Source organism: Poecile atricapillus, chromosome 1 (assembly GCF_030490865.1).
Source record: "Poecile atricapillus isolate bPoeAtr1 chromosome 1, bPoeAtr1.hap1, whole genome shotgun sequence".
Taxonomy (NCBI): domain Eukaryota; kingdom Metazoa; phylum Chordata; class Aves; order Passeriformes; family Paridae; genus Poecile; species Poecile atricapillus.
This window is the reverse complement of record NC_081249.1, coordinates 45,371,018-45,443,106: the sequence shown is the minus strand read 5'-3', so window position 1 is coordinate 45,443,106 and position 72,089 is coordinate 45,371,018.

Here is a 72,089-nt window from a genome sequence, read left to right as displayed (position 1 = left end):
CCAACTGCAATAGGCAGTCATACAAACAAATAATATCTAGACTTCTTTTAAATTTATATTTTTATTTATTGCTATTTATATGGCACAGGTAAAAAAGTCTTTCTGGGCTGTGAATAAATCAGATCACGAGTACCTTAAGTAAAGTCAAAATATGAAGTCTCTTATTTCAGAGTATGTATTTATTGATATTAAGTTTTGGGGAGTTTTTTTATACTATTTGTTTTATGCAATTTCTGACACTATTGTTTCAACAAACTCTAATAAATGCTAGTAACCAAAGTTCAACATATATGGCACATATTCTAATTACAGGAATGCAAATTTAGCATGTATGTTAACACATTAGTAAATCTATAGAAGTATTGCATATCTTTAAAAATTTCACTGACATTATTATTTTAGATGCTATTAACTTTAAATTTAACAACATTATTTCATGTAGAAAATAAATTGTAATATCAGAAGTACTTATCAAAATCCTTTAAAATAAAAATAATAAACATTAGCATCTTAAAAAGACTTTGCATTCCTACAACTTTAAAATTATATTCCTTTTGATGGTATTTCAGATATATTTCTATGTTCTATATATATCTGGAAGACGGAAAACAACTGATTGAAAACTATTTAGAATAGTTTCCAAGTCCTAATTTGTTTTTAGTATATATTACCTCGTGGTTTGAAAAATAAGAATTCTGTCACAATCAAGAGTTATATTACCAGTTAAAGAGGGTTTAGACATCAAAGACCAAATAATTTCATTGCAATACTCTTAAATATTAAGTGTGAGTAAAAGGATTTACCTGATAGATATCCAGTTGTTCATAATCCAGAAGCTCACTCAGTTTTCTATTTAGTAATTAAAAGAAATCCTTGCCAACATTTTTCTATTTGTGTGTCTTAAGGCCAAAGCTTTAATTATGTTTTAATCATGTTTATTGTGTTTTGAATTAACATTTTAATATGTTGTTTAATAAACATGTTTCATGTTTATTATGTTTTTAATCAACACTTTAATCATGTTTATTGATCACTTAACAAAAACAACAACAACATTTTTGCAGTTTTGATCCAAGGAGGATGTGCCATTTTGTTTATGGATGAATCTTGAAAAATCATTTAATTTCTCTGCCACAAATGATTAATTTATATAACTATATTTTCAAATTACTCAAAATCATCCTATTTCTGTCTTAGAAATGAAAGTATTTTTTACTATTAGAAACAATACTTGTGTTATATGTCTATTTTCTTGTAGTCATGGGTTGACATCCCATCAGTAAGGGTGTTTATTCTTCTTTTATTTCTTTTCAAGCTACAGTTAGCCTTTTGGAAATTATTGCCCTACTTACTGAATCATGCAAAGTCATATTTCTACTTTGCCCTGAAAACACAAAGTTTCTTCCTCATAGGCACTATTTCTTTGCTTTTTGAAAAAAAGATGCTATAATGGCACTCACTGTCATTTTGATTATATCAATTATAAGTACAAAAATAATATGTAGATGTGACCTTGATTCGTGATGGCTTTGTCTACTAGTCTCAGTTTATATCAGAACAGACAAACATGATGTATCTTCAAATTTATATGGATACTGTTCTTTAATACTAAACCTTTTACATAGACTAGGTGATCATAATTGCAATTCTTTCATGTGACACCAGAGCCTTCCTAAAAGCAAATTTTAAATATATCATTTTACATGTTTGTTATGGTTGAAATTATTTATGCAAAAGTCATACATAAACCTAAAATATTTTGATCCTGAAAATTATAAATAAAGGTAGTGAATGTTTGTTTAAGGTAAAATACATAGACCTTGGCTTCATACAGATTTTTCTTTTTTTGGTGTAAAAAAATTTTCTTATAGAAAAAAGGTGCTCATGAATTCCCATTCAGCCGTTGCTTTACATTTTGTGAAAAGCCTCTAGACTTCAAACAATATTTGGAACATATATCTGGTAGAATTTTTTTTTCTTTTTTTTAGCTACCTCTGGTCTTGGCATAACAAGTCAAGGAGGCAAGACCAAAAAAAATTTCTTTCTGCAATAGTTTCCTGAAATACTGATTCTGCAAACATGTCACAGGAAGTTAAATCATCCCTATGTGCCACAATCTTCCTCAATTTATTCTTCCAATGTGAGTGCCTGGTTTTTGAAAAGTATATACTCTGAGATTTCCAGACTACTTTTAGAAGTCTGCTGCTATGTCACTTTAGCTTCACTTGCTAATCATTCTCAGACAATATTTGTGACGAAGTTTCTAGATATGGTAGACATTTGCTATTGATATATCTGCTAGTAAACCCTTTCAGAATGTCCTTTTTTATGTCATTTTTTGTCTGAGGCACAAGTGGGAAAATGGAATATATAAATATATTTTAACAGAGAAAAAAGAAATTATCAAGACAAGAAGTCATGAGTGTTTTGTATTTCAGATGTATACTGATGAACATTTTTAGAGAATATAAGAACTCATTATGATTTGTGAACTTACATTTTGATTCTGTTAGGATAGTCTAAGTCCTACACTGAAGATGAAAGGTAATAACATGGGGAAATTATTCATAACCACTGCTTATTGTAATATCTATGGTTTCTGAGGAGAGCCTGGGAGAACCTCAGACACCTGCTGACTCCAAATCTGGATGGAGTTCAGATATACATGAGCATCCCCTAAACTGTAAGGGAAGGGAGAGTGATGGTGAAAGCAATATAGCAAACACAGTGCTCAGCATTTAGGTATTCTAGATTTTTCAGTACCCAGTATTTCATTGCTTAGTATTCTAGTAGTTGTGCTTAAAATAGAGTACTTGCTTTAACATTTCAAACATTTCAAAGATTTATTTAAGGTGAAAAATTTTCCTTGAGCACCTCTCCATCTCCAGGTCTCTCCTAGGATTGGAATGCCTGGTACATGCTTTCTCTGAATGTCTTACTGCCATTTCCTTAACACACCGAAGTTTTTACAGAATTGTATGATATTATGAGTTTGTCTTTTTCACAGGCAAAAGAGCAGTAATTTTTTTCTTGTACTTTTGCAAAAACTGATGAAATAGCTTTCTATACTCCATGACACTTTATTCTTCATTTATGTCAACATAGCAATGCACATTTAAAATAAGGAAAAACTTATATTTATCATTCTGTATTTTCCAATTCAGTGCACAATAAGTTTGGGAAAGACCATGGCTTTATGTAACTTCATAGGTATGAAGACAAGCAGAAGAGTAAAACATACACCTATGAAAAGCTCTTCCATAAATTTTAGGAAATTTGTGTACCGTGCATTGTATCTGTTGAATTAAAACCAGTTATTTGGAACATAATTTATATTTCAACTTTTAACCTTTCTGCTCTTGATATGATCTATGATATACATAATCTCTACAACTGTGTGTTTCATTACTGGCTGTCTTAAATGTTGTCTCCATCTGTCTTACTAATTTCTTTGTGGAATTAAACCAAATAGCTGTTTTTCGCCCCCCTTTCCCCTCTCACAGCACTTTCTTTGCTTTTTACTTTTTCTTTTTTTGTTGTAATTTTTTTTTGTTTTTCCCTTTTGCTTATATTTTTTGAGCAGTTATTTCTAGGAAACACATGTAGTTGTCATTTTTGAGGAAATGTTTACGGTTAAACTATAAATAATGAATTGTCTGAGGATAGCAAATACTGAGTTTATAGAAAGCAAAGTGTTTGTAACTACTCATATATAATTTGTGTCTAAAACATGCCAGAAAATGTTTTGCAAGGGTACAGAATATATTTCTTTGGAGCCATCAGTTGTATCTTGTAAAAAAACAAAACAAAACAAAAACCAACCTGTTCTGTATTTGCGCTTTTAAGATGCCTGTGAACACTGCTACTTGGAGTGTCACTACTAGCACACTGTTTTATTCCTTGCCCATAAATGCAATCTGAAATAAAAACTTCTTATAACAGATATTTTTTACATGAAAAATGGCAGATGGGAATGCTCATATGCAGAATAGTTTGCTTTTGCATAAAGCTGACAGAAATTTTTGCTAAGTTATGCTGTGGAAAAATAATGTCCTGAAGTTAAAATCTTTAACATTTTAAAATTTTTTATTTTTTCCCACTTCTAGAATTAAATATAGAAGACACTCTATTTCATGGTGAAGGTTCATCATAGGGACAAATTCTCATTCTGAGTGCAGGATATGCCTGAGTGAAACCTACTAATGCCTCCTTCTGTGATGTTGTTTGAAGCCCAGTCTTGCTGTCATTGTGCCTGGGGGTGGAGGAAAAATTTAATAACATCTAAACATCTGAAGGAAACCTGAAACATTCTTGGAACTAATTATGCATTTCCTTGTTTAGACTTTCATTTGCTTTCTTCCATTCTTCTGACACTGTCTTCTACATAACCATTTTCACCATGTTTTAAAAAAATAATAAAACATATGTTGGCCCAACTTTGAATTAGATTGTAGGCTTCTCTCAGAAACATAAGGTCAAAAAAGAAATGTTAGACTTAAGAATCTGAGAATTTTATTCTACTAAAAATTTATGTTCAGTTTGGTAAAGAATCTGCATTCTTGTGTCAAAAATCAGACTTTTCACGTACACTCTAGATTAGAGACTGTGATAATGATTTCTTTTTTCTTTTCCTAGATAAGTCAATGTTCCATGAACATTTCACTGGATTTTAGTTTTAACCAAAAAAAGTAATGCAGAACTGCATAGATATTTTGTTAAGAAATAATTTCAGTGGTATACACTTGCAAATTTAAACCACAGGATCAACCACAGGATCTTAAATATCTGCTATAAAAACATCCTTTTAATGAAATTTACCTGACTCAAGTAAGGCAACTGTGTTAATGGAGCTGTGCTTGGAAACATCTGGCCAAATAATGCTGGATTTTCCATACTAAGAGAAAATACACCAATCAGATGCCCACAAATGCATATATATTTTCATGTGTTATTGTGTATTTTTTAATTTGGCAAACTTTGGTGGTACGCAGATATTGTGCTCTCTAGGTGTCTACTTCTTATCAGTTGCATGAGAGTGACAAACTTCAGGTTTGTGGATTGTCCAGATGGTTGTGTATGTAAATCCTGGTGTCCAAATGCTTGGCACTCTAATCCATACTGGCATGAGGGACGTGAGATATATTTTGCATGTTTGAAAGTGTGAGTAGTGGTAGCTACTAACCTTCTTCTTCATCTAAATATGAACAATGTTTTTGGTTTTGTTTTTTTGGGTTTTTTTTTTTTGGTTGGTTGTTTTTTTTCTGTAGGTTTGATTATAGCTTTGAGTAGTGGAAATGAAGAGAGAAAGGGTCAATGCATGAGGATCTTGAAGAAAATAACATCTTAATTAATGTATTTATGACATTATTTATGTCACTCACTTAGGAAGGAGAGGAGGCTAGGTCCCAGTCTGGACTGGAGAATGGGAAAGAAATATGAAGGAATACTTTTTAATTTAATTTGTACAAAACAATGAAGAAAATATTAGATTTTTTTTTTTCTTAAAGCATTCCAATATGTAAAATATCTGCTTTTCAACTAGTAATAATACAGCTATATTCCTCTACAGGAGAAATTTTTACATGGTTCTCTTTTATGACTCTTGAATTAAAAAGTTATTCAGATGTAAGTTAATAATTTGAGTTTAAACAAAGTTCCTTTATAAGTATTATGAGCAATAAAACCATTGCAGATTCAGAACATTATTGTCTTGACCAAACTTCATGGACAGAAATGTTAAGATTATTAAAGTTATTAATGGTGATGATATATTAAAATATACTCTATACTTTACTCTTGAAGATTTCCATCATCAAAATCTTCTACCTGATAGGGAAAAAAAAATAATTTTTACTTATTGCACCATGGGGAGACAATAGAACTTGAACTTCATAGCTACATTTGTTTTTTTCTTCCAGAGAATAGGTTTATTTTATCATCATACTCAACTGGATACTTATTCAATTATAAAATTTATAGAATACATAACAGGCTTGTTGAAACATCAGCAGTCCTTTTGCAAAATCCTGAAATCTTAATAAGGGGCCTTGATAACCATATTTTCTGGATATTAGATTTATGGCATAAGCACAGGTATCTATTGCTTCATTGGTGTCATGATTATGACATACCCAGATGAAAGAAGAAAGGAGTTAATTTAAGCATGAGGATAATAAAATGCATAACACAATGTTTTCCCATAGCTCTGTGAGAGCTAATTCTTTTCATCTTTTTTTTTAATTTTTCAAAAGTGAAATTGTTCCTGTCACCACTTACCAAAACAACATGAAGTTTTGCACATAAGGTTAACTTCTCCTCGTAGTTTAAATATACAAGCTTTAACAACAACAAGAGGATAAAATCTGAATGCTGACTAGCTAAAAATGTCTGTAGCCATCATAGCTAATATACCATCATTTTCAAAAACATGATAATTTGCTGAGGTACACACAGCTAAAATGTCAAGAAACACTATTAAAACAAATACTCTAAATAGCAGGAATGTCACTTGCTATGTAGTTGTCTAAATTATTTTTTTCCATTTCTTTAAGCAGAATAATTGAGATCTTGACCCCTTTCTTAGTCTGACATCCACCTTCTTATGACACTCATTGGTGACAAGCATATCATGGTGCTAATCCTTTGTATATTGAGTAAATTACTCAGGCATATTAAATGAAAAGTGAAAAGACTTCAGAAGTTCAATTTTGGACTCCTGATCAGAAAAGCCTGCCGTAAGTCTTCATCACTCAAAATTTGTTTTATACTGTAATTTATTCTATTTCTAAACTGAAGAGGAAAATATAATATTTTTTAGCTAAATATTATAATGTCGGTGTTTGCCGGGCAGTCAGCTATATGGGTTCTGAAAATTTCCTGTGTTCAGCAGTAACCTTGCTCTGTTACTGTGCATATTCACAGTTTCTGTGTAAGTATGTGTGCCATGCATGAGCAAACTTTGAACTTCACATGAATTCTACAGAACGAATAAAAAATAAACCTCCAGGGCTTTCTAGTGTGAAGAACTGAGAATAATCAGAGTTCATTGAAAAGATAATTATTGGAAAGTGCTGATATGATTGCAAACCATGGCTGCAGCTGTTTGTGCCTATAAGGAAACACAGCCATCTGTATGCACAAGGGCTTCATGCAGTTTGACAGCTTCTTTCAAAACCAACACAGCTGAGCCAAAAGGAAGCAGGGCAAAAAAATTTACTTTTCAATTAGGCTAGTAATTTATTTGTGCTGTAATACTGTGGATTATATTTCTCGTATCCTTTTTCAGAATTAATTTGAAGTTCTGTTCCTTTTTTGAAGATGAAGAAGATTAGGCCTGGGGGCTTGCTAGTCTATCCAAATTTCATGACCCCATCTGTTTAGAGCCTTAATGCTTAAACAACCCTTCGGTGTACAGAATTAATTTTAATAGATAAAATTCCATTTAGAATGTATGGGAATAAGCTATAACATAATTTCCTGAAAAAAATCACTTGGTGGCTTTGGAAGACGGGACACCTTTCACACAATGGTTCAGGCTACTAAGGAAATGTTCAGAAACAGGTAATTCATAACATTTGCAGGGGTAAAATATTTATTGTTATTGTGAATAAAAACATATCTATATTTTCTGTTGAAACATATCCACATTTCCGTCAGGGGACTGTATAAACTGATTATTGATAACTTTAAGTAAACTAGAAGTATTGCCAGAAGAAACAGAAGAGTAACTCAGACATTGTCTGTCCTTCCTCTAAGAGGAGCAATCTGAATCCTTTCACTATCCATCAGCAAAACAATTGGAATTTATATTCACAACTGGGTGGAACAGTAATTTCAAATAACAAAATCTTGCTTTAAAAGGTCCATAGGGTTTACACCACCCTGAGCGAAAACCTTCCTTTGCTTTTGGAGGGTGACTGAAAATCATCCCCACACAAATCATTAATTTAAGCAGCAAAGAACATTTCATACCTTTGGTTTTATTTATTCAGGGTTTTATACTTCTTAATGAAATTTTACCAGGTAAAAATCTTCCTAACATCAACCCTCACAGAATTTCAAAAGCTATAATAGATTGTATTTTCTGAGTCACTTTAGTTCCTACTCAGATATTGTAAAGCCTTTGACAGTGAACTCAATCCCATTGATTCATTTTTTAAGTAGCAAGAGATGGAGGTACTTCAGCCTGTTCTTTTTCTATAGTCATAACTATATTAAGTCCTCAATTCTTCTAGGAGTCATCAAAGGATGAGGAATCTTTCTCTGATTATATGGTGGCAGAATCAGGTCTTAGAATACAATATATTGCTCTACTTTATAAAAGCTACTCTATGATGATTGGCTGTAAATGGAATACACAGGTCAAAAGAAATATAAATTGTGAGGAGGAAAATATTCAGACAAAATAATAAACAGAAGACACCTAACCTCTTCCACTTTATTATTATTATTATTATTAAAATGTGAATAGAATAAAATAAGAAAATATAATACAAGTTATTATTTTATTGTATATAAAAAGAATAAAAGTCTTACAATATGCAAATTTTTCTTTTATGAAGTTAATCACATGCTTCCTACTTGAAAAGAGAAAGTTTTAAGGATTCATTAATTTTCCTAGTTTAACTACTCCTTTTTTTAAACTAGCAGCTAGCAATGACATGACAAAAAAAGTCTTAAAAGAAAACTACAACTCTTTCCAGACTCTGTCCAAAGTGCTCATTTACTCATTGAAAGGGGCTGATTCAAGCATAGTTCAATTCATTATACACCCATGTTCATATTTTTAAGCAGATGCTAGCAAGGCTTCGCACGACATGCAATGTTCCGAATGCCAAAGAACAGTGGGCAATCTGTTCTTCATCTTTTGAAGATCACTAGCTGATTATTCATCTCATTCTCTAACTGTTAAGGATGAATAAAGTAATTTGGATTACTGAAAAATTAATCAAACTGAAATTTTCACAAAACTGGAGAAAAAGTTCAAATATTTTTTAAATCAAATTAGTATTAGATATTATTACCTACAAAAAGCAAATGCACCAGAAAAAAACCCCAAGTTTTAACAGAATGTCTGGTCTCCAAAATATACAGTCCTGCCAGTGCTGTCATACTCGGTTTTCTAACTATTTTGCAAATTTTGAAAGAGTTCTTACAAGGCTTTGCCTTTTGGGGTTCATTCATTGCTATTGCATATTGCATCCATGTATTACCTCAGCATTACCCAGTGAACCTCTGTTTCTATAATTGCAGCATCTTAGGTTATCTGTTATATCTCAGTGTATTGTATTAAATATGATACTAAATGAAGTGGCTAATAGAACAATAAGTAAGTTTTATTGTGTACTTAAGGGTAGGTCCTTTTTACCTCATTCAAGGCCTTTAGAAATTAGATGGATTTTCAGAAGTTATTGAAGTCTACCTTTAGTCAATGGAAAGAGAACTGGTGCCCCCCCAAAAACAAGATTCCTCCTGATATAATACATGAGTCTAACTAGGCACACTGAATTCCTTCCAGGAGTGAAACTTCCATTTAGAAAGACACATTTAAAAAGAGCCTGATAAACTATTTCAGACTGGATATCTAATGGTTAAAACCAAAGAAGGTTCCTACTCCAAACACAGAGCTGTAAAAAGGTATATCTTCCACAGTTTCTAAAGGAAAATATTCCCATGAAGAATTTGGAAAGGAATGCTGAATGCTTCACATAGCAAATAATTTTTAACTCAGGAAAAATTAATTGTTGATATTTTTCAGAACATGTTTTAAAAGTATTTATTCTTTTTCATATCTTTAAAGCTGTATTTTAAATTGTAATTTCATTTGAGAAAATTCTCTACTAAAAGTTAGCTAATTACTAAAATTCATGGTACAATATACTGCAACAGTTACATATCACAAAATTAGTTCCTTTAATATTTATTAGAAAAAAATAAAGTCTTTATGAAGAATCATGGCAGAAAGCAGAAACCTGATTTTGTTCTCATTAAAGCAATGAATTTCTTGCCTGTAATGTTAGTTAGAAGAGGACTGTACCCTGGAAATAAATGCATCAGGTTTTCTATGGAAACCTGGGCTGAGCTGTTGATATAAAAGGCATTTTGGTCATAGAGGCACTGGAAATGTCAGTATTGGTGCAGCTATTTTGTACATACCTTGAGTAGAGGTCAGATTAGCTTCTGAGTTACTCAGCTTCTTCAGTTTGTTTTTCCTACAGTTGCTTCCAATGTGGGTTCAAACCTGCTTCCTTTATACGCTTAGGAATTGGAAATTTAATCATGTCAGTATAATTATACTTCATGGTGTCACAGGAAGCCCTGCCAGGTAACTTTGTGTGACATGGCCCCTCCAAAATATTCCATTTGCTGACTTAACATATGCATTCTGAAAACTTGCTTCAAATAATGTTTTTTAATGTATATATTATTGCTTAATACATATTTATTTTTGTCTCTAGGATATAAATAACTACTGAAGCATCCTTGCTGAAGAAAAATGGAATGTTGAAATATTATCTTCTTAACTTACCATCAAAATGTATGTTTCAAAAGCAGACATTTTTATTATCTTGAATAACAGACCTTAATCACATACTCATAGCTGTGATTAAAAATATGTTTTTTTCTTTTTTATTGCTCAGATTCTACTTTGCCTTTCTATTGCTTCTTGTTATTGAGAGTCTACTGAATATTTGATTCATCACACTTTATTTTTTAAAGTTACTGGAACTTTTCTAATTTAGTAAGCATTTTCTTTCCATATAACTTCAAATATTCTGTAACAGTTAAGTGGACATAATGCAAATCCTTCTTTTATTTTGTCCTTCCCATTTTCTCATGTATGCCACCCTTTCTAATCCTGTTTTCTTGTGGCTCATACAGTCATAATTCAAATGAAAATCCTTTTATTTTGTTTTTAATTCAAGATTTGCTCAACTATTGTTTTCTTTCTGCAATTATTACAAAAAATATTTTGAAGAATACAGTCATCCCTATTTTCAGTTTCTTCCAAATATTTTTACAAGAATTGTTTTTAAATTTGAATAAGACATAACTTTCTATGCCTTATCTTACATGATTACATGGACTAATCATAGACAACATCTAAAAGTCATTTATCTGTTTCTTTTATATGCATTTAATTTGTCTCAAAGTTACTTCTTCCATTGATGAAAGTAGAGTTAATAATACTGTTTTGATTTTCTTGTATCTGTACCATACATTATTAGCACTGACTAAAAAAAAAAAAAAAAAAAAAAGATAAGTATGAAATAAGATGTTTGTTCATCTCTCTCTCGATTTATATTCTGAGAAGCCAAACCAGTGCTAATGAAATTCTTTTAGGAGAGGCATCATTATTGCAGCTGTGGTAGAAAATGTCTAAGGACAGCATAAATTGAAAGTCCACCGAAGAACAAAGATAGTCAGAAATCCAGAAGTTTATCTGCAATACAAAGGAGACCCAAAGCCAAAACCCAGAGATGATAGAAAGGCCTGCTTCTATCCTCCACAAGCCACCTAAAGGTGTTGAAATTATTGTGCCATTTGAGATTTTGTCACTTTTTACTATCATGTGAATGTTTTTATTAAGAAAAAAAAGGTGTGTCTTTACCCTGCATAATATAAACATTAGGCTTTTGGCAAAAAACATTTGAATAATAACTCATATATTATTTTTTCAGTATTAGCCAAACAGGCCTAATAGTTTTTTCAAGTCATTGATCAATTAGTACAGCATTAAGTATATCAGTAAAGAAAATTCAATGCATCTGAAAAGAGAAAAAATGTAAACTAAACTGCTTAACTTTTAAAATTAAAGCAGATTATGTACCATTGAGAACTGATTTTTTACTGGGGAAAAAAATAGTTTCTAATATGAATACTTTATGGTCCTGAGAGGAGATATGTGGACTCAGCTGGGTTGACCTTGGCAGGATGCTGGATGCCCACCAGAGGTAGCATCACTCTCCTATGCAGAGGGACAGGGAAGAGAAAGCATATAGTAAAAGCCTCATCAATTGAAACAAGGACAGGGAGAAATCACTCACCAATTGTCATCATGGGCAAACAGAATCAACTTCTATGTAATTTATAATGTATTATTAATAAAAAGAGTAGGGTAATGGGAAGTAAAAAAAAAATCTTAAAATCTCCTATCCTCCAATCCTCCCTTTTCCCTGTGCTTGTCTTTACTCCCAATTTTCTCTACCTACCCCCCACAACAGTGATGAATGTGAATTGAGGCTGTGATCAATTCATCACACATTGACTCTATCACTCCTTCCTCTTCCAGATGGGGACTCCTCACACTCTTCCAATGCTCCAGCATGGGCTCCCTCTCATGGGAGACAGTCTTCCATTAACTTCTCCAATGTAATTCCTTTCAACAGGTTGTAGTTCTTCATAAATTGATCCAGCGTGGGTCCCTTCCAGGTTTCAGTCCTTCAGGAACAGATTGCTCCAGCATAAGTCACTCACAGGGTCAGATTTTCAGCTCTAGAGTGGACTTCCCATGTATTACAGTCTCCTTTGGGTACATTTGTCTGTTCCAGCTTGGGATCTTTCATGGGGTCTAGGTGGATATCTGCTCTACCAAGTACCTCCATGGGCTGCAGAGGAATCCCTGCTATGGCACCTGGAGTACTTTGTCCCCTTCCTTATCCACTAACCTTGATACATACTGGACTGCTGCTCTCACATATTCTCACATCTCTCCTATTACTGCTACCCCACAGCTGGGTTTCTTTGTGCCCTTCTCAAAAATGTGCTATGCATGAGGCTGATGGTCTCAGCCTTGATCAGCAGCAGATCCACCTTGATCCACCTAGGATGGCATTGGTTCTGCCAGATGTGGGGGAGGTTCCTAGCAGCTTCTCACAAAAACAGCCCTTCTGCTACAAAAGCCTAGCCATGCAAATGCAATGCACATAATTTTTTACAAATATCAGAAAAACTTGAATAAGCATAGAAGGAATAATTTCTTATATTTGTCTAAAGCTGCATTAGGTGAATGGAACTGAAACAACTGAAAGGAAAATATTCATTTTCTATTATGAAATATAATTTAATAATGATCAAAATTACAAGACAAATATTTCATTACAAGATTATTAAATGGAGTAGTTAAAACCAAGACTGAATAAACTACTAATTTCTGCAAGTAATTTGCTTGTTTACCTGTAATTTTAAAGGGGTGCTTTGCTTAAAGGGTGTGCAAGTAATAAGGAGAAGGCTGCCTGCTTGCCTTCACAGCACTGCTCTCAATGAGTTCTACCTCTCTTGAGCAGGGAAGAGGACTGAGAGCAGAAATCAGTCCTTGATGGAGAAGAAACATCTGAGAAAAGGATGAGGTTGGTAATGAGAAAGACTGTCAGTGGAGAAACAGGGGAATAAGCACATAAAGGGAAAAGGCATAAAATGAGAATCAGTTGTAGGGGGGGGAAGGGAAGGGAAGGGAAGGGAAGGGAAGGGAAGGGAAGGGAAGGGAAGGGAAGGGAAGGGAAGGGAAGGGAAGGGAAGGGAAAGAAAGATAGTTTTCCAGTGAATTAGATGGAACTGTTTAGACCTTACTGATAAACAGAAATCTACTTCAAACTGCTGGAGAGATAACAAGAAAAGAGTAATTAAACTGTCCTCCGAGAGGGCAATGAAAAAGTAAAAATAGTCTTTAAATAATTTGTTTTTAAAGTTTTAAGTACATGTATTATTAAGTTGTTTACTCCTGGATTAGGTTTTATTGAATACTAGTTTACAAAACTCAAAGAGGATTGGCTTTTTTTTTTTTTTTTAGCAAGTGCTTACTTTAACCAAAAGCCACTGGTAAAATTACTTCAAGGTCCCAGGCTAGTCATATATTGTGGTGACATGCAGAAATAGGAAGCACTAGAATGCCGAGGGAAAAACATTTTAAAGGACCCCTGGGCTGGGGTCCTCTGAAAAACAAAATTGTGTAGTACCTTCAGTCAGATGCCAGAGTAGTATGGTGATGTCATAAACCTATTCTGTCAGCATCAAAACACTGTAAAACCAGGATTTGGTGGCTGCTGCTACCTAGACAAAGGTGGCATATATGTGGGACAATGGCTTTAAATTTTTGGGGCTATTCCTATCTGATGTCTCCTGGTGGAACTGGGATAGAGCAATGACCTTGAAAATTCTGCATGCTAGTTCCCATGACCTCAGTAGTGGTGGTGATTCCCATCACCACCACACTTACACTTGTGGCCACCTTTGATCTGTATTAATCCATCTCACACATGGCACTAAAATTCCTAGATGAGAAACCCTGAAAATGAGCATGCTTTCTCTTTGCTGAGCACCTCTACATGTGGGAGTTTGCCTACTATATCTGTAAGTTAGAGATAACCAGTTCTTTTAAAGGTTAATTTACTCAGACAAAGGCATATTTTGAAAATAATTAGGTCTTTAAAATTATGAAAAAAAACATGGGGAGAAGGACCTTTTTGTGATGAGAATATGCCTTCTGATATAGCCTGATCAAATGCATTCAAGGTTTCTGAATAAGAATAAATTTTGATGGTTTAGTCACAGAAGAAAAAGTCATTTATGGACCCTGTTTGATAGAATTGCATGATTCTCTCACAGGATTTTACAAAATCCTCATCTAAGATCCCAGGAGGTTGCCAAGTTTCTCCATTCAATCGTAACCCTGAGCTGAGTATCCACAGAAGTAAGTTAATTGCATGCAGGTGACCTTGGATTTTCTTCAAAGTTGTGGCCTTGGAAATTAAATCTAAATATTGATTAAAGGTTATGAATTACCAGATAAATCAAACACTTGATAAATCCAATTGAATTAATATTAAGTGTTTTTTTCTGAATCAGAATGGAAAAATTAGGCATAACTTTAACAGTTTTGTTGAATATTGACCTGAGAAAAACCCTCCTTTTAGCTTTGTGGTTTGTTAGTTTGAGATTTTACAGATATGTGTGGTCAGATGGGAATTAAAAATTTTAGAAAAATCTTAGGGAATTTTTTTTTTTTCTCCTCTAAATGAGAAGCTAATTTAAAAATAGCGTTCTTATCTTTCATTCTACGATGCCAAAGTGAAAACTGCCTAATTTGACCAGTTATACATTTTTTTTTCTAAAAAACAGCCCTTATATTACTGCAAATTATAAATGTGTGTTCCTTATTTCAGGAAACTGTTCAACAACTCCAAGCCTCATCATGATCTGAAATTCTTCAGAATCCAACCAGCCAAGGAGCCAGCAGGGCTCGCTGATAGAACTTTAGCTTGGAAGGGGAAAAGGGGCAAAATGGGATCAGCAGTGATGAGCAATGGGGTGGTGTGACAAAACTTGAGGAAATGACTGTTAAGAAGACCCTTTAATCTGTTTCACAAGATGTTGGCTACAATGTACCATACCTTAAATATTTCTACACTAATGCAAACAGCATGACAGACAACAGGATCTCTGGGTCTTGGCTCAGCCCCAGAAATTTGACATTATTGTGTGACTGGAGTGGCCTGTTGGATGGTTAAAAGCTCTTTGGAAAGGATAGGAAGGGCAAAGGAGGCAGAGGGGTGGCACTGTATGTCATAGAAGCGTTAGAATGTATAGAACTCACAGCTGATAAAAGCACAGTTGAAAGTCTCTGCTTAAGAATCAAGAGGCAAAAAAAAAATGGTGTAGGTGTCATTGTGGGAGTCTACTACAGACCTTCTAGCCAGGGCAATGATACTGATTAATTATTCTTTGAGGAACCAAGGGATACTTCCAAGGAAAATGCTCTTAAAATGCTCTTTTTCTTATGGAGGACTTCAGCTTGCCAGAAATTGTGAGCATCAAACAGCTGGTATAAGCCGAGCCAGAAGGTTCCAAAAAAGGCTGAGTGACAATTTTATGGAACAGGTCCTACGGGAACCAACTTGGAAACATGCCCTCCTTGATCTACTGTTTTTCAAAAGAGAGGATCTTGGAAGCTATCTGGAGATTGGCAGCCGTCTCAGCCACAGCAATCATGAAACAATAGAGTTTAAAATCTCTTTTGACAGGATGAAAAGTACCAGCAAAACCTCAGCTCTGGATGTGGGGAGAACAGACTTCAGTCTGTACAAGGAATAAGTAAAGGTCCCCGGGAAAAATGTTTTTGCAGGTATTGGGGTCAATCAGTGATGGTCACTTTTTAAACATCACTTCTGAAGGGCTCAGAAGCAGGCAATTCCCAAATGTCAGAAGTCAAGTAGGCAAGGCAAAAGGCCAGCTTGGCTGAACAGGGAACTTCTCTCGGAAATAAGACAAAAAGGATGGTGTATGCCCAGCGGAATCAAGGTCAGGTGACATGGGAAGAATACAGACATGTTGCTTGCTGCTGTAGGGGAAAAAGTCATGTGGCCAAAGCTCAACTGGAGTAGAAGCTGGCCAGAACTGCAAGAGACAGGAAAAAGGGTTGTTCCAGATCTTTTAATGGCAAAAGGCAGCACAGAAATAACATGAGCTCATTATGGAATGAGGATGGCCACCACACAGACAAGGCAGAGGTGTTTAATGCATTCTTTGCCTCTGTCTTCAACATGGATTATTGACCCAGGGAGTGTCAGTGTCCTGAGCTGGAGGACCATGAGTGCAAGAATGATCAACTCCCAGTCAATCTTGAATTTGTGCAGGATCAAGCTGGATCCCTAAAAATCTGTGGGGCCTGGTGGGATTCATCCAGGAGTCTTCAAAATGCCAGATGATGTCATGGCAAAAGATTATTTTGGGGCAGTCTTCGGATCTGGAGAGGTCCCAGCTGACAAGAAGCTGGTGAATTTCAAGAAGAGCAAGAAAAACCTCCCTGGAACTACAGGCTTGTCAGTCTCATTTCAGTGCCTGATAAAGTTATAGAGAAGAATATTCTGGGAGACATTAAAAAACACCTGAAAGACAACATAGTCATTGGTCATAGCCAGCAGAACTTCATGAGAGGAATGCCCAGGAATTATCAAACCTTATCTCCTTTTATGACAAATTGATGTGATCAACATGTTGGGATTTCAGTAAAGCTTTTCATACTCTTTCACAGGATCCTTCTTTACAAAATGTCCATCATTCATGTGGATAAACACATCATGTGAATGCAACGGTCTCATGGGTTGGGCACAAAGGGTTACAGTGAATGAAGTGACATCAGACTGTGGATCTGTGGTGGGGTTCTGTCAAGCTCCACCCTCCTCAGTCCTGCACTCTTCAACATCTTCATAAATAACTTGAACGCAGGACTGGAACAGATGCTAAGCAAGTTCAAAGACAATACAAATCTGGGAGGAGCTGTTGACTCCTACAAAGGCAGGGAGGCCCTGCAGAGAGACCTCAAAAGATTTGATATGATATGAAGCTCAAAAAGGAGAAGTGCTGGATTCTGCACCTGGGACAGGGCAACCCTGGATGTAGAGTTCTGTGCTATATTAATCAAATACAGGGATACAGCTCTTAAATATGAAGAACTTGTCATCACAGTTGAGTTGAATTTAATGCTAGGTGGAAAATTATTAAAAAAAAAAATGTAATACACTTCTTAAGACGCAATTCTTCACAGAAATGGTGATTGGAATGAGCTATCCAGGGAAGTGGAGGAGTCACCATCCCTGGAGGTATTTAAGGACAGACTAGATGTGGCCCTTAGTGCCCTGGTCTAGTTGACGTGATGCTGTTTGATTGAAGGTTGGATGTGATGATCTCAGAGGACTTTTGTAACTTAATTGAGTCTATGATTCTTTAAAAAAAATAAAGAAAAAGTTTTCCTTTTGATTCATTAGTATTGATCTTCCTGTTATTTTCAGTGTTCTCTTTTTAATCATATGTCCAGTGTGATTGATTTGCTGTATGGTGCTTAGTTGGCAGAGAGAAGCAATTACAAAGAACAGTTATTTAGAAGTACATGTTGTATGAATGATGCAAGCTAATGTCATCTTTCTAGCTTTCCTATTACTCATTTGCTAGCTAATTATCCATATGTCACAGTATTTTGAAAAATGTGTTGAAAACATTTTTTGCTTCATTCTGTCTATTCTGGTTTTCCATAGAACACATGGACTATTTTAGGGCAGAAAATGAGAATGTTAAAAAAAAAAAAAATATTGAAAGGTCATGAAAAATAATTTCTCTAATTATTTGCATCTGTGAGGACACCAGAAAATACAGGTTGTACTGACTCACAGCTTTAGCATGAATCTGTCAGCATACATTTGTTGAGGTCATAGAAATAATGCTACCTTGGAAGCATATTTGTAAAAGGGAAAAGGATGACACAATGCAGTGAAAAATGGAGAAAAAATGTGAGAAGCCACAGTGTGAACAGAAATGCAAGAGAAAAAAGAGGGAGGTAATCTGATACTCCCTTGCAGCTCATGGAAGACACCACAAAAGAGCAGATATTTTCCTACATTGTGTGAAAGATTTTGCACTATAAACAGTTTTTCCCTCCAGAACACAAAAAGGAACACTGTACATCCACTATTTATTTTAAGTTCTCCCTAAGGAAGGGACTAATGGAAGCTGGGGAAGAAAAGAAGTCTCTTACAGGACAGTGCAGAAAAGGACAATCCTGTTGCTCTTACTGGGGGCAACAGCGGCTAGTGCAGACAAGCTGGATTTTAATGACAATATTGTAGTAAAGATAATGGTAGAGTTTGTTTACTCACCCCTAAGTCAGCTGATAATGCCAATCTTTGTAAACAGATGTCAGCATGACTCAAAAGTATACTGCATAATTTTGCAGACAATTCTGAATTGGGAGGAGCTGTTGACTTGCTTGAAGGCAAAGAGGACCTGCAGAGAAACTTGCACAAATTACAGGGCTGGGCAATCACATATGAAGTTCAACAAGGGAAAGTGCCAGATTCTGCACCTGGGATAGCAACTCTGGATATGTGTGTAAACAGGGTTATGAGATGCTGGAGAGCACTGCCTGCCATGGAAAGGTATCTGGGGTCAGTGCTCTCAGGCACAAGGTGTGTTTCTTGGGGCTGCCCTGTGAAGGGAGGGGAGTTGGACTTTGGTCATCCTAGTGGGTCCTTTGTAAATCAGTGTATTCTGTGATGTTACATAATTAGCCCTTGGATTAACATGGGCACAAAGAATAATTAGAGCCGGAATATTTTTAAAAGCCATGAAAGATGTAGACTCCATGCATTGCTTATAGTTGGCCACTGAGCAAAGTAAATGACAGCTCAGTATGGGATGCCAAGTCTACATTCTCCAGACAGTTCACAAGGCCACGGGGTGGAGCCCCAATGACACTACACACCGCTCTGAGATCCCATAGGAAGCCAGCAAGAACAAGCACTATGTGGAAATTAGGTTGCTTATACCCTAGTATACACCAAGCCACTAAGTGCCTGACAAAGATATAAATGAATGAATGAATGAATGAATGAATGAATGAATGAATGCATGAAATAGAAACTCATTTAATTGTCCACCAAACTGCGCATCTAGTTGGCACAGGGGTAAAGGTAAAACATGTCCACCTTGGAATTGCCAGAGATTGGATGAAAAGATGTAGCTAAAATGCCCCTGCTGTGGCTATATCCACCAGCCCAACAAGTGCTTCATGCAAAGCTGCTTATGTAACAACACCAGTTATTTACAACGCTATCTTAAGCTGCCATTAGAATGTTCACTGTTGCCCTCTCACAATTACCCCAGGCTTGTGACAAATTTTTTGAGTGACTAATTTTCTACTGGATGTCTGAGAGTGATCCTTTAACTTTTGGATAAATTGTACCTTCTGGGTACCCTTGAGGGAGAGGCCTCCCATGACAGTATGAGTTTACGCATGCTTTGGATCATCATCCTTGTTCATGTGGTAATCATAACCCTGACTGCTACACCAAACCTGTAACCTGTAAAATGTCAAAGGAGAGTCATCCTGGTTACCCTCCTTGTTTATTAGTTTTTCCCCTTGGTTTTGGTTGTTAACTAATTTTTTTTCTGAGTACATTTTCTTTGTGAAGTTTTTTGTGCACTTCTGAGACATGTTAATGCTAAAAAAAAAAAAAAAAAAAAAAGTTTGTTACAAGAGACTTTTCTTCCCAAATAATTTACTTCCATTTTTTCAAACACAAAAGTTACATGCATGTTCAAGTTTTGAAATTCTACAAAACTCTTTTGTTTTGCTTTTCATTATAATTTAGTCTATACCTGAACACTTTTGTTTTTCCTACTTAATAAAATAAGACAAAGAGGCTATAAAGGTCTGCTGTCAATAACCAGTCCTCTTAAAAAGTATCTGCAACCTTCAAAGGCTAAGAAGGTTGTGGAACTTGGCTCATGGGAGAGCAAGTTAATAAGCAGAAAAGCAAGCTTGCCAGGCTGTTGAATCCAAAACCCTTAATACTTTTTGCATGCTTCTTTTCTTCTACCCTCCTTTTTGCCCAAATAAAAAAACAGCTGTTAAATTAGATTAGTCTGTCTTTCCTTTTCACTTCATCTGTCCTCATGCAGAACTTCTAGAATACAGTATAGAGAGATTATCATATTCTACATAGAACACTACAAATGTTTATTTTGTTAAATCAATGTAGAGAATTTCACTAGAAGAATGCAGTCACATTTTAGATACTATGTTCTATTACAGACAAAAACCTCCACATGCTTTATATATATACAGACAAATATTTAGCTTCTAAGTCAAAACATGAGTTGTCATTACTTACCCACAAAAGATATAAATGAATATTTTATAAATTATTAAAGAAAGCCTCCATTAATGATACCTTTGAGAGTGTTAAACAAAAGATGTGACAAAGACCAACCGCTCTTCTCTCGTGTTCTGTGTTCCTGCCCATATCTCTGGGGCTCCCTGCCTGACTGCAATAGTCTTCCTCAACATAGGGTCATGGGTGTTGCACTGGGGGTCAATGCCTTGCAATCCCTTTAGCCCATGGCTCCTTTCAGTATGTTTCTTCACACACATTTTCTGCCCACCAGCTGCCTTTCCTTTCCCTTTTCTCCAGAAAAGAGCAGCCCAATCATTACAAAAATATCTTTCCACAATTTTAGAAACTGAGAAGGGTTTGGAGTATGAAACTTAGTGTTTTGTTAATGTTTTTTATAGTTTTTAATTAAAACCCATTTTTAGGTCCTACTTGTCAAGACTTAATCTGCTAGTTACTTCAAAAGGAATGTATTTCCACATATCCTGTGATACTTCCACTATGATCACTGAAGCTGCTGTTAGACTACCCATATTGTTCATTGTTTTTGTGCATCTTCATCACTTTTTAAATACTCTAACCACATTTCAGATTGTTGTGGGAGAACTTGTAATTTTGGGGGTGGTTTGGTTTGTTTCTTTTTGGTTTTATTCTTTTGTTTGAGCTTTTTTTTTTGTTGTTTCTTTTGTGTTTTGGTTTGCTTTTTGTTTTGGTTTTGGTGGTTTTTATTTGGTCAGTTGGTTGGTTGCTTTGTCTTGGTTTGTTTTTTTTTGTGGACTATATAATCTCCAGAGATTTCTTCCAACGTAAATAATTATTTTTTGTTTCTCCCTGACTCAGTAAAGTCCTTTACATACTTCATCTGTATCAGGTCTTGCAGACCTGATGATTATCTGAAACTTCATCTTTATTCCTACTTATTTCCATCACATTTCTGAGATGAGAGGTGATAGATATGATCTTAAGGGGAAGGCCATTTAAGCTATTAAAAAAAAATAAAATTAATGACATTACATCTTAGGAAAAATACTTTTCTAACCTTTTCATTCTTTCCTTTCCTTTCCACAATTTTTGTGAATCCTTCTTCCCATTATGGAGTTAAACAAGATGGCAAGTAATTTTCATTTTAGAGTCTTGAAGGAGAAATCCGGTGCAATCTGCCAATTTTTCACCCTTGAAGATTTTAGATGCTAAATGTGCAGCTTTGAGTTAAACAATGGTTAAAAATGACAACAACATGCTGTTGTTTCTATGTCACACCAGTGGATTACTAAGCAGGATTTTGGGGAAAAGAATGTCTCTGCTGGGAAAGCCAAGGGAATTGATAGGTCCAAGGTAATAATTGCATGCCTTGGTACTAAATAATCTGTTGCTTAGTTATGTGAAAAAAGAAACAGAGAAGATAAGTATTTAGGAAGGCTAAGTAAAAAGAAGGAATCTGTTTCAAGTGTGTTTGAACTGAAATAGAAACATTCACATGCAAGTACATATTTGTCATGTGGTTTCTTGTGATACCAAAGATACAACTGGTGATTTTCAGAATTCTAAATTCTATCTGATATCCCCTTAGAAACATTTGTGATTACCATTTGTAACAAGAACAACAACAAAAAAAGTAAGGCATTGTATTTTCAATCTCTCAGTTTTCTAGGGTTTTAAATTATAAAATTCCACATGATTATTTTCAATTGTGAAGTGTTTGTTCCAATTATTTATTGACTAAAGTGTTCTAATTAAAACAGGCAAATTTTCATCATATATAAATTTTCAAAGTATACTGAAATACATATAATACAGCTTTATATTACAGTGCCACAAATATCTCTAATAAAATGCTTTGAAAATTGTAAGTTCTACCTGTGTATTAATCAAACAATGAGAGAAATTCACTCAGTTTTTGCTCAGTTTTGCTAGTGCTCTTCTCACTAAGTATAATAGGCTAAAAGGCTTTTTTTGCAATTTTATTGCGCTGGAAAGGAAGGGTTAAGGAAAATTTACTGCCTTCTGTACACAGAGAGAGGAAGTAATTTTCTGCCATGATTACCCTAGCAGGAGACAAATAAGAAAAAGAAAAGCATAAACTGGATGCTTTCCAATTTCACTGTTCTCAAAATCTGGCTAGATGATTTAAACATGGTGGGATTTTTGATTTTTGCTCTTCAGGTTTTCCAACCTTTTCCTCATTCGACCTTGCTAAATATAGGGATGTAATCTCTTTGGCTGTTCCATAGCAGCAGTTTTCAGTATGTACCTATTCTAATGTCAGAATGTGTTTCATTTTACAAACATACAGTGACAAATGGCTTAGTTTATGCTCCCTGCCAGCATTTTAGCAGGTAGCTTGCAAACAGTCAGCTCAGCAGATGGTAAGGCAGGTAAACATATCTGTTAATCTATGGAAAATGCAATCAGAATAGATGGTAACAGGATGACTGCTAAAACAAATGTGAAGCACTGATTTCTCCATTCAAATATTAGTCTGCTCTAATTTAATTTATTTTTAGCTTAATTTTCTGTGAAGTAGACTTTAAAATATACATTACCTGAAGAGTTAATTCGTGGTAAGAATTAGCATTTATAAACATTGGTCATTTCAGTCAGAATTAAGCAAAGTTTTGCAAAAGGCAAACACTTTTGTATATAGAAAATTAAACTTTAAGTGAATATTTTTTGGGAGATCCATAACATTTTATTTGAAAACAAAAGCAGTCAATGTTTGCTTGCCTTTGGACCTTATTTTCTGTATTTGTAGTTTAGAAATTAAAAATTTTAATCTTCCTCCTCCTCCTTATAATCCTCCATTTTAACTCATGTGCAAAAGAGTGTCAATTTTCTGTTGAGTTTAATGTACCTTACATCTGCTCTCTTCTTCAGTAACAGAGGTGGAAAATATTTTGATTTTCCATGGTGAAAAGAACCACAGAACATCTACTTTGAATTTCACTAAAGAGCTTGTAGTGGATAACTAAGGTGGGAAATGGAACACCTCTTCATTGATAGAAAACAGTGATTATCTACTTCGGTATGAAATTTTCATACAAATTCCTTTTGAACTGTGCCTGCCATCATTCATTCAAACCCATAAAATACTACAGGGATAAAATCCAGATGTATCTGAGAAGAAAATTGAGGGAATGGGTGATTGTCTTTTCTTTTGTAAATGCCTATCAGTGTCAATTGCAGTCAAATTAGTGTAGATACAATAATATAAAAGTTATGTGGGTTCATCGTTCTTTTGTATATTATTCTGTCTAAATCACCTCTTGTTTTTAAGCAATAGCTGGTGTTACTCATGAATGCTATCATTAGTCTGCACACTGCTTCATTTCCCTTTTTCAAGACTTAAAGCATTTCTAAATGCCTCATTATGAATCAGCAAAAGGTCAATTGCAAATGAAACTCTTTGAAAATAATGAGTGAGACATGACTGAACTGTGTTTTATCTACACTCCTTCAAGACAGGTAAGCACAATGAAAAACATGGGAACACTTTTGTAGCACTCAGTTTCTTGCAAATATGACATTTTAGCTGAATAAAGAAAATTTCATGGTAAAATAGCTGCACTTTCTCTTGGGAATTTGTTAACAATATAGTTTCTGTTTTATTTAGTTTGTATAAAGGAGTATACAGTTTACTTCATGCTAATACACTGCAAAATATGATAAAGTAAGATTAAACTTACAAATTATCCAAATAAACATTTATTAATAATAAATTGAAGTAACTATGTAAAAAAAAAAATAAAAATGTAAATTTTGGTTGCCCAAACATAAGATTTTAAAAGAGTTTCTTTTCCTTACAAATTTCTGAAACTAAGGGTTGAAATTATTTGGGGTTTTGTTTGTTTTTTGTTTCCCTAGTCAGATAAGTAAAAGCAAAGAAAATAATTTTTTAGACAAATTTACTCTCATATATGTACAACAGGAAAAAATAATTAGGAACATGGAAATTAAAGTACATAAAAATACTCATTTGATTTATTACATTAAGAGGGATTTAATTTTAATAGGAAAAGTAATAGTACTGAAATTAATACCTTAGAAGTGAGTAAGAACAATTGCATATTTGAACCTTGTATTAATAAAGAAAAAATATTTGTGCAATATGACATGGGAAGAACATTGGTTTTAGGATACTAGATAGTTTGATTTCCAGTGAAATTTTCTCACAGTATTTCATAGCTGTGAAATTTATGATAAGTAAAAAGAGCTTCCTATCTATATTCCCTCTGGCCACCTGACCCTCCCAGCACCCCCATTTCCACAAAAAAAGGGGAAAATAACTGTTTTATTTTTTGAGAAAAAGATTAATGGTTAAGCTTTCTGCTTTCAGGGTTAGTATTTTCACTGTGGATAAAATTTTAAGGTCTTTCTGTGTTAGAAGAATCAGATACATTTTAAATTGTATTAAAAGTGCAAAGATCATTTTGCTTTCCTGTATTTCTTTGCTTTACCCTGAATTTTTAGGTTGTGGGTGTTTTTAAATTAATTGAAGGTCACTACTGACTGACATCTATTGTTAATTGAGGGCCTGTAAGAATGAATTTAATTGACACAGGACACTTCCCAAAGGGTAATTATACTCATCCCCTAAAAAATATTATATTTTGTGCTAGTTTCCAGTCTCACTGGCAGTGTCATCAGAGGTCATGAACTGAAATGGTGTGAGAAGAATCTGAGTTACACTTTTGGTTATTTATACATAAAAACTGTTTGTCAGATTTTAATTTTACTATACATTCATTCTTAGGTCTGCATTTAGGGCTCCATTTGTATTCTGTGTGGTCCATATGACCTCCCATGTAGTTCCTGCCAGATAGAAAGTCCCATATTTTAGAATTGTTGTAAGATAAAGAGATAGGAAAGAATGTTGTGAGTGTAAATCCATATTTTGAAGAAGAACAGCTGTTGGTAAATGACATCTTTCCCTCTTTAAAATACTTTTATAGTACAAACACATGGGTACTTTAAAATCCTTTGGTGCCTTTAAAAAGAGTTTGTGCATAGTTCATATATCAGACCCATTGTTCATGATTGATCCCAAAGCATGATGACAAGAAACCACACCTTGTAAGCGGTTAATCTCTAAAAATATTGTGCTGAACACATCCCTGTGCCAGAACATCATCTGGTACTTCCCATTGTAGAGTGGCTTTCACATCCTGGCATCCTACTCTCTTTCTGAGCAGGCACTAGAAGCTCTTGAAATAAAGGATGGTAGAGATGGAGATGGAAAGGCAAGGCTTGCAATTTGCAGCTTAGATGGAGAATGGCCCTAGGAACAGTGTCTTTGTCAGATCCTAATTATGTACAAGCAAATATCTCCAGGGATCTACAAATAGCAGCCAGTCTTTACTGCCTATTTCTGTATTGAGAAGTTCAACAAAAAGCTCACTCATTTTGTCCAAAGTGGTATTGGAAATCCTCTTTCTTATTGTTTTTACTGAAGCAAGGTAATAGGATCATCTGCTTGTAACAACTTTGTCACTGAGACTGCAGTGACAAAGCATGTTAGAATCACAAGAATAAACTTCAACACCACCAAAAAAAAATAAATAAAAGGTATCTAAAAGAGGAAATTACAATATCGTTAATGCTACACATGTGCATCTATGCCTCCAGTATGATTGCTGAACAAACAGGTAAAAAAAGCTTCATGGTAGAGTGGAATGTCCATGGAATACTTTTGGTACATTTTTTTCAGCTCAATCTACTGCTGAATGCATAGCAGGACTGTAAAACGTGACTGAAGTCAGAGGAAGAGTTTGTCCTTCAGTTGCCTCAATTTTTCCATCTGTACATTTGTGAAATGAATTGTGAAATGCTTTTAAGGCTTTGAGGTATATTTCAAGCTTTAACGGCTTTGAGGTATATTTCAAGCATGCAGGACAAAATCCATGATTCTTACTGCTTTTGTACCACATTAACATCACTAAAGAAGCTGTGCCCTGTTTTGTGCACATCAATATGCAATAGCAGAAATTTTAAACAAAGCATGTTTAAAAGTAAAACCCCTTTTGCTAAGTCAGAAGAACCAACATGACATTTCAAAGTAGTAATAGCACAACATGCCACCTCAACTTGCATTACTAAACTTTGAAACACTTGGGTGCTTTAAAGCATCAAGTCTAGATGTAGCAGCACAGAGTCCTGATTACACAGACTGGGAACATGGGAGTTCTCTGTCCTCTTGGCTCAGCAGCTTTGCTGTTGCAGGTATAAAATGAGAGAGGCAAACTGCAAATTGTGTAAATAGAAATTATGTAAATAGAAAACAGTTATCTGCATTTATTAATGAATACTGTACTTCATCTTTGTAGCAGTCCTTTGAGTCTCTAACTAAAGTATCAACTTAATTTTGAAGAAAATTTTCCAGAGTTCCCAATGCCACCATCTATAATACAGACACTAACTTAGAAATACTGTTATACAAGAAGTAAAAATGAAAATTTGTAAACCTCAATACTTTAAATTAAATTTAATGGATTTTATTAACAAGACATAGAATGATGATAGTTAATGGAAATGAGTGAATATGCTAAGCTCAAATTAATATATTAGATAAAAAATTTGGATATTTATTTTCCTTTAGGAAGTTGCAGAACAGGAGAAAAGAACTAACCATACTTGTATACATGTATATGTGTTCCTAACACAATTCTCTTTATCAAACTTTAGTAATATAGTTGCACTATAACAATAAAATTTTGGTTAAAACATTTTCATACTTCCTCATCTCTCTAAAAATTAAAAGAAAATAAAATTTAGAGAAATTGTGAATCTCTTTTTTTTTTTCCTTTTTTTTTTTTTTTTCTTTTTCATCCTGTTGCTTGAAGTGTGATTTTGAGAAGCAGAGAGTCTCCAAAGGTCAAGAGGTGAATTGGTGTTTGATGAAATTTGATGAAATTTTAAAGAGCTGAAAGTCTTTACTGATTTGATGTGAAGTGACTACAGCTTGAAGACCATCAATGGGCAATGTGATGTTCCTTTAACCTATTGAAGGAAAAGCCCTAAGTCCTCCTGAACTAAAGATAAGCATGAAAAGGATGTATCTAAAGCACAGATAACAGTTAGAAAAGTTACGGTGGTCTGCAAGTTATGCACAAGGAAGATAGAAATACAATCATGAGAAAGCAGAAAGACAAATGTAGTACCAAGCATCTTATACATGATTTGCAGAGAGTATTATGGGGTTTTGTATTTATATTCATGGGAAAAGTAGCTTAAAAGACTTTCAAAATTGTATTGGAACAGAAATATTTTTGAGAAATGTAAGTGGACAATAATTTGTCAAGCATTCTCTTTAGTCATTTCCTTTCTTACTGAAAGTTTACCTCATCTTCTCTTAAAGAGAATTTTTGTTTGAGAGTATTTGTTTTGTAAAAAAACAAAAGTAAACTATTTGGAAGTAGAAAAACAGAATACATACTCTTTAACGTGAATTTACATTGTTGGTTTAAGCAGATGAACACTGACAATTTGAATACTAACTGCTGAAGTAAGAAAATATTACTCTTGCAGAGAAGACTTTATAAAATTATGGAGATGGATGGATTTGATTGGACAAAACCTCATTAGCAGGGAAATCATAGTATCATGGAGTAATTTTGGTAGCAAGGTACTTTCAAAGATCAACAGTCATGTCTTTCAGTACTGCTGCATGTACAAAAATGTATCCATTCCTATATTTGATGTTATTACACGAACAACACTAGGTCAAGAAATCCATCTGCAAACTGTCTCAGAACCTTCTGCTCTGGAAGCAGGACCCTGTTGAATTTAGTGCTTGAGTTTAATACTGACCAGTTTGTGACCATCTGTTCAAGTAAGTTTATCTCTGTATATGCCCTCATTAGCTAAACCACAAGCCTGTTTATTTTTCTTCACATTCTGTTTTTCTTACATGAAATGAACTCTACCACAGTGTTGGTCTTAATAATTTTCAGATATTCCTAGCTAGATTTAAGCTTCTTTAATCCTGACTAATGAAAATTCAGTGGATAATTCCAGAACAGGTTTACAAAACAGACGATTGTGTTGTTGCAACAGTCAAAGTCTGGTATTGTGATAATCTTCGGAGGAAATACCTAATATAAATTTTTCTCTTTTTGGGCTCATCAGTGAAAATATATATCCCATTATATTGCCTTTTGATACTGATTTTCAGATATTTTGGTTAAATTCTCTATTAATATTGTAAACATGATAGTTTTTACCAAAGACTGAAACAAACTGTAGACAAACATAAAATGCTACAAGTACGTTATCTGCATGGTAAGTAACAGATAATTTCTCAGGTATGGCTATCTGAAAACTTTGGACAAATATCTGTATTTTACTGGCAGCTATAGCAAGAAAGATGATCAAAAGATGGCTTTTATTTGGTGAGAGAAAAAGAAGAAAGCTACTGATTCTGTTGTTAATTGGTTACTGATAAGAATCTTCTCTGTTTTCAAGACATCAATGCAAGAAACGCTAGATTTTTTTTTTTTTTTTCCTCAAGCAGCTACTGCATCTCTTATATGGATGAAAGAGTAAAGATCTCTTTGGAAAGCAGTTGATTAGAAGAATTCTCTGAACATATAGAAATAACTTTTCAATTGCATATGTCTGAGGCAAATAAAATTTTAAAGGATATAGTTTCATATCCTTTGATTTGAAAGAAAAATATCAGCCCATGGCTATAACATCATTTGTGACAAGTCTTCAGCCTTAAGGAAAGAGTTGGCTTGTTAGTATTTATTTTTACAGTAAGGAGCTTCATGTCCTTCAGGAACTGCTCTTAGTGCTTTTTATTTTCATAGCCACCATAAAATTTTTCCAACCATTATTACAAACTGGAATTGTCATAAAAACAATGCAGCTCTTCCCAAATGGAGGAACTGTACAGCTCTTGTATCAGTAGCATTCAATTCTTTCACCTAATAAGCTAGAAATAAAGGAAAGAAAATGGACTTGTTCTCCTCCAAAATCCTTGCTGGGGTGCTGTGTAAAGTGAAGAAGCCCATGTTGAATCTAGGACTGCTTCTAATTTTAAAATGAAGAAAAAATAAAAAAGATTAATCAGTTTTTCATATTGAAATAACTTTATATGCAGAGCAATTTGGACATGAACAAATAGGGAAAAAGTAGATGTTTTTCAAGATCTTAGATCTGTGTTATTTCTCTTATATTGCAAGATCATCAGCATCATTGTCCATCTGTTGTCCTGATGACAAATACTGTCATAAATATACTGATAAAAATGAATTGTTTGAAATATAAAAATTCTTCATATATACACACAAGTCTTGTGCTCACAAAATTTGCCTGTCTATTCATAAATTAATTCTAGGCTGTTCCACATTTTTAAGTATAGATAAAAGCATCAAATGAAATCAATTCCTTGGTAGAAACATTCTCTATTCACTAACTATTGAGGAAGTTTCTGTAAGCTGACTTAGCTCCTAAGTTCTGAGTATCTGACATAGAAAAAATATTCCCTTACATTTAAATTTCTTTAGCCTGAAGACTACAATATTGCTAGATTTTTTTTAACTCATCACGCTCCTAACTACTGGTAGATAAGATATTGCTGGATCCAGTCCTAGAATTTTCTTCTTTCAATGTATATATATCTCAGTGTTTCTAGAAATACCTTTTTCAACCTTCATTTTTCTTACATTGTATCAGTTCTTCAGTTATTTAGGAACCATGTCTTTTTTTTTGTACATGAGTTTTACTTCAAAACATGACCTTTTGCAAAGAAATTCAAAACATTTTTCATGTTAGATGAAGGACATGACTGACTGGCCTCCAAAGGTTTTGCTATTATTACACCGGATTAAATGTCAGCTCTCTCCTGGCAAGTATATATATTGCATTAGACATGTTAAAAGAACTTAAAAGGAAAATTGGTTATCTGCCACCTAATGACTCCAACAGCTTTCCCTTTGGAAGGTACAGACTCCCATGGATATGAAATAGAATCTGAATTATTCAAAATCTTCAAAATGGTCTGGGGATACACATTCTGTTAATGTTTAAATTAAGATAGATGTGAAAGGTTCTTTTTGTAAGGTCTGCAGCAATAAAACAAAGGACTGAGACAACATTACAAAGTGAGCTATATGTGTAGAAATATTGCACAGATATTATTTAGTGGATATGATATTTGGGGGGAGAAATAAAATTCCCTCCTCAGAAGTAAAGGCAGGGAAAACTGAAAAGCAAAGTCTATCACCTGGCAAATCCAATAGTATGACTGTTTCTAGCAGTTTTGGATTAGGGTTTCTGTGGTGATAGTTCTAAAACACTTTTTATCTTATTTGTGCAGTGATCAGGATAAAAACAAATTTTGTCCTAAAACAAGCAGGACTGCATAAGATTAAAGTTTCTTAGAGGAAGTTTCTTCTTATAATTGATACAATCTGCTGGACTCCAAATGTTAGCTAATAGTATACATTCAAAAGAGCAATTTTCTTATGCTTTTAACAAATCATCATGACTGACCATCTTGGATTTCCCATCTAGATTATTTTATAGACATGAAGTGTACAATATTATATTCCATGTCAAGTGAAGTGACATGTAACTATTGTTACTGACTTCAAATGGATAGTTAAGCTCCCTATGGCAGCCTTAATTTAGTACAGCAGAAAAATAATAAAAAGAAAAGATAGTTGAGAAAGAAAAGAAAGTTAAGAAAGAAAATAAATTTCTTACTACAGGGTTACCAGTTCACATAACCTAAATAATGGATCACATTAGTGCTGGAAACCTAGGGCATGAGACAAAACTTTGCATAACTTGAAATTATTTTGAATATTGGAAGTCGGAACATCATGTTTCTTTAGCAAGAACTGATAGAACTGATTGTTTTCTTCAGGCTTTTTTCTTCTCCTGAGACAGCAACCTTTTATAATAGCATCAGTTTCACAAATTATGGAGAGTTTACAGTTTTGTGACACTATAAATATCATTCACTCAAATATTTTATTAGTTTTAAACACAGGAATATCACAGACTTCAAAATAAACAGCCATTTTATTTCCAGATGTTCTTCACTTCCCCAGGATTAAGTTTTTGAAGATAGATTGTTTCCACCTTTCCATACCTGTTCTTCCATGCTTGTTTAAATATAGATCTGGAAAGAAAGGAGCAGCAAGGTGCAGAAGAAGTAATTACTTTCCTTACAGCTTTTTGTCTAAACTATCATACAAATTAGAAAAAGTGTTGACTAGTTAAAAAATGAAACAAAACAAAAACAAAACAAAAACAAAACAAAAACAAAACAAAAAAATTTGCACAAACAACAACAACAAAAAAATCAACTTGAGAAAGATGAGTTTTTATTACATGCAAAATGTTATTGAAAAATATTTATTTTGCTCCAGAAGAAGAACAGAATTCTAATAGCACTGTGCTTAAGTAACTATGGTGAAAATTTGTTCTGAGGACATTTTCCAGAAGAGGAACACTAGGGAAGAGAGGGACTGTGAGGAAACTTGCAACTTGTGATTGTTCTGTAACAGAAGGCTTCTACTAAAAGATCAGGGAATACAGTGTATTCTTGCCCCAGATGTGTACCATATTCATTAGATGTGCTGGAAAGCATAAATGAATTATTCAAGACTGGAAAGTCTAGCAGTTTCTAAAGCAGCTAGGAATTGATGAAGACACGTGAGAATATCCTGTTTACTGTTCAAGATAATGTGTAGTCAAACATGAGAAAAATAGAACAAAAACATGAATTAAATTTCAGCATAATTCAAAAGATTATCATTGGAAGTTTTGGTTCAAGATGTTCACTTCAAGTTTTCACTTAAAGTGAAAAGGTACAAGCCAATACACAAGCCCATTGAGAAATGATCCATAGAATGCAAACAACCCATCTAGGAAGATGGAGGCAACATTCTCATTTTGCCCTTAATTTAACCTAGTATCCTAATTTCTCCTTTTTGTGCTGTCTAAAGCCTTCTGTAAGAAAGTACTTCATCAAATAAATATTTTTCACCTACAATACCTCCAAAGTATTTTTCTCCTCCTTCTTATAATGATGTGCTTATGTCTTAAAAATTAATGAGGATTTATGAAGGAAAAAATAGTCAAGGAATTTATTGACAACTTGTAGCCAAGTTGCAAAGAAATTTTGCTCTGTAGTTTAAGGGTGTTGCATAATTAATTTACGATTGATAATATAGATGAAAATGAAAGAGAACACAATGGGACAGAAGTTTAATTGAGAAAAAAGTAAAAAAAATGTTAGTTGTATAGTAACTAATTTGTAAAGTTGGATATCAGCATGGCAATCTCAGATTCCTGACAATGCAATAATCAATTTACATTTCTATATGGAGAACCATATAACATGTTTGTAGTCCTATATTTTCTGGATTCTTATCTCCTATCTCATTCACTAGACAATGAAGAAAAAATTTTAAAAACAAGAAAATTTTCAAGCTGCTTTTGAGGGAATTGTGAGGTATTCAACACTTACCACACAGGGTTCTTCACTTAGGAAAAAAATGTTGCCTGCAGTGCTACAGATGTTTTTAAAATAAACATTCAATGACAGGCAAGAATAGAAACATTTGCCAAAGGTCCCAGCTGCTTTCTCTGTTCCAGTAAATTGTATGATTTTCTTCTGAATCTACACATTTGTTGTTCCAGAAGTATTATTCTGCTATTAAGCAACGCAAAACAATCCTGGCAGTGCCATCCCATTCCCAGCAGGCGAGGCCCATACCTTCCAATCCATAATCTATATGGACAGAAATCCATCCATTATGGATCTGCATATAACTATGGCAGAAATTAATGTGGTTTCAGACTGGGTTCAAGAACTTTTTAACAATGGGAGGAGAGAGGAATGGAAAAAAAATTGCTGAGGTTCAAAGCTGAACATTAAATCTTGCTTTAGCTGGAAATTTAGAACATCTTATATAAGGATTGTAATATTTAGCTTGCTGCTGAGGGCATAATAGTTAAGGTCTTATTGTAAACTGTCAAGTTCATTGTAAGTGATTGGCAACATTGGGAAAATAACTTGTTTAATTCTGTTTCATTGTAAATAAGTGTACATATAGTTATAGATGTATATATAATGTATGTATCGGTATAAAATATATTTATATAACTGTAAGCAGCCTTAAATAAAATATAGTTCTAATTCTTCATAATGTAATTGGATCTAAGAATTAGAATGAAAATCTGTGGTAGCTTTTTCTCTCAGTAAAGTAATGAATTAGAATTTAATTTGTTTATTTTATGGGATGTACTGCTAGTAAATAACTTTATCTTAAAATAGTTTTCTATTAAATAAACTCAATAATTATAACAGTCAATGACTGGAAATAAATTAGAAATAAAACAATAAAACAGATTTTTTAACATACATTTCTTAATATTAACAGTAGCAATCTATTTTACCTTATCCTCCCAATATATTTCATAGAGTGTGATTACAAATAGTATATCAGGACGACGGCCAATAAGGCAAGGGTGAATAAAAGACTGTATTGAGATTCTGAAGGAAATCGGAGTTGTTTTGGTGACATCCACAGTAAAAAAATTTTGATGACTAAATAATCATATTTTAAATTTCTTCTTTGTTAGGGGGAACAGTGAATGTGTATCAGCAAAGTAATTTCTTTACTTGGTTTTCATTTGCCGTGAAATGCGTGTGCATGGCATATACATGGACTTCCTTGGAATGTCCAGATCAATTACAGAATTATCCAGTATATTTTGTGGAACGCAGGAATGACTAACTCAAGAAAATCTTTGTTTAAAGGAGGAATTTTATTGTATTCCTTTAAGATAGCTTCAGGAGAATCTAATGTGCCATTATATTTAGCTTTATTATAAAATAGTAATTGGAGAATTTGAATTCTGTATATGGAAGCTGATAGATATTATTCAAGACCTTGGTAGCTTCAGAAATGTTCCAAAATACATATTTGTATAAGGTGTAAAAGCCAGACAAGAAAATAAAGTTTTGAAATTATTACCTATGTTTTCAGCTTCCCATACAATAGACAGATTTTACATTCTTGGTCAAAGTGACAAAATCTTTTTATAGACAGTTCTTTTTAAAAAAAAAAAGAAATGCTGGTGTTTGTTTTGCTTAGGGTTTTGATCTTTTTAGTTCAGAAATGTAGTTGGACTTCAATTGGAGCTTGAAAATTCTGCATCTGACTTCCTGAGTAAACTACCACAATAACTACCAAGATTTATGAAAAAAATGTATCTCTTTGTTTTTTCCTTCTGTACTATGAACTAAACCTGATGCTGCCTGGGTGACTTGGGCCCTTGTAGCTGACTGGATTCTTCTGAAAAATCCTGACAGTTGTGGATAACTCTGCACAGATTCTTTCTGTTTTTCTAAATAAGATCATCTATACAAATAGCATACAGGGAACCCAAAAAGGGAAACCAACAGATTTTTAAAAATCTTGGGAATTGAATGGAAGTTAATATAGAGGTCACAGTCACTCTCTAGAACATGACAATTAGGCATATGAATAACTTGTTTTTTATGGAATTTTTGAAATCATAATGCAGTCTTTGATTAATTTCCATTTATGAAATAATTTTTTTTTGTTTGTTTTGTTTGGGGTTTTTTTGGTTGGTTGGGTTTTTTTATTTTTTTGTTTTGTTTTGTTTTGTTTTGGGGATTTTTTTCATTGTTTTTTTCCTGTGGAAGAGTGATGCCAATAAAAGAATAAACAAGAAGTTGACATGTAATGAAACCTGGGTTGCTCTTATATGTTGTGAAGAGTAGTAGTTGTAGATAAGATCTGCTTAAAAGTATTAAAATGCCTTTTGCAATCCTAGGAGTAATGCAAGTATACATTATTTTAAAAAGGATGCATTATTTAAAATAGAATGTCTGAATTTTTCCTATGACTGCAGTTTTTCAGTGCCTGGATTGAAGTTGAAAACTATGAAATAATATATCCATTCATACATGAATTCATTAGTTTAACTGAGCACACAGGCAAGCTAAAGTTTTGGTAAAGAAGTTTCTAATAGTCAATAAAAAGCTAATGAAACCAATTTAATATTATGATATTATGTGAGAGCAAACAAATGCAATTATAGATACAATCCCCATTAACTCTTGATGATGTTGTTAAACTATACATGTTTAACTGGTTTACACAGAAGTAGTTTTTGCATTCTTTGCTTTTGAAGACCAATTTTCAGTAGCTGCAAATATGTGGTTCTCCAAAATAAAAAATGAATTTACTAATTTTTCAGGTCTTTTTAAATACAGCTGAGGAATCATTGTAGTCCAAAACATATTGGCCAAAAAATGGGAAAATAAAAGAGGTTTAAGATAATTGTTAATCATCAATAATCACATTCATGAATGTTACTGTGACTCTAGATATATTTAGTTAATGGAGGGTTATAGAGGAAAAAGGAAGGAAAAAAGAATCTATGGAAAAGGAATGCATGAAATACTGTGAGTAAAACATGAAAGAAAACCTCAAAAAAAAAAATTGGTGGTGGACAATAGGAATTTAAACAATTACTAGCTGCTGCTAGTATGTTTGATCAGAAAATGCATTCTTTAAGAAAATTCAGATTTTTAGAACAAATTAAATTGTTTCTTTGAGCTAAATATGTTTCTCTCTTTTCCTTTCCATTGTCTGCACAGAAGTGTGAACATGAACTTGGATGTGACTACCACATCCCTTGTATGCTTTGATCACGGGAAAGGTATTGTCTGACAAAAAGGCTTGATGTTGAAAGGCTGGTCCCAGGCTTTCTACAGTAAGATGAGCTGTATTCTCCTCTGTCAAGCAAGCAACAGAGGGAGTTTTGTCTAAGACCACATAAGCATAAAAATGGCCGATGTCTTTGCTTTCAGCAGCTTCAAATGATCAGCTTGAAAACGCATTCATCATCAAACACACAATAGCAACTGCTAGCTATCGAAACGAGATGGTCAGAATGATCAGTGTTCTCTGTGCTTCATCAAGCAGTGGCACTATCTCCTCCTTTGGCTGTGTAATCTGGCCTTGCTCAGTGCAGTGATACTTATCTCTTTGCTTTCAATGATTAAAGAAAGACAAACCTTCTGATTCTAAGAAATATTTTAGAACTATTGACCAAGAGATATTAAATAAATAAAATGTAAAAAGTAATAAAGTGGGAGGTTAATTTCCTAAAGTTATTAACCCTCTGACATGAAGTTTAGGTGCTACAATTTCTGATTGTTTTTTGGGGGATTTTTCTTTGTTTTTTGTTTGTTTGTGTTTGTTGTGCTTTTAGTTTTTGGGGTTTTTTGGGGGTTTTTTGTTTCATTTTGGTTTTGGTTTTGGTTTTTTTTTTCAAATGTGAGTTTTAAATAAAGCAGGATCTATACTTCAAAGCCTTACACCATAATTTTTTCAAACTTGTGTTTGACATGCCAGAGTAAATTTTAGTGACATTAGCTAATACAAATAAGATCTAAACTAGTTGTTCAATGAGAATCCATATCCTGAGTACTGGAAAGAAAAGATTGCATAGGACAGAGATAGATTTGTCTCTACAGCACAGTACTGACAATTAAGAAGAATTTTTTTCTGGTACTTTGTAAACCTAGTATGATCCTCACCATAACAGTGTATGATTTGAATGTATTGGACAATACATGTAAGTGAACAAAATCCCAGTATCCCAACAAAGACCTTGGCTAAAGCAAGAAGTGCCAGGCAAAATAAAAATACTTCTTTCATGAAGTTTATTTGCCTTTAAATTACAAGATAGTTTACCTTAGTTTATTTTTTACATTATACTCGCTTCACAGTGGTGAGGCACAGAAACAGGTTGCCCAGAGAAGCTGTGAATGCCCCATCCTTGGAAGTGTTCAAGGCCAGGCTGAATGGGATTTTAAGCAACCTGGTCTAATGAAAAGTGTCTCTGACAATGGCAGAGGGATGGGAGTCTTTAAGGTCTCTTCCAACCCAAACCATTCTATGATTTTGTGGCTCTGTGCACCAGCTTCTTTTAGTGCTTTATTCCTAAGCTACAAGAATACTCAGAGTACAGTACTTAGCTTTGCCACTGCTTCTCTGCTTCAGGCTGTTCAAACTTTAAAGGTATTTTTGGGGTTTCCTTGGGGTGTTTGGGTTTTTTTTGAGGGGTTTGGGTTTTTTGGTGGTTTTTTTTTGTTGTTGGTGTTTTTTTTCCTTTTTTATTTTTTAATTGACTGCAGTGAAATTCCTTAGCCTCCTACATGAGAATTGATGCCATTCCTCTGGAACGACATTTTCCAAGTCTTCAGTACACTTTTATACATATGCCCTTCAGCTGGTCACAATATTGACCAATGCTTTCTTCCCTACATACCCTTTTAGCTTCAAATGGAGCCTGTTTTCTGTTCATCCTCAGGATTATTAGGTTTTTCTGGATTTTTGCTGAGTGTCCTGCTCCTGGCTCAAGATACTTCCTTTCTTAATCATAATCTCATTCAGCTTACTCCATAGAATCCATTTTTATCCTTAGCACCTACAGAAAGTGAATGCAACAAATCAAGTGTTTTATATGCCAGTAGAAAGATTTAAAGAAAATATTAACTTCCCATTGTACAAAATTCTTCTAAAAAAAAGGTGATCAACATACTAAAATCTTCATGTAGAGAAAGACACAATTGCAAAATATCACAAAGAACAGAGGAAAATAGTTCACAGACAATATCCCTACAAATCACAAGTTGCTGTATCAGGGAGATGGAATATTTATACAACTAGCTTTTTGGGTGACCTGAAAATGTAGACTTTTTCAGTCCCTCACAGAGAATGTGATTAGGGATTCAGATCAGCTGTTTGTCTGATGCAACTGCAGGAAGGATATTGCAGTAGGCATAATTCCACACTGTTTACAATTAAAATAAATATGTAAAAAAGATCTTCCATGTGAGAATCTCAAAAGGTCTACACAAAAAATTTGTCAACAGGTAAATTAAATAAGAGCAAGAAATTAAAATCATTAGCAAGCTGAATTCAACATTCTACTCAATACACACTTAATGGGATATGCTGTGCAATTTATAAATAACATTATTTTTTCCAATACCCACACTGATTTTATACTTCTGAACCTATAGATTCCATTATGTGAATTACACGTGGTTGCAGTTAAGTGCTTTGGAAGAATATAAATTCACTATATGCATAAATAGTAGACTTGAATCTATAATATACTTGGAGCTGTCTTCTCCTTTCCCCTTCTGAACTTGCTCCCACAAGGTGAATCGATTATATCCCTTAGTGAGCTTTAAAGAAATTTCTCAAAGAGGGAAATTAGAGAAGAATTTATAAATATTAAAACTATGGTGTCCTACCAATTTCAAAACTGTACCTAATGTAGATACAGCAGGGAAATTATTCAGTGCACAACTTTTAGTCAGAATGACTGTTCTGCTGGTTGTAATTCTAAGTTGAATCCAACATTTAACAACTCACAGCAAGAATTCACTTCTTCCAAGAGGGCAGAGTAAAAGATGCATAGAGCGATGCCTAGGGAAGCCTCCAGGCCAGAACATTAGCATTCCTGCATGACTTCACAGTTGGCATTCTTGAGCATGGCTGTAGGAACACTTGGATTGCAGATTCCTGGGATGTCCTGGATTTATAGCACTCCCCACAGATGCTAAAAGTTGAAAATCTTTAAAGTTTTCTGATGTTGCTTGATGCAACAGTGGATGGGATTTGTAGTCAGACATACTCCAGGATGTACATTGGCAGTTCACAAAATGCCTTGCCATTAATGATTCCAGAACCTGAGGGAATTAGGTTTCAGAGTGCTTCTAGAAATGTTTTAGCAAGTATAGAAGGGACAGAATTCAACAAACTGTAGAATTCAACAAATCTCTTTATCCACTGAACTGGGTCAAGGGGACACCCCTTCTTTGAGCCCTTTACATCAAACCACCATGGTAAAGTAGAAGTATTATCCTGCAAACAGTGAAATAACTTTCTAACTCCTTTTCTGTGTTCTAAAATCCCATGCAAGATCAAAAGCATTAAGGAGTCAAGCACAGCAGGGGAAGAGACAGTGGAGGCATAGCTTTATAAGCTTTCAGCAACATGAGCTATTTGACGATGTAGAATCTGCACTTATTTGAATTAAAAAAAAAATAAAAATTAACTGGTAATCAACTTCATTAATGTAAAAATGGAATCATATCATCAACAGAGAATTATCCAATGCTTAATTCAACTCTTCCATTCTAATTGTTAGCCTCAGTGTTGAGGCACCGAGAATGACTTTAGAAAAATCTAGCATTAACTAACTGTGGTTACCAATAAAATGTATACCATTCTTACTTCTACAGATGGAATATTTCACCCCTGGTGAGGCTAAAGCACTTCTCTAAGTACATCACTGAAAACAAAATCTTTGCAGCATAGCTGCATCACTGTCGGAACTTTGTTCCATTTTGAGTCCCATTTTCAATAAATATTACATAATATTCCAAATGTCTTGACTTGGTATTAAAAACTCCAGAAAACTGTCCTGAATAAAGAATGACATTTGTATTTAAAAACAGTAGGAGATAGCAGGGATATTTGCTCCCATCTTAATCTCAATATGTTAAATTATCATTCACATTAAAAGCCCAGGAAGACAAAAGAGATTACTACAGTTAATAGATCACAGTTACAGCAGTAGCAATTAATTGCTAACAGGAACCTAGTGCAAATTTTGTTTTTCAAACAGAAAAGCAATTTTTTTTTTTGCTGCAGGATCATGAGCAAGGAATGATGTGACAGTTAACATTGGATACTTGTTCTGACCTCTACTGGAAGCATATACTCCATTTTAAGAAGCTTGCCTTCTCATCCAGAAACTATTATTTATTTTTAGTAAGCGTGATAAACTCAGGTGCAAAAGTCTAAGAGTCTGGAGAAGGTTCCCAACATCTTGTCTGTTATCAGATTTGTGGTTCTTTTAGCCAAAGAATTCAACTGATGCAGATATACCTAATAAGGAGAGAATCTGTGAAAACTCTAGACAGAATATCAGAACACGTTAGCTAATATAGCTTGAAATTTACTATTTTTGAATAGATAGAATAGAATAGATATTGCTACAGCTTTAGAGCTGATGAGGAAGAGTTGTTAGGTTGGCTTAGGTAGCCTCAAATTCTTCTACTTCTAGACAGTTTTGTATCTCTCTTTTGAAATTCTACCTAAATTGGACCAGAGTTATATGCTAAGCATTGAACTGTACTTCTTTCTTTTTCCTGTCAAGCAGTTTAAAACCCATAAGCACCCTAATTTTAACTTCTAATTAGGAAAACAAAACAGTTGGGTACAGAAAAAATCTACAGCATGTATCATGGAAATTCTGTAGTTTAAATGAACTGAGTTTAGATGGAGTTCTGAGGCTGCTAGTGAGACTGATTGAGGCAGACAAGGCCTATTAGCACACTCACAGCCCTGAGAAGCATACTGTTAAAAAACAGAAAATTATATATGCAGATAATAGAATATTATCTGCATATATAATAGATAATAGAAAGCTGCACTCATACAACTTGTTTTTGATTCACCTCTGTGTGAGAATAAAGAATTTTAAAGTATGCTGGAGGCTTGAACTGCTGTAAGGTAATTAATTTCTGATATTATTAAGAATGTTTCTATATCTGATAACTATTGACATATTTCTTGTTTCATATTTACGAGGAAAAATTTTGCTTAGTTTTCACTGACATCCCAAGACCATATTGGCCATGCATTAGATAAAGATGACATTAAAAGAGCTTACTGATTTTATGAGCAGTTGTGCCACCATTCCATGAATTCCTTTCTCATGTGCATGTGTTAAATTTATTGATGTCCATCTGGTTTGAGTATTATGGACCACACAATGCCAAATATGCACAAATTGACATATACCAAAGAGTAGATGTGTGTTTTGAAATGCTTGACAAGCTTTTAGAAAAAATGGAATCGTTATGTTACTCAAGGCAGAGGGATTATACAAGGAAATCATGACACCATCCTCTGCTGCATGTAATGTTCCACTTTTATTGTAGAAACTGGGAAAGGAAAAAGGAAAATAATAATTATTTGAATACTGTATACCATAAAGCCTTACTTCCAGAAATTTTGCCATTGGGAGAGAAAAAATAATTCTGCCTTTAACTTGAAATTGCTTTTGTTCTGCAAAATTAGACAAACAAGCTGTGTCAGGAATGCATGAACTGATGAATGCCAGTCTGGAGTTATTCCATGCACACAAATGCAGCACAAGACCTTTTATATGCACCTTTTTTTTTTTTTTTTCCCAAGATTAGTCATCCTTGATGTTTAATAGTATTGCATGCAAAAGCAGCCAAGCACAATTGACAAGATTTCTGAAATTCTCTTTGTTCTTCAGAGGCCTGGAATCTTGCAATTTTCACCACTCATCAAACAAAAAGCAGAAAACTGTTGAAAACAACAGCAGGGGAGAGAGACAGGAAGCAAAGATCAAAATGCAGCAGCAGGGAAGCAAGTGAAAACAGCACAGAGAACTAGGTGAATAAAAGTATTAGTGAAGAGGAGAAGAAAGGGGAGCTCAGACAACCCATTTCAAGTGACCAACCAGTCTATACTTGCATGTTTGTCCACAGCATTTGAACTTTTTTTTCTATTCAAAATTGCCAGCCCTTTTTAATGTGCCCAGATGTGAAAGAATGATTTTTGCAATTTGTGTGAGTTTAGCATTACCTCCCTTCCTTCTTCCCTCCCTTCCTTCATTTTTTGAATGCATATTTGGTTACTGAAGAAAATTTGCTAAAAAACCAACTATTTTGAGATTGTCTTGTTAATGACATATAAAAGTATACAAAGCTTGTAGCAGTCAAATTTGAGAGTATCTCACTAACAATTATGTCTGATTCTGCCATTACAAGTATTGTTCATTTACCTGGTAATTTGAATTAATACAATGGTTTTCATGCTTTTTATCATGACTGACCTTCGTGTCATAGACATATAAAATAAGATGTCTTTCAACAGACAAAACGAATTCCAAAGGAACTCAAATTTATGTTTACTTTTTAATTTTTTTTTTTTTAATTTATTCTACTCATACTGAGTATGCTTATAAGTGAAACAATTGATCATGTCTTAACCGAAATTGCTTTTCGTCACATTCTCAATGTATGCAAAAAAGAAACACTAATTTTTAAATTCAGGTTTTAAAAATACTGCATTCATGAAAGTATCAAGAAATAAAATATTCCAAAATTTTTTCACTCTTTACCTGTTCTCACAACCCAGCTGTGCTGTCTCTCCAAACAGAGAGCAGGACTAGAGTTCATGAACATGAGGCTGCTTCTTTCTAACTGTAAAGGGCCTCATCCACTCTTTTTTATTCCTGATCAGGTGGCCTATAACAAACACCCACTTTATTGTCACCTTTTCCTGTCCTTTCTTTAAGTTCTACCCATAACTTCTATCAGACCATCCATCCCCAGGCAGAGTGTAATGCACTCCAGCTGCCATCTCCTCACATAAAGAACTCGAGATTTCAAAGACTGAGAAACTTCTACTGGTCTAGTGTGTCCTGATGTCCTGCTGAGGTGGAAGAACAGATGCAAAAGTAGTATAGGACAACTTCTTAATACTGAACATAGTTTTTAACAAGTGAAAACCAAAGCAAAACAAAACAAATTCATGAAAAGAAATGTTAAGAATTTAATTTAATGAATGATGTTTTTTCAAAGCCAATTACAATCACATTTTAAATTCAGTGGAACAACCTAAAAGGAAAAGTCTAGACTTCCTTGTTTGTAAGGAGCAGGAATACTCACAGAATAGGGTAAATTTTCATTACTTTTATTGTATACTCCAAATGAGTTATTTCTTTTTCTGCAAATGATGTGATTTAATGTGCCTGTTAATATAAATGTTCTTTTTACTTATCTTTTTAGCACCGTAGATAAGATTTATACATTCAGATTAGGTTGTTTTGACATTTTTCTCATTTAGCTTCAGACATGAAAATAGTTTAAATATCTACGTTTAGACACCTAATGTGTCCAAATTACCATTGCAGATAGACTTATTCTCCTCAAGGAAATCATAATGTAATTTACATCTGAGTATTTCAGTTCTGCTTATAACTGTGTGTTCTCCTCCACATTTTGTGAGCTGTTCTGCTAAATGTATTACTGCGTTATTTTGGGGATTTTGTCTTTGAAAACTTAGATTTTCTTTATCATCATAATAACCTGCCATCATGTTTTTCTGGTAAATTTGAAATGAAGAGATATGATGACAAAAATCTTCTATAAGAAGTCTCCTAAGTACAAGTTGGTAAATAACCAATTTCTTTCAATACAAAGAATTAGAAGTATGTGTCATTCCTTCTATAGCATTTTGAGTTAATGCAGTAATCACTGTTTCTTATTTTCAACTGTTCATAGATGGCCACCAAATGTTTCATTTTTTTTTTTTTTTTCCTCTCTAGAAGATTTTTATGAGTTCCCTGACTCTTTCTGAAAAATTATTACTGTAATCCCTTTGGACAAGTTTTTTTTTTTTGTTTTTTTTTTTGTTTTTTTTTAATTACTATAGAAACATGGGGGAGGGGGGATTTGAGGTTTATTTTTGGTTGGTTGGGGGGATTGAGTATTTTGGTCTTTTTTCTTCTGCATAAACTGACTTTGTTTCTGATTTTGGAAAATGCAGAACTTCATCACTGTCAACAATTTTCTCACCATTTTCAATAGCCAATTTGCAGACATTAGTAAGTGCTGTAGGGCTGTATGAACGTGTTCCTCTAGGGTTTTTTCCCCTCCTCTTTTTCATCTTCTATGTTATGTAGAATAAATTTGTCTTCAAGGTTTTCTATTCTAGTTCAGCATTTTCCCCCTTAAAGGGTACAGTGCAGCGATTATTTAAATGCATGCCAAAAAAGGAATGATTCCATGGGTGAGTAAGTTTTCATGATGGAATGAGGGAAATTGTTATCTTGGGAAATGTGCTATACCATGCCATACAGTTCCAGTTCTCTGTATTACTTGACAGTATTGAGACATTGGTCAATACAAGAATTATATTGTTTTGCCTTAGCAAATCTTTTGACACTGAATATAACAGAGTACTTGTTCTTGAAAGAGTTTTAAACAACTGGCTTGAGCCAGAAATACCACACAAATCTGCAGAAGACCAGCCTGTGCCTCTAGTAGTAAGGATAATAGAAGTAATGGTAAGCAAAATAAAAAGTTCTGAGAAGGCTGGGATGATGAGTTTGGAACCATATTATCAGTGTATGGCTTTGTTGTTGCAGTAGGAGTACCAGAAGAATGATCACAAATGTGGTGCAGATTTCTATAGTAAAACCATGTCCCTCTGTTGAATGCAATAAAATAAATCTGTTGTGAAACACATAATGAATACCAAGACTGAAGTTACACTTCAGGGCATATGTATCTTAAAACTTGACAAATAAAACAACAAAAATGGAAGCAGAAATCTGAGAAGATGAACAGCAGGATTTTTGTCAAATCCGTAAGAATATGAATTTTACATAAATTACCACCTCCCTGATAAATCTCAAACCATGAATATTAGAGATTTGTCATTTTGTAGCTGCATATCTAGTGGACATTTCAGGAAAATCCCTGAGATGTCTGTCTGGCCTGAATAAATCCTGGCAATTAAATGGCCAAAAATTAGTGTATCATGTGATGTATGTGAAGATAGGCAATTGGGTGTAAGAGAAATTGGTCTTAAAACAGAATGGGCTTACTAGGGAAGCAGAGAGTAAGAGTGTTGAAAAGTTGATATGCAAAATAAAAAGCTGTTCTGAAATACTGGAAAATTTTCTAATAAATTATGAGGAAGAAGATAAATATAGATATTTGTGATAGTGGCAGAAAAAGAAAAATAAAATCTAAGAGACAGAAATATGCACAATAATTATCCAATAGAGAAGGGCTGTAAGAGACAGGAAAATTTTCATTGTTTACGGCAAAACGTAATTTTTTCCTAAGTAGTTGGAAAACAAACTGGAAGATGAAGGTCTCAGATAAAGATTCCTTGGGCAGCTAAACACTCTGAGATCATTTCCTGCACTAGGAAACAGCACAGAATGCTTAACAACCTTCACAACCTCATCAACACTGATCATGATACCATTTGTCAAATTTTAAAATAAATTTGTTGCAGAAAAGCTGGCTTAACTTCTAGACATTTCCAAATATTTTGTCATAAATAAAGCACATTTTTAACTTTCTGGAACCCACAGCTGCAACCTGTGGAGACAGCAAGTGTGTTATATAATGGGTGCACAAATAGTACTATATTCATTCAGTAGGAAAAAATGTCCATAGGGGACTGTAATTGTAAATCCTGTACCTCTTTCTAAGGAGCTCAGATCAGGCATAAAAAGAAACTACTAATTGCTTTCTTAACTTGTTTACTTTACAGTAATACAATTATTGTTCTTTACTATGTAAGTGTTATGTAGCACGTCATATTTAGATTTTAGTTAAGAAATTGAGATTGTATCTAGGTGTTTTGGCACAAGGCTGTTTTGCTATCATTCTTTTCAGTGTCATATCAACATTAGAAACTTTTTTTTTAATAAGTCTATTATTTATTAATACAAAGACAATATATAATTTTCAAACTTTTGAAATACCTTTTTCTAAGTCTCCTTTTAAAAAAACATTGAAAGTTCTTCTAAATCAAGATTTTATTTATCATTTGTATAACTTTATATAACTTTAATTTTTTTTTAAACATTTTATTTTGCAGCACATTAAGGTCAGATAACAGTCCCAGTCAGGAATCTCATAGATTATAGAAATAGAAATATAGAATACATATAATATATAGAATATCTAGAATATAAATAAAATCTAAAAGTCATGAAAGCCACAGAGTGTGAATATAACAGTTTTACTCTTATAGACCTTCTCTAAGGTTGCTAAGAGTCAATGGGTCTAAATTCCCTTGTGGTAAATTAGCAGAGGGACTTGCATGTTTCTTCTGAGATGTCAAGCTGGTGGTTTGATGGTTTGGTGGGGTGGGTTTGTGGAACTGAAATTTCATCTCTTACTGCTGTGAAGATATTCCAGCTTCTGCTGACTCAGAGGAAATGGACTGAGATTGATCATTGCTACCAATTGTGGATGTTCTCGGGGATGGAGGGTGTTGACTGCACAAAGCAACAGGTCTTTCACACAATCTCCAGAAAGAATCTCCTGCTGTCACTGTTGGAGTAGTGACATGTGAAATGTGTCTTTTCTGACAAAGATAAGCATTTCTTTGTACCAACCCAAAATTTTCGTTCTGTCATGTTTTGCCTGTTAAAGCATTTAAAGCCAATGAAGTTTGTTTTGCAAGTTTTTGTTTTCAATGTTCTGTCTTGCTATTTCTAGTGTTCCTAGACAAATATTTTAAAATCCCTAGTCTAGCCAGGCACAACCAGAAGAGACACACTGCTTGGTGTGTACATCTGAGGGTAGAACATAATTCATGATTCTAGGTATGCAGTTCAAAAACAGTGTGACTTCAGCCCTGACAGTAATTTCATCAAAAGGTAAAGTCTCCTGCTTTGACTGAACATATAAAATTTAATCACAGAAACCTTCTTTCCTCACATGATTCATTTATGTTTCTGTTTTCAACAGCAAGAAAAAAGGAGTATACAAGAGGCAATATTTTCTCAAGCTAAATACAGCACTTGGGAAGCCCTTGAGGAAGGAAAAGGATATTACAGTATTTATGTACTTACAATAATTTTTTAATATCTTTATGTAGAAATACTTTCACAGAGTTTTCTAAAACACCAAAGCTTATTGGATGATTTATTGAATTGTATGAATATATTTACAATGGAAATGCAGACATAACCTGCTCTCTTATTCGACAAATTTTGAACTGCAAGCACTGGGAAATGTATTGAAAAATCATGTGGGTCAGACATGATAACCCGCCTAAAGCTGTAAGCTACCTATATATGTTAAGATGATAATCCATTTCATGGGGGTTGTAGTGGACAACAAGCTGAAGAAGAGTGCTGTGTTCAGCTGCAGCAACCAAAGCAAATTAGATCCAGAACTGCATCCAAGGGGCCATTATGAGCAAAGAAAGAGGCATGGTCATCCCACTCTATGCAGCACTTGTCAGGCCACACCTGGAGTATTGTGACCACTTCTGATCTCCACAATTCAAAAAAAGATGTGAACAGAGTGAAGGTCCAAATGAGGGCCATGAAGATGCTCAGAGTTCTGGGAACCTGACCTGTGAGGAAGGACTGAAGAAACTTCATTCTGAAGAAGAGAGGTCTTCAGGGGCACCTCTTCCCTGTTATCCAGAACCCAGGCAAGAAGATTAATAAAAAACCTGGATAAAAACATTATGGGACAGATCCTTAGGGAGCCAGCTTGGAAACATGCTCTCCTTGATCTACTGCTTTACAAAAGAGAGGATCTTGGAAACTATCTGGAGATTGGCAGCCGTCTCAGCCACAGCAATCATGAAACAATAGAGTTTAAAATCTCTTTTGACAGGATAAAAAGTACCAGCAAAACCTCAGCTCTGGATGTGGGGAGAACAGACTTCAGTCTGTACAAGGAATAAGTAAAGGTCCCTGGGAAAAATGTTTTTGCAGGTATTGGAGTCAATCAGTGATGGTTACTTTTTAAACATCACTTCTGAAGGGCTCAGAAGCAGGCAATTCCCAAATGTCAGAAGTCAAGTAGGCAAGGCAAAAGGCCAGCTTGGCTGAACAGGGAACTTCTCTCGGAAATAAGACAAAAAGGATGGTGTATGCCCAGTGGAATCAAGGTCAGGTGACATGGGAAGGATACAGACATGTTGCTTGCTGCTGTAGGGGAAAAAGTCACGTGGCCAAAGCTCAACTGGAGTAGAAGCTGGCCAGAACTGCAAGAGACAGTAAAAAGAGTTGTTCCAGATCTCTTAATGGCAAAAAGGCAGCACAGAAATAACATGAGCTCATTATGGAATGAGGATGGCCACCACACAGACAAGGCAGAGGTGTTTAATGCATTCTTTGCCTCTGTCTTCAACATGGATTATTGACCAAGGGAGTGTCAGTGTCCTGAGCTGGAGGACCATGAGTGAAAGAATGATCAACTCCCAGTCAATCTTGAATTTGTGCAGGATCAAGCTGGATCCCTAAAAATCTGTGGGGCCTGGTGGGATTCATCCAGGAGTCTTCAAAATGACAGATGATGTCATGGCAAAAGATCTCTTGATCATTTTTGGGACAGTCTTGGGATCTGGAGAGGTCCCAGCTGACAGGAAGCTGGTGAATATTGCCCTGATTTTCAGGAAGGACAAGAAGAACCACCCTGGAACTACAGGCCTGTCAGTCTCACTTTAGTGCCTGATAAAGTTATGGTTAAGAACATTCTGGAAGATGTTGAAAAACACCTGAAAGACAATGCAGCTATTGGTTACAGCCAGCACAGCTTCATGAGAAGAATGCCCAGGAATTATCAAACCTGATCTCCTTTTATGACAAGTTGATGTGATCACCATGTTGGGATTTCAGTAGAGCTTTTCATACTCTTTCACGGGATCCTTCTTTACAAAATGTCCATCATTCATGTGGATAAACACATCATGTGATGGATGAGCAACTGGCTGATGGGTTGCGCACAAAGGGTTACAGTGAATGGGGTGACACCAGACTGGGGATGGGAAAACTATTTTTTGTCCCTTCTTTGTCTGACTTCTTACATAATCAAGAAAAAAGAAAAAGAATTAATATTGATCCCACAAATATTCTATTTAATACTGTGTGTTAAAATGTGCCTAAGACACAATATAATTCTTTTATTTCACTTTTTTTTAGCAGTGTGAAAAATTTCAATGAGTTTAGAAATTTTTCATGTTTCACCCAACAGTCACTAATTAAAAACCATAAAGTAATATCATATATTAATGACAAAATCCTCCAGAAATACCAAAGAATAATACTAAAGAAATTGTGAAATCAATTTTTTCCCTGATTTACTAAGAAGTAAACTTTTACCTTAATGGGTTTTTTTTGCCTAATTTTCCTTTAACCATTTTCTAAAAAGGGATTTTCATAAGTGAGTAGTAGACCAGTATTTACAGCCGTGACTCTTCATGAACCAGCACTAAAAATCCTTACAAGCACTCAAATCAATGATGTTTTTTCTCTCCTTATTCTGTTCAAAAATAGAAAAGTGGAAACTATGTCTAATGTTTTTATTATAGCCTTTTATGCTTACTGCTTAATTTGCTATTTCATTTCTGCTCAAATAATTCTTGTTAATCAATTTTAGTACAAAAGCAATCAGTGTGTTTTTCCTAAGTAGAAAACATCTTAGGGTTTGTTTTTTTGTTTTTTTTCTTGATGTGGTAAAATACAGTGTTCATTTAATATAAAAAATATTTCTTATATAATTCTGGTTATAGTCATCTGTTAAACAAGGAAATATCACTTCTATTGTACTTTTTCCCCTTCTAAATATATGGGTAAATGGCACTTAATAAACTCAGTTTTGGGTTAGAAATTTTGGTGTGCTTAGACCTCACACAGAAACTTTATAGTTTCAGATGTTGTTATTTCCAGGAAAACTCAACATAAATATTTAGCCCGAAAAATATACCACTACAAAATCTTATTTTTTGAAGTTGCTGTTGGCATTCATGGTGTAAACATGATGATTCAGTTTTTATTTGGCCATAGAATAAATACAGAATTTCCTAGCACCAGCTGATTCACACCATAAAATTTATTAGTAATTGGTTCCAAGCCTCTCTAGGATTCCATTTATATTTATAAATAATTTGTGTTGCCTGCTTAAAGAATATTGCTAATCATTTCCAAAAGGTCTCTTCTGGTTCATTCAAAAGTAATTATACACTTATTGCTGTGCTGTAAGGATGGCACTAGTCACAATTTTCCAAAGAAATGTCATCCTACTATTCTGGACTAATAGCTGTCCAGAAGAACTCATCTACTTTCTGTCAAACAGGGAGATAGATTGAAAAAAAAAGGAAAAAAAAGAAAAGTCATAAAAAGTTTGCATATCACTTTCAATTGAGGTGAAAGACTGGAAAGCATCCAGATCTTGCTGATGTCAAAGACTGTTAATGCTTATTCAGTCTCCCTGATATTTAGAAAACTTTGGCAATGAATGAAAGTATTCACCAGAAAGGAAACAGTATTTGAAAACTCTAAAAATAAACACAGGCTATGTTTATTTCACTGAAATTGGTACTTCCAAGTATCTCAGAAATTTTATGAGGAGACTATTTATGATTTGACAGTTTTATGATAGTAGGAAAAATAAGATATTTTTGTAACATTATTTCAAGCTATTCTGAATATTTCACAAGGGTAATGATCTTTGCAACACAAAAAAAAAAAAACAAAAACAAAAACAAAAGAAAGGAATAAACCTTAAAAAATCTGAAAAAAGTCCTTAGCTGTCCATTTCCCTCCTTCTCCTGCCTGAAGGTAAAAATCACAGTACATGTACTTGTCTAGTCAGTTTCTAAAGATTTTCTGTGACAGAAATTTCACAGTTTCCCAAATTATCTAACCCATTAATACCTTGTATTTCCTGAAAAACTCTTTCCTTCTCTCCCTAAGTTAATGTATTCTTTGTGCGGTCTACCACTGGTTTGAAGAACAGAATATTCTCTTTCTCTGTGCTTCAGGCCTTTACATCTAGCATTTTTCTTTCTTTAAACTAAATATCCTTAGTTCTCTAATCCATTTTGTACATCATGTTTTCTAGATTTCTGTTAATTTTCTTTCTCTTGCTGGGTTCTAGCCAAGTAGTTTATATTCTCTCTGTGTGTCCCAAAATTAAATACATGATTGGAGAAGATGACTTACCACTTTCCATGTGAAATGGAAAAATCAATTAATTTTGTATTCAGGCAATACATCTATTGTACATGTTGTACACACAACAGTGTGAAATGCATTTGACTTATTATTCATTGTAACTTGCAGTTCCTTTGCTCATTTCTACTGCTTGCTCACTAATGTTGCTTCTTCCATTTCTTCACACAGCTATTGAAAAAAAATTTAGGATTTTTCCTTGTCAAATATAATCTCTTGAATATTGGACTGAGTTGTTGATATCTATTTAAACCTATTAACTGAACTGCTTTCAAATCTCCCCTAGCACCAAAATTGATAAAATTCTTTTTTTTTTTCAAGTTTCTAATTAAATTTTATAAGCTGAAAGAGAAAACAGTAATCTTGCAGTTTGACAGTAAATAAGAAATACCTAATTGCAGAATATAGCATTCCTACCAGTTAGATGTTCATCTAATGGGTTTTATTTTCTGTGAAACAAAACATTTGTTTCTGTGGTGACTAAGCTTGGGCTTAGACTGGAGGAAAATTAACTTAATTTATTCCCTCCTAAAATAGATTCTAGTAGTAAGAACAAAAGCAAACATTAAACCAACATGATTTTTCTCCACCTCCTCCTTCCCATGACCAAATTCTCTTTCACTTTTTTTTCTTCCTTCTCTTTCATTCCTGACTCTTAGCCACGCAAGGTAGCACAGGTGCAGAACATTTCAGAAATTATGTTTGTAGTTTGCCCTCTAACAGCTTTCTCTGTCGAGGACTCTTGCACTGATTTGAGCTTTTCAGGGAGAAATTTTCCTGCATTGCTATTTCTCCATGAACTGCAGGAGTATCTGATCGGTTCAATGCTACAGGCTTGGGGCTGGCTGGAAGGGAAAAAGGTGCTGATGGGAAAAGAACCTGGAGGTGCTGGTCCACAGCCATCTGAATATGAGCTATAAATGCTGGATTAATTGCTGGACTCTATGACCTTAGAGGTCTTTTCCAAACTAAATGATTCTATGATTATATGGACGGATGATATGTACCAAATTTTAAACAATGGTTTTAAATGTAGTGTAGCTATATTTGAGCTGGTTTGCTGTCAGTTAATAAAGAAGTCAGTCATTTAAGACTATAATTAAGATATTAAACTATTCAAAAAATCCCCTTGGTTTTGACATATACTCCATTTGAGAAGACTGAAAAAAAATTTCACCTAAAAATATTTTACCACTGTTCATGCAGAAGTAAGGAGAAAAGTAGGTTCTCTGAAGTTTTCAGAGTAATGTTTAGTGCTTCTCATTTGACTCATTGCTAGTGCCCTGTCCACCATCCTTTCAAAGATCTGCCTCCAATCACCTCATACATTAACGTTCCTTCCACAAGGAACTTTGATATTTTTTGGGGGCAATATACCAGCTAAGCTTCCCTCAGCAAATGCTGATTTCCACACCTCTTGCTGAACGATTCACAAAAAGTCAGTGAAAACAGATTACATATCCTGGTTTAATGATGTACTTTATTGTGTTTAGCAGCTTTATTGTGGGGACAAGGGGAAGGACAGCTTTAAAGGAAAGAGTCACACATTACGTATAAAACTTGCACTACCTCAGCACATCGAAAAATGCCAAATTAAGTTATTTTCTCAACATTCCTTGTAATTATGCTGCTGAATAAATACAGGATAGAGAGGATAAAGCCTCTATAATGCAAATTCTAGCCTAATGCTTTACTTAAGGTCATTAAAATGCAAAAGCCAGTTACTGAATTTCTGCTTCTGCCCAGCTCCATACAGATGAGCCTGCAGGACCTTAGAGCTACCTTCAAGCAAGATAAAGGGGACAGGGTTTAGATCTCAGAGTCATCCCATCTATAATATGAATAGAAAATGACAGTGCTTGTTCAAAGTGAGTATTTTACTAAGCCTAACTCTTATAAGATTTCTGAACCATAAGCATTATGAGGAAGAACCCCTTAATATTGGAGTACTGCATTACTGGATTCAGTGGGTTGAGAGTCTCTTCTTTGGTATCGTTTTTTGCTGCAGCATTAACTTGTCAATAAACTATTAAAGACTATTAGATAATAGACTATTATAAAAATGTCTACTTTTTTTTTTTTTTCTTTGAGGTTTACTACCGTCTTGTGAAAGATAGAATAAATGAAATGTTATGGTGTAGTTTCCATTGACAAGAGTGCCTAGAGCTTCTGAGTGGCTCAGGTCAATACAAATGAGTGCTTTATGTCCTTCTACTAAATACAATAAAGAAGTAAATATACTAAAAAATAAATATAAAAAATGTATGTGTGATGCACAATTTCCATTATAATTTAGTAATGATAAAATTTGCAAAAAAAATGCAATTTTCCTCAGGCTTACTCATCACCACTCCTCATTTGTAAACTCATCTCTTAAATATTCCTTTCAAAGCACTGTAAGAAAACAAAGGAAGAAAAAATTGAATTCTCTCTCATGCAGCCCAGCAACAAAAATTCAAGATCTCTGTGACTGCAAGGTGACACTATGATGGTTGTAGGGATGGCACAGACTTATAGATTATACTTATCAGAGACACTTAAATTTTAATAAAATTTTCCTTCCCCCAAGCATAGACTATCAGCTAAGTAACTAAATAAGTAAGTGATGAAAGCAAGCCTCTAAAATTGCAAATCAATGAGCTGCAGATGGGACTCTATGTTAGATTATTTTATTTGTATGTTGTGATCAATATTTGCAAACATATTAAAAAATTATGGTTCTTAAAAATAAATATGCTTTTTTCAGAACTTTGGGAGCGTCAAGAAAAATGCCAGAGTTCTAGAGAATTTTTAATGAGATATCCATTGAGTTTATGAAATAAGAGTTCTTTCAAAAATAAATTTATTATATAAAAATTAAGATAAAGTAAATTCATACAGCTGATGTAATTTTATAAATTTTGAATCTTATAACTTATGTTTACTACAGTAATAGACAATTTAAGATTTTAAGAATGCCTAGTTAAGAAATGGAAAGATTCATGTTGTGCATGGATTGAGACGGTAAAGATATCCAGGGAACCTGAGCACTGCAAGAGTGACATAAGTTTTTCTGGAAATCCTTAACCTGGCATGAGTAGTAAAAAGTATTACATAAGTCAATTTAACTGTCCATCTTCAGTTTGAGCTCACACCTTTGTCTTAGTTTTGTTTTCCTTTAATTCTGAACACTTTTTGTTCCTTTTTCCATATTCAACTCCTAGTGTAGCTCAGATTCCCTTTTCCCCTTCTTTTGTTGCCTATTTTTATTTCTATTTTAAGTCCTTTTCCTGTTTTGAAATCTTTGTTTATACTTCTTTCTATTAATATGTCTTTTCCAGTTATTTCTTCTCAAGCTCTATTCTTTTTTAGGTGATATTTCTGTTGCTATCATTTCACTTGTTTTAGATTTTTTTTAATTTTTAAGTTTGCACTAGCCTGCTTTTCTAAAGCTTTGCTTGTGTAAACACCATACTTTTTCGGCTGTCTATCTGTCTCACATCAGTAACTTCTGAATCTGATGGCTCATTAACCAAAGCTGACAGAACAGTGCATAGTCTTAGAGAAAAGGCATTTCCCAACAGGTCTGGAAAAGTTGGCAGCTGGCCGGAGGGCAGAGATTCAAATCCATGTCCCATCAAATGAGAGGCGGTTCCTGCTTGACCTCATTCTGAGAAGCAGCAGCCGAAGATGCCGGGACAGCTCTCAGCCAGCCCCACGCACGCTGCAGCTTGCCTTGCCGTGCAGGTGAGGAATAGGTGTGGGCAGCAGCCCCAGACACGAGCAAGGGGAGAATTTATGCCTGCAATCTGCAGACATCGGGCAGCTTCTTTAGTTTCCTTGCTCATTTACTTTTATTTTCCCTTCTTCCTCCTGGACTGCCAAAGCTAAGCTAAGCCCAACGCTTTGACTCTGCAGAAAGCTGTCACAGTGCCCAAGCTGTAAGACTCGTCCTTAATACTCAAGGCAACTATATTATATAAATACATAAATACTATATGTATTATTTATTTATATATATTTATTTATATTTATTTATATATTCCCCTGTGCACAAAGTTGACTTATTTACTAATGCTGACGAGGCAAGCAGATAGAATTATGGTTACCAGGTTCATACTTTTATGATTAAAAACACTAAGTTACAGCATAAGGGAAGCCAAGTCACTAGTACAGTTTCTAAAGGCAGGAACATCTGTTCAATTTTTCAACTTTTGTTTTTATTTTTAGGTGTATTTAATAATCCTATTCATTCCAACAATTGAAACAAACAAACCCCAAATCATCTGTCTCAACAGAGGAAGCACAGTAGAAGGAGAAAAATCATGCACGATGTACACTAAATTGCTCAGGGAAAGAGATGCTTCAGCTAAAGATACATACCTCAATCTTCACCTAAAGCTTATGCAGCACAACAAGTAAACAAGACGGAGCTAACAGGAAACCCAGGTAACAGCACAATATGTAAATTCATATTTTTAAAAATTATAAAAAAAGACACAGTCCCCACCCTCCCCCCTCCCACTGCAAGAAGGGATCAAAACTCTGCAGAAAACAACACAAGTACAAGCCTGCTGTCTTTCAAATTCCCAGTGACTCTGTGAAACTTCTCTTCTTTTCCCATAACAATGTTTAACTGTAGGTTCCTCACATATTCTACTTAAATCCTAATTAATAACTTAGATGGTACAGACTCTTGTGTAAGAGAGCAATTTTATATTTAAGCTGTATGTATCAGAGATAGTATATAATTAATTTCCTTACCCTTGGCCAAATACCATAGCTGTAAACTGGTTGTAAAAAGTGGGCATAATCTACTCCTCTTCCAGTTACTCTATTTTGAAAAAGATGCATCCAAGTACTTTTAACAACACATTTTATTCAATATGCAATCCAGTCAGTATATGCAAGGTAAATTCAGATTATATCTGAAATCAGATGCCACTACAGAAGTATGCATTACTTTGTTTACTTTCTGGATCATTTTATGGTTCACCTGGGAGCCAGACAACTTCATCTAGATAGGTATGAAAGCACTGGAGAAGTTCCAGATCAACAGGGAAGGTCTAGTAAGGTTATGAAACATTGAGACCTGAAGGATTTATTTTGTTTTGGAGACATCTGTGGCCTTTAGTCTTATCCATTTTTATCTGAAAGAAAAGAAAAAAATATAGCAAACTAAGTATCATTTAAACAGCAATCTCTAGAGCTACAGAAGTAAATGAGAACATACCTGGCAAACAATAGTGAAAGCAACCTCTTAATTGAGATGAGCAGGAAGTAAATATATAACATACATATATATAGAACCAGTGTCTTGGAGAAATTATTTTTCTGCTAGTTTTCTACTCACACTTACCTCAATAATTCTAAATTCCCTCTCCCACATCCCTGGAGTTGGTATTCTCCTCTCTGTCATAAATAACTATCATGGATTTTTTTATCATCTTCTTCTTTAATACCTTTAATCCCACTTTATCAGAAATGTTCATAAGACTGCATTAATTTAATAGCCTTCTTATCCACTACTCCTGCTAGCCTGACCTACAATTTTGAATCAAAGTATGACTGTGTTTTTGATGTAATATACTTAATTCTAGGTTGATCACTACCAAAATGTTGTCATTATGAAGCTATTGAGAAAACCATGATGAAAACTGTTTTAATATACCTTTAAAAACACAGAAAATCTTGAAATACCTCCTCAAATATTTCCTCTATTTTCATTTATCTACTCTGAAATCCAATGAATGTACTTTCAGTAGTCATAATTCAATCCAATCTAGATTATGGCCTTAAAAATTAACTTTTTTAAATTTCATACATTTTTCAATCTCTGATGCATTACAACAAATGACACACTTTGGATACCAGCCTTTCTAGATTAGAAACAATGGAATATCTGATGCTCACCTAAAAATATCATAGGAAGTAATGTGGAAATAAACCTGTGTGATCAAATTTGCAGGTAAAAGAGATGTGAAGCTTTGTTACAAAATAATTAAAACTGCTGAATTTGGATTCTGTATTTAAAGCTTAATTTGGAATAAAAATTAAATCAAATTAACAAAAATAAGATAAAATTGAATTAAAATGTGCCAAAAAATCCCCACACCAAAGCAGAAACAGCCCCCTTAAACTAAACAACATGAACTTCATAAAACCTTCAGGGGAGTTTATCAATCACTGTGCCTCCAGCTAAACAAAGCTCTCATTTTATCTCCAGCAACAAAGGCAGGAACTACTCCCAGTAATTTACATGCTTGCAGTTTACAGTTGTAAAATGTTCATTCCTATGTTCTTTTAAACATTGGCTCTTTGAAAAGAGATCATTTTCCTCTTTTAGATCAAAAGAGCAGGAAACTCTGTATAGAATTTCACAAAATCTTTCTGCTGGAGTTTAAGTAATGACTAAATGAGAAGCCATGAAGTAATGGCTTTATTCACTCTGTTACTGACATCAGCCTGTTTACACATTGAACTGAATTACCTCTTGTACAGTATATTTCTGTGATTCCAGCAAAACAGCCATAGCTGAGACTTGTTTCACTACAGAGTCAGATATTAGCTAAAGTGCCTGGAAATGCTCTTTCCCAGCTGTTCTTGATCTGGTGCTAACAGATATAGGAAAAAATCAGTGCACAGTTTAGCTTGAAATTCACATGCCACTGGGGCAAGCACAAGAGGCACTGACAACTGAGGCATTCCTCTTGTCAGTCGTGAAACAACAGGGCAATTGAGAGCAAAGATCATGGTATGATGATCTCACTGTGGCCATAATTTAGATTTTTGTTTTGTGTACGCCTGAAAGAGAACACTTATGGCTGAGAAAAAACTTTGTGAGAGAGGAGAAATTATTTTTGAATAAAATAGCTCATGCAAGTTCTGTCTTCTTTTTTTTCTTAAATCTGAAGTCAGCCCCAAAACCACAAAGTTAAACTTCTAATGTAGGCTAAGTGACATGAGCATTAAGTAATGACTACAGGAACACAGAAATGCCATTGTGTCAGTAAACCAGAAACTTATCTACATTTTAATTAAGTTTGGGAATTTGGTATGCACCTTTTCAATTATTTAATAAGCATATTTTTATATTAAAAATTCTATACTATAGAAGTGCCTTTCTCTCAGGTGAGGAGAAGTGCACCACAAAATAAGCCAACAGAGGCCCCTTTTCTCCAATTATATACCAATTTGGGGGAAAAACAGAAAAGTAAAACTCACTGAACTGCAATTTAGTATTGCTTTTTTTCACAGCAGTGCTGCTACTTTCTTTGGATCTTCTTCTTTCTCATTGTCAGTCATAAATTGTTGGGGTTTTTTAAACTGTGGAGTTGTATAACATTCTTATGTAAATGTTTTCTTATCCTCTAAAGCAGCAGACCTCTGCTGAGAAGACAAGAAATACTGCAGAGCTCTTCAACAAGATTTGAGGGCTTGAGATGTGACCTTTGGGTGAGTACATTTTTACCAGGAAATTTGATTATCATGCATAACACCATTAGGGACTGTTTCTCCTTTGCTTGATTTAAAAAGGCATAGAGGAGCTCCTCCATAAAGCTCAAGTTATTAGTGCCTATCTTGGAAAATTCTGCTCTGAATTCCTGAAGTTGTTTAATGCTAGGTTTGTCAGCTTTCACACATCGCCACAGTGAGAAATATGGTTCAGGGCTCCAACAACCTGTTGAGCAGTTCCATGTCCTGAGTCCATCAGTCAAGTTTTTTATGCAAGGCATCATCCTCAACTGCTGAAATCCAAGTGCATCTATGCTTTTTATCTGTGTTGTAATCGAAGTTGTAATCTATGTTGTAATAATTCTTGAGGTTAAAAAGCCACATTTCAGGCAATTCTCAGAAGTTTGCTTCTTTTACAATGAAGAGAAGAAAAGATGTGATAAGAAAGTAGTTCTCAGTCTTGCCCTGCTCATTATCTTATATTTTTGATTCATCCTTCAGAAGCTGAATATCTTCAGACAAAGCTAAATAATTCTTGGCATCTGATTTAGGTTCAGCCTTCCTCTAGTCCTTATTAGTGCTACAGTTCCTTGCTTGAAAGGATACAAGCAGCTTAGATTCTCCCTTAATTCCTTCCAAAGCATGTTAACCTTAGAGACGTTTATTTGAAGTGAGTTGGGAAAAAATACTTTTTTCCTTTTGTTCAACAAAGTAAAGCTATGATGTTTATCCTCATGCAGTCTGTGCTCTTTACTGATTTTAGAAGAAGAGAAAATTACATCAAATTCATCTGGAGGCTTCAGCCAAATCAAATAATTCCCATCTCATAAAATATGCTTTTAGGGTCTGATTTTTAATCTACCATTAGAAAATTTTAAATTGTCCATTAAAAACACTACTGAGGGGAAAAGAAGAAGTCAGATGAATGATTTTGTAGAACTTATTGCTGGAGTTATAATTATGTCCTCAGAACATAATTATTTAGAACTTTTGCTTTAGTGGATCTTCTTAATAGCCAGAATTATTAAGATTCTGAATTAATTAACATCAAGCTTTTAACAGTTTTAATATATAACTTTGGAAAACTGAAGGGGGTCAAGGTAAGGCGAGGACTTGGCAGCTTAACATGCTCTTTTCTTTTAGGCATCTGGGGTGCCAATAGTTCTGACAAGTAGCTTTTTTCAGCAAAACACAAAAGCTCCCATGTAAAAGCCCTAGAATTATTAATATGTATTTGATGAGTAAAAGGTTTTAGAAGATTTTTAAACCAGTATTAATGTTAACATCATGCCAAACTATAAAAGTAAGCAGGTTTGATCATAAGAAAATGACACAAAGTTCAAACAGTCTAGCCAGCGAGAATATTGCCAATAAAGTTTCAGGATCATAAAAATCAGACATCTGAATATGAAGCTTTCAGTTAATTTTCCAATAGCTCTTCCTAAGTTTCTCAACAGAATTGAGCAATTACAATAAATGAATAGAGGTGTGAATGAGGTCCCAGACTTAGGAGAAATAAGAGGGAGATTGTCAGTGATGAATACTGTAGAAAAGCAGGAAATTAAATGAAATTGTGTACATTAAAATAAAATATATTTGTCATCACCTGAATAACAATAAGCATTATTGATAAGATAGCATGGCCTGGCAAAAATTCTTATGAAAGCTCCAAAATTAGGATTTTACAATTCATATACCCACTTCAGTACCTCATTCAATGCTTTTATTATCTAATTATCTAAAGTCTTATTTTATTTTGCTACTTCAAAGTACATGGTATTTCTATTGATTTTAGAAATGGTACTAAACAAGTTTCTCTCACAAGCTAATCTTCCATGAGTTGATGATGTAAATCAGTAATTTCTGTGGTTTATTTCATTGGTTTATTTCATTAATTTTGTACACTTATAAGAATTGAAGAGGATATTCCCTGGAAGAGTTTTTTCATCGCCTTCTAAGGGAACCAAAAGAACTGTGCCAAAGCAATTTCTGTAAATTGCAGTAGAAAGATATTGTGTCATGTTCATAAAGTCTTGCACACTTTGTCAGAACTGTAATGGGAAGATACTCCTCCATTCCCTTTCCATGATTCCCCTACTATCAAGCTATGGGATCATCAGTCTTGCTACAGCCTTTCTATCTCTATTCTTTAATGAGTATTTGACTATCACAAAGTTGACAAGCATTTTTTTCTGGAGTTTACAAAAAAGTCACTGAAACGAGATTCAGCCACAGGATCTTCACTAATATATTCTGCTTTTCCAAAATGGGGAAACTACCTCACAGATTGCTGCATGGGAAAAGTCAAGGTAGGTATGGTATGTTAGCTCAAGGATATTTAGTCCTTGTGTTGTATAGGGGCTGCAACAGAAAAATGTAAGTACAGTTAAACCAACAGTGATATGTTTTTTTCAAATATTCAGCTATCACCTTCTGATTGGAAGGAAATTGAGAGTGGTTTGCAGGCTATTTATTTCTTCTTTTCCTTAAGGATAACATTCTGAGCATAAAGTTGTATTAAAAATAAAAGTTTTAAAATCACATCAGAACAAAGATATGACTGAAGAATCAAGTCCAAATAAGGAAAAATGACCTTATTTAATTATATTGGTGGTATTCTACATATTTCTATCATTTGTTAAAATAATTTAAGAACAAGTAATTTTTCCTCCTTATACTTCATGCTTATATTGAAATAAGTTATGCTAGGCAAAATATATTGTTTTCCAAAAGATTTGGTGCCAGAAAATTATAAAGATTATATGCAAACCTTATTTTGACTGCTTTAGAAATGAAACTTAATATTCCCTTTCATTTAATCCTTCCTTTCATGCAGAATCTTCCCAAAAGATTTTTCTTTGCTAAGTGCATTTAGAAACATGAAGTGCCATTTGAAAAGACCTGAAATATATTTCTGAAATTGAAGAGCTCCTTCATAGCTCAGAAATTTGTCACTGGAAGATTACTTCAAAACAATCATATCATACGTTAACCGTTGACCTTTCTTTGGTGATGGAATGATTTCTCTTTATGGCTTATCTACAAATGAGACTTGTACTGACCCCAGTACATCATGTCTGCCTTATTACAGTGAGTTAATAGTATTCTGAGGACTCCTTTTATTCTCAGCTCCACTGTTTATTCATTTTACCCAGGGGTCAGTGCTTGCTCAAACCATCAGCAACTGCTGAAAATCTTCCCATTTTCTTTCGAACCAGCTACAGATTCTGAGATGAAAGGTCTTATATGGAAATACTTAGCAGTGAAGACCTATAACAATATCTTGCAAGCATATGTTAGAGGAATAACATAAGGTTTGAGAGACTTATTTCCTAGGATTTGTAATAGAATTAGTCACTGTTCAAAAAACCAAAAAAAACAAAGGTATTTTATATAGAAATGGATTAATAATACAGACCAGGGCCGACTGATAAAGTTACAGGTACAGTGATATCATTCAAAGAGTTCTCTAATTTTTCCAGAAGACAGTGTTCAAACAATATTCTTTAATATTGCAGATAAAAGAATAAGTAAAAATAACAGTGTTTTCTAGTATTTTGGACAATTCTGAAGTGATGAATTTATCTTTAAAAAATAAAATCAAAGGAAAATGATTGAAGGATCTCATTTTTTCTTATTTGAACCCCATAAATGAATATTCTTTCTGTTTCTCCAGTTACACAGGTTGTCTGATTTTAAATAGTGAAGGAAAATATGTTTGCAAGAATAAGCTTAGTAACAAGGTTATATAAACCATGTAAGTTAAGGTTTTTCATGTAAACCAAAGGGAAGAGATTTTAAAGCCAATCCTTCAATGCAAAAAAATAAGGCCATTACAGTGGATCACATGAGGCCAAGTGTATTACTTACAGCTCATTGAATGATCAGAGTAAATACCAAGGACATAGCACACCCCACTCTTAAAAACTGTCTGGAAAGTTGTTTGAGTTAGTACTTTAGTTTTAGTTTTAAGCTAAAGATATATAATTTCTATGTCTATCAAGGGAAATCAAGATGTGAAAAATAGGTCCAAGAGCCCACACTCTGATGGGTCTGAGGAGATGGGTGTTCTTCCCTCATGTGTTTTTGAGACCACTTCAGTAAAATTCCTATGTCAAGGTGGAGCATGATGACTGCTAACTGTTCCCTACGAGGTCCCAGAAGAGGTTGCTTAATGTATGTGTAACATACCGGTTCATTTGGGGCCACTGCAGGAGGGTGCTGTACCAGCCGAAGGCATTGCTTTTGCCCTAGCTAAATTCAGCAGCACAACAGTTATTTCCCCTGAAGTTTGTTGTCTTGTAGAGGCTGCCTGTTTAAAAGATGGGCTTATGAAATAACCAGAGCAAAGTTTCTCATTTTCTCCCTAAAATGGACTGCTGATAGTCTGATTTTTGCCCTGAAACATGATTCTCTGTCTTCTTATATGTTTACTTTGACTGATTTATTATATATCTTTTAGGTAAGAGAAAACTGACAGTTCATGGACTGGAAAACATTTTATCTGGTTAGAAGTGCTGGTTTACTGAAACCTAACAGTGAAGAGTGAATATTTTCAGTTAAGAGTATATAATTTAGCAAGAGAGTTTTGTTTGCTTAGTTAGTTTAGTTAGTTTTTTTAAGGGCAAAAAATAATTGCAGAAATGCTGGAATTTTGCTAATACTTTGACTTTTAATTAACTTTATTTTTTTTTTTTTTTAATTTAACTTTTTACTTTAAAACATCTGTCATAGAAACAAGAAAGTTTTGGATTCATCTGAAAAGCATTTTCTTCCAAATTTTACTTTGAAAATATTTAGCATTTAATATTTCTTTAAAAAAAATTAAAAACACAGAATTTGCATTGAAGATAAAATCCTTATCTGTCTGTATCTATTAAGGGAAAAAATAATGCATGTGTGCATTATATATTCATTATACACACATGTACCAACACACAGACACATATTGCAAAGCAGATGTGTGGAGAAGGACTTGGGGACACAGTGGATAAATAACTCAGCATCACCTGGAAATGGGCACTGGCAGTCTGAAAAGCCAAACGTACCTTGGAATGCATCAAAAGATATGTAGCTAGCAGATTGAGGGAGGTGATTCTAGCCCTCTACTCTGCTCCTGTGAGACCCCACCTGCAAAGCTGCATCCAGCTATATGTCCTAAATATTAGGACATGGGTCTGTCAGAGAAGATCCAGAGGAGGGTCACAAAGATGCCCAAAGAGCTGGACTACTCCTGTTACGCAGACAGGCTAAGATTTGGGATTGTTCAGCCTGGAGAAGATTCTAAGGAGGGTTTATAGCAGCCTTCCAGTACCCAAAATATAGCTTATAATAAAGCTGGAGAGGGACTTCTGAGAAGGGCAATTAGGGGTATGACAACCGGGAATAGTTTTCAATTGAAAGAGGATATATTTAGACTAGATATGAGGGTAATAAAATAGTGGAACAAGTTTCCCAGAAAAACTGTTGGTGATCTATCCCTGGAAGTGTTCAAGGCTGGGTTGGATGACTCTCTGAGAAACTTGGTCTTTGGAAGGTGTTATCACCTCTGGCAGAGTGCTTGGAACTGGATGATCATTAAGGTCCCTCCCAACCCAAACCATTCTATGATTTTGATTCTGTAAACAATGCAAAAGAACTGGAGCCTATTTTTTTTCATAGATTAAGTCATCTGTCATTCTTACTGAATTGGTAAAAAAACAAAAACAGCAATGGCATTTTCAGTATTGTGTTACCCAATTCTGTTCAGAAACTTCAATTAATTTACCATTATTATAAAATGTATGAGAAGTGTTTATACATCCAGTAGTTCTTCCCTTGAGGAGATGCACAGCAGAATTATAAGCCACATAGAGACAAATTGTAGGATTCATGACAGACAGAGAGGGAATTGTCTTGTCAGTCTCACAAGTCTGAAGATTGCAAACGGAATCTCATCAAATGCAATTTCTATTCCACTTTGTACATCAAATACCTCAACTAAAATTCCACATTCTGCTGTGACTGAATGAGCTTGCTCCTTCTGGACAGCTGCATTCTCTGAGCCTTCCAGTATTCTGAAAAGATAACAAAACTGTCCGTAAGAATTAAAAGTGAAAGATGAGATAAATAGAGGATATTTGGTGGTCATTAGTGCTGTGGTTTTACCTATCCAACTGCACAGAAAGACAGATTTCTTCAGCTTGCATTGAGCATTCTTTCATCAGGAACAATGTACTCTTTGGTGAAATGGTGGGAAATACTTGATATTACAATAAATTTAGTTTCAGGCAAATACCAAAAAGAAAGCAATACTTCTCCATCTTGTCTGTTTTGCTTCCGTGTTACAAAGGCTTACATGAGTATCTCCAGAGATCAGAGAGTGTTTCTCCGTTCATTGTAGATGGGAGGTTTATCTGAGGTGGTCTCAGTTGCTATCAAAGGTACTAGCTATTTTTAAAATCACCAGCAATACCAAATACTGCTGTCTTTACATGTACAGTAATTCCAAAATGTAACTTGGACATTCTAAGGAAGCCCATGATGGGAGCTAGCAATGTTGCATTTCACCTTCAATCTAATTGAGCAACAGTGGCTAAACAGTGTCCAGCAGGTCATGTGAGGTCAGGACCAGCACATGAATGTTTGTGTTTCATTTATTACAAAATGAAATGGGATTTCCTGGTGATCCTAACCAGTTCTGATTCAATAATGTCTAGGTTAGTATTTAAGTCCATGTTCAGCAGCAAATCCCATGATGGTCTGACAAACCCTTTGAAGCAGGCGGCTTTGCTCTGCATCAATGCCACCAATGGCATTTCTGTCATGTAAAGAGAGAAGATGTCACTGATTAGCTCTCAGTGATTCATATCCTGTCTGAACACAGTAATTCTGTGCTTCTGATTATAGTTCTTTGTGTTTTTAACCACGAACAAAACCAATTCTGACTTTCAGAAACCTTGCACAGTTAACTGCTGAATGAATGTGCATACATTATATTAAAGTGTATATTTAAATACAAATATAATAGTTAAACATGTAAATAAAAATTATATATATATAAGAAACAAATCACTCTTCACTAATAATGGAGAACACAACCAAGGGAAAATTATGGTAAACTGGAATCATGGTTTAAAACAGACAATATTAGTGCAGGGGTTAAAAAAATTAATCCTATCCTAAAAGACAAATATGGAAAATTCTGACAATTAATATATATTAATGTGTGAAAATGTATTTTCAACAGCTTCAATTTTAGCATGCAGGTAGTTTGAATTTCTTTGATGTCACAAACCAACCATTTTGAATGAGGGTTTAACTAATTTTGCATTTAATCATAGCATACAGCTGTTGAGATTTAAGATATTTTTTATTGAAATTTAGTTTCTATCAGAGTGAATGTGTGAAGAACATATTCTAAGTATGATATTTTTTAAATTACATATTGTTAATATGAAATATGGCATTTAAAATGACATATTTTTAATTAATTCATAGCATAAATACCAGTCCTAAATTCTCAGAATCTTTTTTTTCGAGGTTAACACCCTCAGTTTAAGGAAAATGCGACATGTGCAACATATGCTCATTTAAAACAAAAAGGCTTATTCAAAGCTTGTATTGACATCTTTTTGACATTTGACATACAATATGCATGAGGATAACATTCAGATTGCTAACTTATGGATGAAAAAGTTAGAAGAAAGAAAACTGAAGTTTGCTCCAGTAGTGCTAAATCATATATGCTATTCTTATGGAACGTATTGAAAAATAAGTTTAGATCTCTAAATGTTTTCAAGGTGATCTTTGTTTTTCTGAAGAAAGCACATAGTTCTACTGCGAGTGTTTTGAGTTTTTTTCAGGCATTCAGTTCTGCTGATACCTATTTATAAACAATTATCAGAGCCCTATGAGATTAATCAAAATGAATCTTGAATGATTTCAGTTAATTATACCAAGCAGAAACTTGGCTGAGAGGGTCAAGTGTCTTAATATGTACTCAAAGTGCTAAGAATTCTGGAATAAAATTACTTTGATCTTTGAAAAAGTTCATAAGAGAGGAATTAATATTGCTAGCTGCATAATTGTATATTTTTCCAATATATGTATTTTTTCTAGGAGATTTTGATAGAGGTTTGGACCTTCACAAGATAAAATTAAACTGTTCATAAAAAGCTTACTTTCTTGTAATCTAGGAAGAATGTCACGGATATATAAAGGACCAGAAAAAAAAATTGAAAATTGCAAAACATCCTTTCTAGAAAAGACTTATGTGTGCTATATATTAGTTGCCTTATGGGATCAAATTGAAAATATGGAGAGGAAAATAAGAGTTGCCTGTTATTTTTCTTTACTTCCAAGAGAATAAATGCACTCAGTCATCTGGAAAGCTTGGGTTTTGCCATTTTTTTGGTTTTATTTGGTGTTCATTTGAGAGTACAGGGACCTGGAAAAAAGTGCTCTGCAAACCATGTGCTCACAGCTAAGATGGATATGGCCATCACCTGTATCTGTGCTCATGGCAGAACAAAAAAATTGGTTCTTCATTACAGCAATGAGACCTATGGGTAGAGAAGGAATTTTATACACTTAGGATTTAACCATGTTTAATTATACACATTATTTTCACATGGACGTTTGCTTAAAACATTTAATGCCTTGTATGAATTATTTCAGATACAAAGAAATGTATGTGGTTTGTTCATTTAATACTAATGAATAGCTGACAAAGATAAAATCTTATTAATCTGTTTGCATTTATAAAACATCAGTGCACGTATCATATTTTGGCTCTGTTTCTTTAGCTATCTAGGACATTATCAGCCATGCAGAACCATATGTCACCAGAAGCAGTTATAAATTATCATCTCCTTATTCTCTTAGTGCTGAGGAGGGAAAAAAATAAAATAAAAAAAATCTTAAACCCCAAAATTGACAGAATTCAGAAAAAAAAAGAGTAAAACTTTCTTTATATACATTAAATGGATGTCTTAAAAATTTCATGTTGGGTCTCATACCAGTTTTAAATTGCAGTGTTGAGATTTAAATTTCAGGCAGCCTAAAACACTTTTTGAATTACCATCCTTGGAATCACATACAGAACTTTTAGGTTCTGCATCTCAACATCTAATCAACTACTTTGTCTGTACATTTCCTCTTCTGCCATATCAGAGACTCTCCACAGATTGCTCTCCCTAGGGGTGTACATCGACAAAACTGAAGAGCAGTTGCATAATTAAATGTCTCAAAGAGTTGCTCCAAGAAGCAATTTGAACAGCATAGTTAATACTCTTTTAAAAGTGGAATTCAAATTCAGACCCCTATAAATATAGGTGTCTACAAAGCAGCCCTCTGTGTGTGATTTAGCCAAGTATTCATCAGATCCAAAAAGGTTTGCAGGGATGCCAGGCTCTCCATATGCTTGATCAAAGTTGGTTATGTCACCCCTAGTGATTAGAAGGCATCCACCTTCTGTAGGATGTTTTAGGTCTTTCTTCAGAAGTGCCAAAGTGTTGCAATTTCAAAGCACAAGTTTATAAGGATGACACCTTTTAAACAAGCAGTTTCTAGTCTCAGGAACTCAAGTTATTGTTTAACAAATATATTTATGCAGGACAGTAAGAAATGCCAACTCTCCTTAGGTCTTTTTTTTTTTTTTTTTTGTTTTGCCATCAGACGGACTAATACAGAATATGTTTGTTTGGAGAACCTACAAGAATGATTTCTCCAACATGTGTATTATTTGTAGATATTAGTCTTTTAAAATGTTAATTATAATAACTCCTATTGAAAAATATGTTGACACACAACTTTATCCAGATAAAAAGCACAAGCAAAGCCTGATCTTGAGGTAATATTGCAATACATTAAAACTTAAAGAAAGAATATGTTTCTCTCTAAAGGTCAGAGATTCAGTACTGAAAAGTATTTATTTTTTTTTCCCAAAATAACATTTCACTATTTCACTAGAAAAAATCAGATTTGCATCAGAGAATTTCGTAAAGCTAGACTTCGAGGTTTTTTTAAGTATATAGATTCTACATCTTGAGTTTTAAAATAATATGTTGACGTATTGCTTTGCTCAATTAAAAAGCACAGACAAAAAAGTGATGAAATAAGTACATTTTAGTGAAAAGGGTGTCACATAGGGCTGAGCTGGAATGTCAGTCTTAAAAAGAAGCATTGAATTAACAAGATAAGAAGAGTTTTCTTCTATGAGTTCCAGAGACAAAGATTTATCACTTGCTTGTTGAGCTTGACTGACTGTGAAAAGAAACATGCAATTTCACCTCAGAGACAGCACATCTTCAGAATTTGCTGTGACACCCCAACTTTCAAATTTTTCAGCCAAGTGCTCACAAAAGAGTCATATGATTCTGCTAGCCAGAACTCAGGCTCAAAGTTTAAATTAATGCCATCAGTGAAGTTTCAAATTTTCAGCTGGAATTGGACCAATTAAATTGTTCAGCTTGATTCTGCCTTTAAATTTTGTCAGGGTATTCATGTTTCTGTTACCTTGTTTTACTGGCTTCATAAGATATACTGTTTACTGTTAATGGAACATATTTTGGGGCTTTTTTAGCACTCCTATTGTGTTTCCAGAACTGAAAAGAAGTTTCTGGGGTGCTTTGATCAAGACAGAAAATTTTCAAGAGAATTTTTTATAGAGGATTATAGAGCTTTAAAAACAAGTCTGTGCTATATGTGCTGCAGAGCCAGAGAGCTGAGATTTTTATGCATCTGAATTAGAATTAGGTTTCATGAGAGTTCAGCCACTGAAGCCTGCAGAAGTTCTCTAGAGAACACTTACAGAAAATTATTTTCCTCAAATCATATGCTTTTTATGGTTGAATACTGAGAGTCTGATTTTATTTCCTATGGAAATCAGGGTCAATATGGGTTTTTTTATGTTCTGAATATGACAGGCCCTGGAAGGTAGTTTCTCAATGTCTGCTAAATCCCTGCGGGGGATACTGTGGAAAGCAAAGGAAAGGCAAAAACATTGAAATAAAAATGAATTTGCTTTTTCTGTATATTTTTCTGCTTCTTAAAGATGGATCACTCTTTATTTTTCTATTTTATAGCTATAAGGGAGACAGAGAGCATATATTACATTTGATTTCTTACTGACTTTATGGCATTCAAACAATGGTACTTTGGTTTCAAATTATTTAAAATTCATTATTTCTCTGCATTATCCCCTAGTCAATGGTCCCTAATTCAAAATGATAATTTTGCTCTAACACTCTTTCAGGGGTGATCAGAACCATTTTGATGAAGTTACCCTTAAGCCTAAAGTTCTCATCTGTGCTGCTCTTTGTTGCTGACATTTTGGACAGTGACTACTCCGAAGTTCTTTGCCAGGAGTAAGGATTTCACCATGGTGTCTTTTTCTATTCAACAAGAAGAAAAATCTTAGTATCAGAAAAGAGGGAAGAGGAAAAAGAAATAAGAAAGAAAACTGTCAACTCTATCAAATAATGGCAAACAAAAATAATTGCCTTTGTATCTTTTTTATGAATTATCTTGCTCTAGTATCTTTACAGGACTTGAACATCCTATAATAATGATGATTAGAGTTTTATATTGCAAAATATACATAATAATGAATAATGCAGAAAGTGTTGTGTCTTTAGGACAATGATTTAGTTCTTACACAAGGTGTAAGGCTGGTATAGTGAGGGAAGAAACAGAGATAAGGGGAAAGGTACTTTTTCAAATAGATGTATAAAAGGGAATTCTCTTAAAAAGAAGAAATCCTCAATTCATTTATCCTTTTCATTTTAGAGGTTACTATCTAAACACATCAGAAGAATAACAGTTTTAAAGAGACTTCTATGGTGATAACCATGTCTCTGGTTAATAAACTGCTGTGCTGAACAACAAGCTTTCAGAGATGAATTTGGTCATAAATCCTGAGTCAAAAATATTTAAAGTAAAATATAATAATAATAAACATTTTAATATTGAATTTGCTCACTAAAAGAAAGGTACAACTTCAGCTTCTGAACTGAAATTTACGTTTGCATTATTCTGATTGATGTACAAGCTTCAGCAACTCACTTTTTGAACTTATCCATCAGAACAGTATTGTAAATAGGAACTCAGATTAGAGATCTCTGGGCCAATTTTGCATAGTGTTTATGAAAGATTCTTTTAATGGCATTCCTCAGCTCTGACCATATGATATTTTGTCTGTGCAAATTTTTGTGTAATAGTATGCACTTCCTTTATCATGAAAATATTTAATAAATTCCTCAGAAGGTTCATTCTTAATTGTATTCAGCTTTTATGCATGTAGTTGAATATGTGAGAGGAAAGGAAATGAAGCATACAGCTCCTAAATGAGAGAACTTCAATGAGATAATCACAGATTATACTGCATAAGATCTTTTCACACCCTCTTTCTACTCATTAATTTTCCAGAAGTAGACTTTAAAAGACATAATATTTTTCTTTGACACAAGTAAATGATTAAACTTTTAATATAAACTGTTATGTAACATGCATCATTTGAGCCTCCATAATCAAAATCCGAGATGTAAATGAAGTATTTTAAAACATGCTTACAAAGTTTGTATTTGAGTCATTGATCTCTATGTGTTGTACTTGTTTATTATCACTTTTTGTAGACACTTTGAAGTAACTATTTTTAACATATATTTTAATATCCTAGGTATTTATTACTTATTTGTTTCTCACACATAGGCCTTCTTTGTGATTACCTTATTAAAATACTGTTGTTTGTGAGCTGTTCAAAGTTCTGCTAGTAATGTTCAGAAGCATTTTTACAGTATTAATACCCCAGAAAAGCATGAACAAATTGAGCTTCTAGATTTTAGGAGTAAAAGCATCATCATTATTCATGCTTAGTCTACCAGTGAATGTGTATGTTAGTGATTTCCTTCAATAAATTCACTTAAGGTATGTAATACTTCAATCTCCAGCCAAAAAAAATGTCTTATTTCAAGTAGATTTTAAATTTGGTTTTAGTACAGGCAGACCAATACTTTCCTTGTGTATTCCTGATGCTTTTGGAAATCATTCATTATTTTCACTTAAAATTAGAAAAATAAAGGGAAATTTTCTTCTTTCAAGGATTTTTTTCCCTTAAACTAGTTGAAATTTTGGCTCAAACTATGAAGTGAGAATTTAGTCAAGTAATGGATACAC